This window comes from Lampetra fluviatilis, chromosome 25 (genome assembly GCF_964198595.1).
Source record: "Lampetra fluviatilis chromosome 25, kcLamFluv1.1, whole genome shotgun sequence".
NCBI classification, from domain to species: Eukaryota; Metazoa; Chordata; class Hyperoartia; order Petromyzontiformes; family Petromyzontidae; genus Lampetra; species Lampetra fluviatilis.
In genome coordinates this window covers 12,484,828-12,556,916 of record NC_136299.1, presented here as the reverse complement: position 1 = coordinate 12,556,916, position 72,089 = coordinate 12,484,828, and the positions used below count along the sequence as shown (strand labels likewise).

Genomic DNA, 72,089 nt, shown 5'->3' with positions numbered 1-72,089 from the left:
CAGCTAACTCTGAACGTGGGTTTTTCTCGTGCAGAACTTCCACAATATGCAACATTGTCAGCGCTACAAGGCTGCATACTTTGCCGTGCAAGGAGAGAGTGCGCGCAATCAATTATACTTTCTTAACCAGAAGAGTCTCAATGAGTCTTAAAAATATACTATTTTCAAAGTGGTCGTTGGCCAATTCCATCAGCCGAGTAGAATGAGATGACCAAAGCGCGCGTCGACGAGGGGATGACCCTTGTGGGCACGGCCACCTCCACCAGGCTGCTGCGGCAGGGCCAAGCAACTCATGGGAAGGAGGATGAGGAGGCCTTCATCCAGCAGTGCATTGCCAAGGGCTGTCAATGATTGTATTATTAGTGGTGCTGTACTTAGTCGGGCTACAAGGCTTTGTCTTCTATTGCCTCTTTGTATACAGTACACTGTATATACAGTTGGCCTTCATCAAAACACAACCATCACATGTCGTAACCCATAGCCGGCTCGTGTACCATGTTTAAATCTTTCATAAATAATTATTTGAACGTGGTACAATATTTAATAAATTAATAGAAAAATAACGTGTGTTCACTGCGAGAATGCCTCACGTACATATCCTGTTTAAAAAAATACTTTTTAAAATATTATTAAAACTGGTTTATTGCTCTAAATACACTATAAGATAAGCACTCTGCAGCTGTGAATAAACCAGCATTAAAAGAAAAAAGTTGACCCCCGAGTGAAGCGTGCAACGTTCTTCCAACGTTGCTTGGCATGTTCACTGGGCAGTGTTGTGGGACTTACATGAAACGCACTGTCTCTTTAATAATGTTCTCACATAGTAGTACTCACTGCTGTATAGCTGTTGTGTCGCTATGTTGTCATGACCATGTGATATTTATCAGTAGCTCCAGTATAAAACCGGGCAGGGAGCTCAGTAAACATGGAATGTTGGACCAACGTTGAGCCAACGTTGTTAGTTCAACGGTTACAACCACACATGCTAACGGTGACCCAACGATGTGCCACTTTGTTGCGAAGTCAACAATAGTCATTTGGATATAATTACCCCTGCCATAGGAATGTGGAAGTTTCAACATTGGTTCAGGGATGTAAACAGGAGATGAACACCGTCGTTGCCCATTTGAACAGGAAATAACTTTGACGTTGACTAATAATATTTATCAAAATAAGCCCGCCTTCCGATCAAGATGGATAGCAATACAAACCTACACATACAGAACTTCCCTTATCCTCCCTGATCTCCGGTGCTATGGGGGGCGAACATCGTGGATCTTTTCATCCAAGGGATTTGCCTGCCAATGTACTCCAAAAAAGTGCAAGTAATGGCAGGTAAATGAGTGCATGTTCTTCATGACTCATCTTAGCTGTGGATAAATTGGTGTTTAATAGTTCTGAAATAATATCCAAAGTGCATTTCGGGAAAATGGGCATGTCAAGAGTTGGCATATGATCCATGGATAATGACGATTAGGAAAAAGTGGGGTCATGAGTAAAATGAGTTTAAGTTGACCCTGCAGCTCCCGTACCTAAGAGGAGTTGCGGGTCGATCGTGTCGCATGTGTATCGAGATTGAAAGTCGTGAGTGCGTTTCATACTAAACTCCGTCCTGTTTACTTTCATTATATTCAACAGCTTTCGATAGTGACGATAACAACTGTTCCTGCGGGGATATATTTTTCCTATTTAAAAATTACAAGCGTAATTTAGTATCAAAATGTTTACAAAACACACTCTCTGCCAAAGGAGAAACCATCTGAAACTCGCACGAAACGAGAGTGCCTTCCCCCATTTACAGCACTGTATTTGTTTAAACAAACTTTGATGCTGTTCGGAGGAAGTTGGAAGAGAAACACATTTTGTAAAATGTGCGCGTGTGCGCGCGCGCGCGCCGTGGGGAGCGGTGGCGCAGTGGTTAGCGCTACTCTGCGCTACGAACCCGGTGAGCCGAGTTAGATTCCCGCTCACGGTCAACATCAGTGACGATGATCTGAACCGGTCCTGGGCCTCCCCTAGGTCGACTCAGCCTCATATGAGTACCTGGTGCGGTGTGTAAACATCGCCACTAGGGAGACAAAGGCGGCCGGGCGTGGCGCTGGCCACCCACCCCCTCGTGTACCGTGCCGGCCTTCACAGGTGCTACTCGCTAACAGCACTTGCCCCTACAGTCTGTTAAGGCTACACGGGGGATATTTGTCCTTCCTCTCGTGAGGGTTTCCACGAGTGTTCTCTCTGAGTCAGGCTTGAGACATGATGCTACATATTCATGGATGAACAATGCTCCTCAAGAGGATGCGGGTGCGATTCCAATCCATTACATAGAACCAATTGAGTGTGCTTTGCTAATTGTATTTGTCATGTATATATACACCCACGTGACAATTGCCGTTGCTTTTCATGAATCCAGGGCGCTGTCGTGGCGTAATGGTTAGCGCAGTGAATTTGCCATCCGTAAAATAACAATGATATTGAATAATATTGCCACACGACTTGATTTGCAGTCGCTACCGTCACTCAATCACCTTAAATAATAACTCCTTTAAAGTGGATTCCTGCCAAGGTGTCACTGCATAAACAATTCGATGATTTGTGAACATTATTTGCCTGTAAGTGACCTTTGATTTAAAGCTTTCGTGACTGCAGGGATTCATATTCTTGGTTGTTTCGGTAAAGTCACGTAGAAGGGAAATAATAAAATAATAAAATAAACATTAAACAATAAAAATTCTCACGACGTGTGTTGCAGTCAAAACGTCGTGAGAATTTTATTTTATTATGTTTTATATTTTTATTATTTCCCTCCTACGTGACTTTACCGAAAGAACCAAGAATATGTAAGTGATCTGTTATATTTTCTATGCTTTTTTTCATGATGTTTTGTTTTCTATAGATGCTGCGTTAGTTTACACAGTGCAATATTGTGATTGTTGCAATTATTACATGGAACTTGAAATTTGATGTTTTTTAGGGAAACTATTTTACAATTTGCGTTTTATGCCTTATTTGCAATATGTTCTTAAATCTTCATCCTCACTTTAGTCAAATATTTAAAAGAGAATGTTGTAATACACTCTACATTACGAGATTTGTTGCCATTTTTTCTTCATTCCAAATACATTTGTATTTTCAATGTCCTTGTGACCTGCTACGTGTGTTATGTTTGCCAGGGAACCGATGGTTCTGTTGATGAAGCCCGATTCAAGAGCCTCTTAGCTCACGGAGTGTTTCGAAATTAAATGAAACTGATCCAGTGGGGCACTGGTTTGATTCTATTTTCTGGTGGGGCAGTTTAAACATTGCTGTAAGCTTCTGAAATATGACCCCCCCCCACCTCTATCTACCCAGCAGCATAAAATATCCTGGTAGCAAAAGTAGCTACATATGTAGCAGCTACTACACATGTAGTAGCTACTACATATGTAGCAGCTACTACACATGTAGTAGCTACTACATATGTACTACTACATATGTAGTAGCTACGGGACCGCACTTTCAAGGGCCCCACGCTAAATGCTTTCAAGCTATCAATTCCGATTCAGTGATTCTGCACTTGCTCTATTACTATAGTACTATACCGCCTTCAACTTTTATGAACGACTGGGTGTTTAAGGTTCGCGATGTATCATATTATCTGGCTGTATAGCAAGTAAGAAAAATGTGTGTGTTTAATATTTACGTGTTTTTATTTTATTTAGGGCCCTTTTAAACGTATGCTACAGGCCCCGCGCTAGCTTAATCCGGCACTGAGGCAGGTCGCGAGATACGCGGTAACATGGATATTGCCGCCTCTTGCAACGCGTCTGCCGAGCGTGGAGGAAGAAAACATCAAACCCTGCGAACCCTCTCCAGCTCCCTTGAGTGGATGTCGTTCCGCCATTAGCGGCGTGAGCCACCAAAGTACAAGGCTTGCACCATTGACTTTTAATTTCCATGCCTCTAACTATTGAAGGTTTCAAAGTACAGTAGCTGGCTCGTAATAGGGAACTGTTCACATAAAGATTTGCCAGTGCTGGCATAATAATAGTAATAATACAGTAGACGTCACAAGTTCCATTGTTTTCCATGTGGCCACTAATGAATGAATGTCTGTGTCTGGAATGTGAATGTGTACCTCTTCAGTAAATTCTTAGGATTCCACTTGTATCAGCAGTAGGGTGCCTCCTATGCACAAATGCACAATTAAAGACACATTTTATACGTTTTCAGTTTTATATCATTGCACGTGAATGTGGAAACTGCTGCAAATTATTTAAAAACTAAGTGTTTACCTCTATCTAATACTCAGATGAATAACAATGAGTCGAATACATTTATTTTTGGTGCCATCCTGGCACAAATCTGCCACCCCAAAGCCTTTTGTTAATTTACTGCAACAAAAAAACGGATGCCGTGCCGGTCATTGGGGGTTCTTTTAACCATACTTCACCACACTGGTCAGTGCTGTTTGGTGAAGGTGGGACCCAGGACCAGTTAATAAATAATTCACCACCAATGTAACCCATGGCCAGGAGTTTAACTCAGGTGGCCAGGGTCAGTACACGAATAACTGTGACACGTACAACTCTTCATTATCGGCCACGATCAATCCATTCCCAGTAAACATTGGGTCAACGTTGGCCCAGCGGTTCCAGCCACATGCCAACATTTGGCCCAACCTTGGCATGTTTACTGGGTTGCTGGTTTCAAGGCCTCCCGAAGCTGTCACAGTCTGCAATGGTCTTGTGATGCATCCAACCAATAACGACTGGCCACCACGAGCCAGTAGGACACCCTCAACTTCCAAAGTCTGGCTGCATCCCAGACCGGTGGGGGGCGGGGAGGGGGAGGGAGGGAGGGAGGGAGGGAGGGAGGGAGGGAGGGAGGGAGGGAGGGAGGGAGGGGAGGGGTGGGGGTGAAGGGGGTAACGTCGCATAGTTCAAGAGACCAGCACCCAGCACTGTGTGTGTTCAGATCTCGGTGTACCGGCCCCATCCTCCCCACCCTCGCCTTCCTCCCTCCAGAAATGCCAAGGCACGTCAGTCAGTTTTCTACTTTTGAAGGAGGAAATCCTTCACGAGAACTGGAGAAAAGAGGCAAAGGAAGAGGAGGTTCAGGGTTTATCACGAAAGTAGCTGCTGGAATTTTGAGTCAAATGCCCTCGGTGCAGGAAAGATTGTGGACTTGAACCTGGTGACCTGAGTTTCATCCCTGGCCACGGTGAACATCATTGGCGAGTGATATCTCGACTGGTCATGCACCTCCTAACCATTCTCCAACCCACACGTATCGGCATGGCGAGGCAGTGTCAAACAACCCCCAGGACGATATCACTGGGGAGATTTGCATCTAACAGTGGATTGATAAAGGGCTGTGCTTTTTCAAATGTATGATGCAATTACGAGAAAATGTGCTTTACATATATTGCGCAGTAATATTGAAAGGTCATACACATTGAGAGACTTTCGCAATTTAAGAGGCAAAAGTTTCCGAGAATTGCTGTGGCACTTGAGTCTGATTTTGATGACGGTAAAGAGAAATGAGTGTTCCTCGGCGGTTTCACTTTTGAATAGACCACAGGAGAAAGGGCATTACCCTTCCATGGCGCATGCAAAATATAGCGCAATGTGGAAGTCGTCCAATGATGCGGTTAAATTAAACAAATTATTTGTTGATGCTGCTGTGTTAGTGGTAGTGGCTTACAAGCACAAATAATAACAACAACAAAATCCCAACACATTCGTCGATAACAATGTGGCCTTAAAATAAATAGACAGTAATATGCTTGTCTGTGGCCATTGTGCATAGCAAATCAATATTGAGGTTAGAGGAGATGGAGTTAATAAGGGTTGGGGACTGGACTTAACAACGTGGAACGTGATGAGAAGTTGCATTTTAAAATGTCCTCGTGGTTACTGAGTAACAGACACATCTATCAATAATCGTATACTGTCTTGAGATTACCAATCTGTGGGTTGTAACAAATTGATAGATACAATGAACCACCGTTTGTGTAAAATAAACTTGCTTACAATAGCTACAATAGCTACTGCAAATTGGCCTGCGGCAGTGGGGTTATAAGACGTCGCCTCTCCTATCACAAAACACACAACTGCTTCAAATATGATGGCATGACTGTGGAATGCTTCTGCTCGCACCAACCAATCAATTGCCACCGTCCCCACCACTCCCCTTTCCCATAGTGCATTGTTGAAGAATCAGCAACACTTTTTTATTCTCCTTTAAAACCAAATTTGGCACCATTCCAAACATTTTTCCCATGAAAAAAACCTTACAAATAATAAACATTTGTATTTTTTTACCCACCCAATGTATATTGTGATGTATATTTTCAGCAGCAGGCATAGCTGCTGCTGCGTATGCTATAATACGAACTGCTAAGCAATGTTGCACGTTATTATAATGCAAATCCCTTTCCGCGCCTCGCATGTCACTAAGTAGCCGGAAGTCATTATGGAGGTGAACTGCGGTGATGTTCCGATCAGGAAGGGCCGTGCGGCCACGGTGGGGTTACATATACATCCTTAGCAGAGCCCAGTAGCCGACACTTACACATGTCACGGCATTCCTACACCTTTTCCTCCCTCGTTATCTTTCTCCATGACGCAAACAACATAAATTACACGCAACGGAATGCAAAGAATTTAGCTCTTGGGATTTAAACCAACTTTTGTTTTACTTTTCGGTTGAATGTTTCCACTCCTATCTGTGAGTCTCGACATATGCCAGATATATGTTTTTTTAAGATTTGCCAAAACCAGATATAAACCGATAAAATGTGTTGAACATCCGTAGTTACAATAAATCTGAGTTCATTAGTGAAATGGAATGGAAATATTTTTAAAAAGTAATTCAGAATCGCCGTAAGCTTCGTTTATCGCGAGTAATATGCTTCAATAACGTTGATGCAGAGTCTTGAGTAGATGTTGCATTCCCTAAGCTCAGTCGTGGGAAAAGCAAGTTCCTGCTTTTGAGAATGAACATGGTTTGCATATCCATACGTAATACTTTATAACATTTGTATGTGAATTTACATAGAGCATTAAAGCTACTTTAACATGTGTACTTAGACGTTTCTATTCCTGGAGGCTTTTCAGCCAACTTTTAAATACATCGGGAAAAGGAACCCTGAAAAGTGCGTTGATTTCTTTATTTTTAAGTGTTTTAAAAATGAGTGGAGTTATTTTTTTTTCTATTCATGATTAAATTTGGCTGTTGCCTGATTAAGCTACTGTAGTTGTAATTACTGGCGAAACGTCGTGCTCTGATTGTAAATGTTGTGGCTTTGCTCGCCAACACACCGGTGTGCTGTACTAGTGACGAATTGGCACGTTCTGTTTATGTGACAAACCTTACTAATTGGCTGTGTTGGGTGGTGGCGGGTTTAACGACACATTTATATATTTACATGATTTAACCCCAAAAAAAGTTTTATGGAAGATAGTTACGTGTTAATAATTATTTAACATTACGTCAAATTATGTTTTTGTTGCTGACTCGAATCACAAAAGGTAAAACTTTCTCTGACATCTTTTGACCTGTGAAAAATATTTGACACTTACGCTCTCATGAAATCACCATTCCCAGGTTAGAGGCGTCATATTGTCTGTGTGTGAAAATCAAGTGCGCTTGGGCAGGACATGTCGCTCGACTGGATGATGGCCGGTGGTGGAGACTCATGACAGCGTGACAGCGCGAGTTGGGAACACGCCTGAGAGTGTGTTCGCTGTGAGGATGCAGCAAGCACATGCGCGTGTGTGTGCAAGAGCGACATGGATCGTTACATCGCGAGGCCGAGAGATATGGTGCGGGCTTGGTAGAGCCTTTATCCGGCAGTGGATTGATATTGGCTGATGATATCAATAGTTTACTCACAGTGGCAGTGACTTATCACTCTACACTAGTAAGCTATTGTAATGGTCATTTCACACTTGGTATAATTTAGCAACCAAAATTATACAAAAGAGGCAAAAAAAAAATAAGAACATAACAAATGGGATGATCACAGAACCCGGATCGTGAAGAATAATCGACTCGCTGGGGAGCATGAGGAGGTGAAGCGTAAGACGCGTAATGTATAACTTTGGGACGTTGAACTGCAGGACAATGGCATTCTCTTGAGAATGACGTCGCTATCAGCATCAGCATCATCAGCATATACATTGTGATATTTTGTCGAGGGGAGAAAATCTCCAGACTCTAAAAATGTCCAAACTTGCGTGGGGTGTCTCCTCCTGTTCTCCCAACATTGTGGGCCTTGACTGGACACCCACAGCGCCCGTGGCCCTGATCCACAAAGAGGAGGAAACAAGTGACACACACATCACACTGCAATCCGCCGCCACGGTGACTCACACACAGATGACTATTACGCAGTCGCCCCCCCAGGATACAATCGTTGAAACTCGTCGGCTGATTTTTTTATCAGCAAAAACTTGAAGTCCGAGGGAAAATAAACAACAACGAGTGGAGTGGTGGAACAGTGGTTAGCGCACTCGGCGACCCAAGTTCGAATCTCGACTACGGCTAAGATCACGTGAGTGGCGAGTGATATCACAACCGGTCCTGGGCCAAATTGTCCGTAAATGATTATTATTCTTTGGTTCTTTCGGTAAAGTCACGTAGATAGAAGAAATAATAAAAAATAAAATAAAGTAAAATGATAAAAATTCAATAAAAATAATAAAAAGTATTAATGTATTATTATTGTAATTATTGCGAGTAATGTGTAAGGTAAACCCTGCACGTGCAAGCAACACTCCTGGCTAAAGGACTCGCCAAGTGCTGTCGTTCACAACAATGACAAATAGCCACACAGTTTTGTGGAGTAAAGATAAATCGCAATTTTTCTGGCCGTTCTCCTTTCAAGAACCAGGCTGCAAACACCGAATGGCTGCCAAGGCAAAGCGCATGGAAATAATTAAACCGGCACTCTTTAAGTGTAGCATGACAGAATGTATAAAATATGACAATAGCAGCCTTGCAGCGTGCATTGCTTTCAACGCAACTCTTCCACATTGCTGGCTAAGTTTGGCTCTACGGGGCTGTCTGGCCTTGGTCCAACATGCCCCACGACATCACAGACTGGGACTGACCACCAGCAGATTCCCGCTGAATGGGCAAGAGGGGGGACACAACGGGATTCGCTTTAAAGAATGTTTTGTTGTTTTCACGGACAAGAGTTTGTTCATCTGACATACACTTGTACCCCCAGAATGTCTCAGCTCTTCACATCAGCCGTCCGGTGTAATGGTCAGGACACCGGTTTCATTCAATCTCCTGGCAAAGCAGTTGAAGCAAAGGGAACGCTTCCTTAACCACTCCGCCTCTGGCCACCCAGCTGTTTAGATGGGAACACCAGAGGTTGCGTGTGATGGGGTGAAGCGCAGATACTGCCACGAGTTACAAATGAACGAGACAATGTGGAAGAGTAGGCCAAATTACCCTTCACATGAGCTCTGTGGAGGTCCCTCTCATGGAGGTGCTTCTGTCAGCATTGGCACGAGCAGGCTGACCATTTACGTTTTTATTCCTTTACACGAACTGAAAGTTTACATTTTTCTCCGGAGAAATTACCGTGAGCTGAATTCACTGGGAGCCTGTTTTCTATCTCCGACAGCTGCTAAATTGACTGAGCTGAGTTAACGATTCTGAAATATGATTCATTTGAAGTGTGCCCCAATCTCAGCAGACGCCATGCTGTCTGTAAGCTGGTCTTGTTATAACACAAGCAGCACATTACAACGGTGAAGAGACACAACACGTCAGCAAAAATTCACCCTTCGATTGACTTTTAAGGCGAACAAAGTTTACATCTTTACATTTACCTGAGAGAGAGCGATGAGATGACAGTAAAACGATGAGATCAGCTCTCGTGCAGGAGGGAAATGGATTGTGGATTCGCAGGACCGTGAGGGATTGCGACAACGTGGCAAGGCCTTGTGCAGCAGTGGATAGAGCACGGCTCGGCGGTCGCCCATCCAAGCACTGATCAGCCTCAACGCTGCTTAGCTTTCGAGATTTCATGAGATTGGGTGTATTCTGGGTAATTTAGTCGATCATGACTTTGACGACTATATATGACATTTGTATAAATCTTGTTGCAGGCGAATAATAAAGTGTCTTCATGGTTAATGTCCTATAAATCATTTGCATGACAAAACAATTCTGTAAACCTCAACATTTCCTCAAGAAGGCCGGTCAGCCAAAACATCAACATTTTCCTTTCCTCTAAGGTACCATAAAATCAAGCGCCGTTGTTATTTTTAATTATTGGATGCAGCAACTTGTAGAGAAGAAACTCCCAAAAAACACAGGATACAGTACACAACTATCAACCATAACATTTACACTATGAGATCTCTTTTACCAGTGGCAAAATATAATGGTAGGTTTTTACCCTTTTAACTGGTACAAAACTGACACCTTTATTCAAGGCATCATGTTTGCAATGACCACAACACAAGTAGTCAATAAAGCAAACAAAAAGAAGCAACTCTGATAAGGATAATAATATGCACTGTCCTTGAAGTTGATTGGCCCACACCCGAGACGGCTTTCTTTAGAGCCTAGTCCCCATTGGTGTACAACTCAAAAACAGTGCAATATCAGAGAATACTCTGATATTGCACTGTTTTTGAGTTGTACGCCTTCTGGTGTCATCTGGCCCTACACCAATGGGGACTAGGCTCTAATGAAAGCCGTCTCGGGTGTGGGCCAATCAACTTCAAGGACAGTGCATATTATTATCCTTATCAGAGTTGCTTCTTTTTGTTTGCTTTATTGACTACTTGTGTTGTGGTCATTGCAAACATGATGCCTTGAATAAAGGTGTCAGTTTTGTACCAGTTAAAAGGGTAAAAACCTACCATCAAAGCATAACGTTATCAAAACATTATTTCTAAATACAAAACTGTCTAGTCCTATACAGTGGATTTTTTTGGGTTGTCCGTTTAAGCCATTAACATTCTCCCCGCTTTACATTGGCGTTGTACCAAACAACACAATGGACGGTCTGGATTGTTCTCGTGTGGCAGTGTTCGCACGTGAATCGACAATGCCGGCATGCCGGAGGCATTACGTGCAGACAAACAAATGGACCGGCCACTGGCACTCACAGCAGCGGTGACCTCAAATGTTGCAAACGCCCCCCCCCCTCCGACGTTGGCACTTGATGTCACCAAACGGCGAGGAAGAGTGGCATCAGCGGTGCGCCCGCCACGTTCACGGTGTCCGCACGAACGCCTCACCCGATCCCTTCCACGACGCCTTCCGTACAATGCAATGCACGGCCCCGTACACATATGTCAGATTACGCCTTGCAGGGGCATTCACTGCTCATCACCCATCATCCCACCCCCACCCATCTCTCGCTCTGTGTGTGTGTGCAGCTGGTAATGTTTAATACATTCCACTGCAGAGCTCTGCCAGGCTGAGCGCCGCTCTGCCAATTAGGCTAACTCGCAAAACACCAGTCAATATCTCATCAGTGCGAGGCTATCACGCCAATGTGGCTTGACAGAAACATAACTATGCCTGTGGGCAAAGCAGCATCCATTCAGGTCTGCCTGCACTGCTCCGTCAAACCCAGCAAGCCAAGTGTCCCCAGAGCCAAAGCCTCCGCCGTTAATCAGGCGTTAACTTCCAGCTCTGGCAATTGTCGCAGTTTCATCTGGACCATTGGGGCACGAGAATTGTTTGCAAAAAAAAATGTGTTGAGCCAAAGGTAGCTGTTGTTGCACGCGTTATATATTGCATCATGTGACAAACGAAAGGCTCGCGAATTGTTTAAAATCGAACACGCGTGTTGTAGGAACGCCACGGCTGTCCTTGGCATGGACTGGTTCCTGTTTGTTGTTTTCATGGACAAAAACAACACAAATTCGCCGGTTTTCTCATAGAAAATAGGTACATTTCAAAATATCAATGTCCTGGTCACAAAAGCAAAGTTGTTGGGAAATAATAGCCATTTTCTGTGCTTTTGAGTCATAAGCAATTAGGAAATAACACTTACTACCCAGGAACAAAAAGACATTGTTACACAGTGTTATGAATGTTGACATTTATTGCCCCTTAAGCGCCTATTTGTGGGTTACAAACTTACAATCGCGAAAATACCAATTTATGATTAACTGGGATTCCAGCCGCCATTCTGGCTTTTCATAAATCAACACCTTATATTCGCTATGCATACTTCAGAAAGGGTATGCACTGTACTGTATATATTACATATACTGTTTTTATATCGAAATGTGCTTTTGTTTGGTTAAAAGTCAGTCATTTTGCTCCTTTTAGGATCATACGGCTTGATGGTTGTGTTCCAGCATGGTACTGGCCCACTTAGAGGCCTTATGGATTTGTTTGTATGTGTGGAGGCGAGAGGCACTCCCTTTAAATTACCCAAATCCTAGTAAGATGACAGGAGAGAAGATATGCGGACAAGATCGAGATGGGAGAGATGAATTGGCTTTTTGTGTTCTTTACTGTAGCTTGTTTATTGGCATTTTAATTTGAGCTGATTATTGCTTCACCCATGTTTTCCATGATTCATCTGGGGTTCTTTGAACGACTTGGCGACGTGCGTTGATCCTTTGTTTGGGTTTCTGTTGTCTCGTGTTTCATACCAGCAAGAGACGCGGCAGCTTGGCTAAACCCAAGCGAGACATTGCACCGTGAGCGGTTATATCTGTACGTAATTATTTTCAAGAACAACAACAACAAGAACACACAAACCCACGCACGTCAGGCTGAGCCAGTGGACTTCACTGCAGAGTGCGTGTCGATCCACTCATCGGACTGACGGTCAACTCGAATGCAGCGAAGCTCATCCACTCATCAGCAACGTGTGTTGGTTGGAGCCGGCACTGGGGAATTACCTCCCCGGCTCCACTAACTTCTCCCTCCCCCCCCGTAGCAAATCGCAATGCCACAGGTTCACCTCCAGCAGAGAGGGAGATAAGGGGGAGGGGGAGCTGGGAAAGACGGGCACGGGGTTATGCCCGGAGAGTCGCGTTACAAGGGGCCAGCCATGGAGTATTGAGCATAACGTTTACTCTTAAAGATAATGTTTAAATTGTTTATGTTTAAGTGAACTAATCAGAGCAGAGCTCAGTGAAATGTGCGGTGTGTTCTTCTCGCGGGGTGGCCCGGTCTGTCTGTTTTCTTAACCACCCTGGAAGACGGAAATGAGCAAATGTCAAGCTTGCGATGTTATTTATTTGTGTGTTTTTAATAATAGCAATACGAATCGGGAATGAACAAAGGTAACGCAAAATTACCGCTAAACCACTGAAATAACAATGCCGTTCTGGAACGCATTGCAACAGTCGTGACCCGTCTCGTGCAGTACTGTCGTGTTAAACGGGGACTGCCCGTCTAGTACTGTACTGTCGTGTTAAACGGGGACTGCCCGTCTCGTGTAGTAGTCGTGTTAAAAGGGGACTGCCCGTCTAGTGACGCTTCTGCTCAGCCTGGAGACTCGGTGATCTACAAGTCAGCATCGCTTTGCATGGCTCTTCAACTTTAGAGCTGAAGACTTGCGATTTTTAGTTTTTCCAATTTTTTGTTTCCTTAAATGTTTAGGGATATCCAAGGTCATTATATGCGGGACACAGTACCGTATACCCCGCCATGTCATTTCAAGTACCACACGGTTTTGCTCAACTTTGTATTAAAATTGTCTTTCGTGATTTTCTCACCTTTCCTATCCGTAGCACTCCTATCGTGTTGTTGTTGTTTCGTTTCTTGTTGTAACTTTCTGATCCGCCCCCAACTGGACATCCGTGAAAAGAGCTTCATAGCTCATCAGATTCCTCCTGCAGTATAAATCAAGATTCTGTTACTTTTGCAAGAGAGCCAGACCTTGGTCACATTTGTTACGGAGAGATACATATTTTCACTACATTCGTTGTGCATTGCTCGTGTTATTTGAAATTGTTTATTTGAGGATTTGAGCTGTAATATGGTTCAGTATTGTGAAACGAAATTCTTCCCCTCCCAATGTAATTTTAACCGTGCGCTTGGCATTATTTTATTATAATAATGACAAATTGCATATCGCCGTAACAAGGCAAGCCATTATTACATGACGATGAAGGTTTGTCTAGATACTAGATATGACATCAAAATTACTTTGAGATCCCTTCAAGTGACCTCGTGCCCTCACTGGTGGTGCTACTTTCTCCACCACACACCCTGCTATACACAATGTTTGTCGCACAGTATTCACACGTGCATTTAATATGTATTAGTTCCCAGAGCTGGATATCCCCCCCCCCCCATTAAGTTAAAGAACGTATTTGACATGTATTTTTCTGCTACGGTGTTTGGTGAGTCAGCTGAGACTGTCAACTTTGTACACTTGGGAACCCGGTTTCATCACAGGTGGCTGCCCAGATTGAACCTCAGGCTCTCGGTGATCCTGAAGCAGAAGATTCGTGCTGGCAACAACCACACTTGCCAATGTGATTTGGAACCTTGATCCTTATCCGTATATCGATAGTTAAAATTGAACGTGCCATTTTATTGAGGGGGCTGTGTGTTGTTGTCTTGGTGTGGTCTGGAACTGTTGCTGTTGTTTTGCTGCCTTGCCCAAGCTGGCATTTAGTGTTGAAAAATCGGTAGGAATCGATGCACTTGTGCAATTTTTACTAATAAACGTACATTATTTATTTGTATTCATTTTTATTGACTTGCTAACCTTTTCTCTAACTTTCACTCCTATTGGTTTGTTTGTAGTAAAGTTTCTTGTTGTAGCTTCCTGACCCGCCCCCAACTGGACATCTGTGAAAAGAGCTTCATAGCTCATCGGATTCCTCCTGCAGTCTCAACAAAGATGTCGGTTGGTGCTCTGAACGCTGAACCACCCAGCCGCCTCAATGACAGATGGATTTAATGGCCTACCTTTGGAAGTGATCTCCCTTTGGTTTTTATTGTCCGTTTCACAGCAGGTGACTTTCAACAAAAAGGGTAAAAAGGATGGTCAATTGAAGACCCACAGTCCGAGGTAAACGGTAGACACGCCGACCACCGTGTGATCTGTCTACGGATAATGATCGGGGTGTCACCTCGAATTGAGAAGCAGTAGAGATGAAGAATGTTTTCACAGCAGGCAGTTTCTCCCCAGTTGTCCCAACACTAGAAATGTTCACGGAAGATGGTGGATAGTTACGAGGGTAGAAAGAGGCAGCCAAAACCTCACTGGCCAGTGTGGTGGATTTTATGGTCAAAAACACTCCCATATCTGTTGCACATAAACCACAGCTACCAATCCCCAGCAGCGCTAGATCCACCAGCGATGGTGTCACCTGGGTAGATGGAGTCACGGCCGTAGCCATGGAGTCAACATTGCGGGGGACCCAATCTTCCAGGGGGTCTGGGGTCCCCCCCCCCATAAAAAAAAAAATCTAAATTTGAAAACTAATTTCCTGCCATTTCCTGCCTAAAATATTTTAAAAAATCACTAACACATAGGATTAACTTTTTATTTTATTTTTTACAATAATGTCTAATAGTGTATTGTATGACATTTCTGTTTATTCTTTTTTACCTTTTCTTGTTTCATTGTATGTAATGGCAGAGATTCGGGATTAAAAAAGTACAACCATAACCACAATCATATCAACAGAAATCTATTGTATAGCAATATATTGCGGGGGGGGGGGGACATTTTGAGCATGTTTGAATATTGGGAGGGGGGGATGTGTCCCCCCCCCAATATATATTATAATTACGGCCTTGGATGGAGTAACCGGTGATAATAATCCCAGGACACGAACAGTCGTGGTGTAACGGGTTAGCACACTGGACTTGCAATCCAAAGGTAGCCGGTTAATTCCCCGCCCCGGTGGTTGAAACATAGGACATTTAAAACACAAATCCACCCCGCCTCTGTCCACCCAGCAGTGCAAATGAAGACATCACATATGACCGGCACATTGCTTAAGGTGTGGTAAAGTCGGAGTACTCAAGTCTCTTCAAATGCCAGGCAAAATACCCTCCAAATATGTCTTGAGTGGAGGTCCTTCCATCAGTATTGGCACGAGCAAGCGCTTTGTAGGGCTGCACCTTTATCTTTTAGCATGTGGACGCCTCCAATTTGTGTGCAGGCGATGGCTTGGGGAGACCATCCTCATCCAGCAGTGAATAGACAATGGCTGCTGCTGCTGATGACGATGATAACCGAGGCAGCTCCCTGTCCACTCCCCCCACCTCACCCCCTCGTCTCACCCGATCCCCCCCACACACTCCACGCACTCTGAGGTCTCACTTGAAAGAGGGCCCGGAGATCTGAAGCTGGGCCACGTGCTGGGAATGTTACCGATCAGACTCCCCGCCTGACACACCCACTCACGTGCCCCCTTACTAAATCTCGAACTGGCCCTTGAGAAAATCCTGTTCCTCAATCACACGTCCACCGTTGTGGCAAGGGGCGTGCCTCTCTTCAACAGGCCGAGGAGGACGTGGCCCATTTGTTATGACAAGCGACTTGCTCTTGAGTACACACACGCAAAGACAAAGATCCCCCGTGTAGCCTTGACAGACCGCTGGGGCAAGTGCCGGTAGCGAGCACCTATGAAGGCCGGCACGACACACGATGGCGGTGGGTGGCCACACCACGCCCAGCCGCCTTTGTCTCTCTTGTGCCGATGTTTACACACCGCACCAGGTACTAATTTGAGGCTGAGTCGACCTACGGGAGGCCCAGGAGGGCTCAGATAATCGTCAGCGGTGTTGGCCCTGAGCGGTAATCGACCCGGTTCGTAGCGCATCAGCGAGGCGCTAATCACTGCACTCCCGCTCCCCCATAACACGCAGGACTCACAGAGCACTCGTGGACACAATATAAACATCACAGTTTACGTAACATTTGAAGAGCAGTTTCACACGTGCAGAACGTGTACATCGAATTCCAAATACATTAATTTAAAATCCCTGTTTAAGAAGCTTCAACAAATCTAAAGGCAGTCCTTGCGGACTCTGAAAAGTGCAAAAATATGTTTTCATCCTGAAGACTCCTTTTATAGCTGTTCAGAAATATATACACACGGAGAATTTCAGCTTTAACTGTAATTTGGTTATTTATTGATTGCGAACCATCAACTGTTCCACAAATCCACGCAACACTTTACAATTCTGGCTCGTGAACAACCGCGCTGACGCTTTTATTGTGCACGAACGCCACAGCGGTGGTTATACTTTCACAGTCTCGGAGAGGGTCTCCCATCATCTCGGCAGCCTTAACTCCAGGGACCCTTTTTGTTCTGTCCAGTATCGCTGTTTTGCACGGCACATATATTTGAGTGACACTGAACAGCGTGAAATTCCACCGCCTTAGTCCTTCATACTTTTACTTTACAAAGCAAATGTTGTAGGAACGCTTTGTCATGCCGCTTCGCCGACGGAAAACTTTAAAAAACTCGGGTGATGGGAGCAGCGTGGGTCTTGCTGCTAACCCCATACGGTCTGCAAATAATACAATAAACCAATAATTAATTGGCCAGCGAAATAACAGTAATGCAGCACCTACTTGGGGAATTGGCAGGAAAGTGGAGCGTTTAAGAGGCAACTACATTTGCCTGTCCTATCACAGAGCAGCTTAAGTGATTGTGGTGGATTTTTGTTGCGGAACGCGGATGACGAAAACACGCGGTTGTAAAAAAAACAACAAGGGCACGCGGGTGGTTTCTCGAAGAGCGCTCCCTAATTGGGATCACAAAGCAGACATGGTCCGCATTGCTTAGAGCAGGTCGAGGAAGTCTCTTAACTTAATCTCGTGCGTCCCCGCAGACCTAAACACACGTCAGTGCTGCCCCGACACCCTCCCCACCCCCGCCGTCCGTGGCCTCCCCTTGCGCTCGAGAGCGATGTCTCTTACCACCGCGCGTTGCTTGCGACCTCGTGATGCACACCAGGCGTCATCCTCGGCGGGCAGCCCCGCTGGCGTGCGCAGGCGAAGTGCCCACTTTGGTCTGACAGAGGCGCCGCGATCTCGGCGCAGCGCTCATGCGTGATGTTTCCAGTTTGATCGTTGAGGCTTAGGAATGTTAAATGAATCTCAAATATCCGACAAATCCCAAGTATTACGGAGCATAATGACCTTGCGTACACTGTCACTTCTGTCTATTTTCTCACGATAAATCGGCTTTTGTTTTAATATGAATTGATTTAATTAATCATTTTAAAAACGCAGCCCTGTGCTTTCAAACGCAATTATGTCAAAGTTGTTATGAGCACGTGTCGAAGCGAATGAACAGATACATGAAATGTGGCAGGTAAAAATAAAAACAACAAGCAGGCAGCTTAGATTTCATTCCAAACCTTTGCCAAACGGACTGACTGTTCCACGCGAAATTATTCACACTTGCACAATCACACAGAGGCTGGTGTGGCTTCACAAACATATTTAAATTTTTGGCCACATTAGCTTGAGCAATGGTGACAAAATAAATAAAACGGTGTACACACACGTGGGCAGGGGAGACCAGGATAAGTATAAAGGGAACAGGCAACAAAAAAATATTCAGTGGCTTTTAAATAGCGGCATTCTGCCTTTACGAACACAAGTGTGGGATGACAATTCATGTAATGGTGCATTGCTTCATTCTGTAAAATTGATTCCTTTGCAAATAATAGTACGAGTAAGAAATTATTAGCCACGATTTTTGAAAATGATATGCAATTCTTCCAAGACGTTTGACCACCTTGGAAGAGTAGACCAAATATCGTCCAGAGGGGCTCCGTAGCGCTCCCTCGAGTCAATTATATAATGTATTATTTATTTTTTCATTTGGCCTAACAGAATGAGCAACGCTGTACAACGGCGGCATAAAGGTAAGGAACAATACGAATGAGACGATATTAAGTTAGACAACAAACTAATTGAATGCAGAATCAAAACAATCATCACACCGGATGACCGATGTGGAATTGTTAAGGTGTAAATAGTCACATGCCGATGAGACAGAGCACAGGTTAAATATTAAAACAAATACGAAAAAGAAAATAAACATCTACCAACGGGGAAACTGAAACTGCAGCGCTCCAACAACAGGAGTCTTCGCCTGGTCGCCTACCCATTTCCCAAAAGCCCAACCATGCTTGTGCCACTGTAGCCCTGCAGACGATTGCTCAGTAAACAATGAAAGTTGGATCAACGTTGGGCCAGTATGAGCCCGATGTTGGATGTTTACTCGGGGAGGCGGGGGGGGGTAAACTTGGGGCTTCCCACCCGGACCTCTGACATTTGGCAGACTGAGGGGGTGAACGATAGATCGACTTTTGCCCCCTGCTAGAATCAATTTGGCACAACGGGAGAGTGAAAAAAAGAGGCACAAATGCATAATGTGTTTTGAAGACAAACCGCTTTCCAGATATAAAAAAGGTGTGGGTGGATGATTTCTCAGTGGAGAGATGCTGTAGCCGCGGGGAGTGGGTGGAGGAATCATAACCCGGGACGCAGACTTCAGCTTGCACCGTTGTCGCACACTCAACCCAGATGCCTCGTGTCACATGCCCTTGGCTACAAGCGCTTACAAACCATGACGCTTTGTCACTACATACTGTCAAATATGCCTGTGTTACCCATCAGCTATTATTAGGTAACTATTCATATGCCAAACTTGAAAACTGATGATCATACAACATTAAAATGTAATTCCGATCAGGCCCCCATAGTGTAACTAACATGTAGTCAGTCTCCAACTCTCATTATCCACTCTGTCTCTCTGGCCTCCGTATTTATGTGTTATGAAGTAGAGCCATTGCCCGAAACGTCACCTATTATGTATTTCTGCCTCTTAAGGCCACGGTGTTGTTGACGAATGTGTTGTTGCCTTTTCGTTATGAATACAGCTACAGGGGTTTCCTACTCAGCATCAGCGCCATTGCCTCAGCCCCCCCGCGTCCCTCAAGCCCCCACCCCCCAGCCCCCACCCCTTCCACCATCATCATGGAGCCCCCCCCCCCCCGCCCTTCTAGAATGGTGGTGCCACACGTGTCATGAGGAGTGGGTCAGGTCATACCACGTGTTTGAGTGATGGCCCATTGGATGCGTCCTGACACGCGGCAAGGACACGTTGGCGCGTGCTCTCTCGAGACAACGGCCATGCCATGCAACGCTGCAAAACGACCAAATAAATAAACGTCGCCTGCCAAGCCCAACCATTCAGGGAGCCTTCAGTCAAATTGAAAAAATGACTCTTGCCACCGCTGTTTCTGGCCCTCTCGTTCCACCAGGATGGCCAGTCACACGCTGCATCGCTCAGAAGTCAGCAACACGAGCATGAAGTAGATCCATAGGATTAAACGACGGCATGTGCGCAAGGCTGAAATAATCCAACTAATGCTCCACAAACAACAGGTGCAAGTTATGGAGATGAACATCTGTTAGGCCATATTTTGTAATAAGTAAAATCCGGCAAACAAAATTCCAAAGCGACTCGTATGCATTATATTTAAGTGTCCCCATGTGCAGAGTATACACAAGATTAGCAAACTTCTATGAAAAATATCTAATAGTAATTTTCTATGCCTCGAGTTTCCTGGCTGCCTACTGGCTGGGCTCCTGTCTACTCCGACAATAACTCACCTTCCCTCCACAAACCACGACATCTTCTCGATAGAGTCATACAGTGTGTGTGGGTATGGGAAACGAAATCATTAACAAAACACACATTCGCCTGCGTTCATGGACCATATAATGTAATGGTCATTTAGTGAAAAACTAAATATGACCACGGTTGTTTGCTTCCGATGGATTTATTATGTAATGTTGGTGGCAGCAGTGTAGACCCACGTCTACAGCTTTGCTCATTTTTGCTGCACGGGATGTCAGTGGCCTGCCCGGTCGACTGCCGTCTGCTGCCTCCCCATCTGGCTCTGTGCGTGGGTAGCTCTGCACGAGGGCTATGGCCGCAAGACCAGAGCAATGCATCCCACACAACTATCCGACCAGACAATGAACATATATGAAATAGCCGCGTACGGTTAAACCTTGCCCAACGCGGCTTTACCGAACGCGTGTTTCGGCTATACGCGGTTTAGCTAACGAGGTCTGTTTGCCGAAACACGGGGGTGATGTTTCGACTCTACGCGGCTAAGATTTTTATTAAATCTCTGAATCGACAAGTCGTGCGGTGAGAGTGCTACTGCACCCGTTGGAAGCAGTGAACGAATCGACTGTGAGAGCGACTGATTTACCACGAATGTGTTTGTTTGTGTACGTTTCTAGCGCGTTTTTGTGTTGTTACGTAACACACACTCAACACACACAACGGCACATCGCAAATGTTCACGTTGCCGCATGCATCTTGCCGTCAAGTTAAGGATGTCGAGATGGCGAACCATGAACGTTCAAGTGACAGCGTCAGGGCGAGCGTCGGGCGTGAGGGCGGGAAGAGGAAAGGCGACGGGGGTTTTGTGTTGAGGTGACATTAACAACTCAAGTGAGTCTACTTGCACAAGCAATCGAGTGCGGCTCAGCATCCCTGAGTGCACTCACAAGGGTGGACATTCTGTCGAGTCAGTTCTACAAAGTGGGAGGGGGTGATCATTTTGGACCCAGGAACGCAATCCAATGTTTCCCATGAGGCCTATTATTTGTCGAACGCGGTTTTGCCCAAAACGGCGTTTTCCAGGAACGTAACCCCCGCGTTCAGCGAGGTATGTCTGTATTTGATATGTTGTCGAATCAGCAAGGACGAGCAGTGGACAATCCACAGCATATTTAAACGAAGCATATTCATATAATATATATTATTTATATATATTTATCATTGAACATGTTTAATGGTTCTTCATTTGATGTGTCCGGGATTGTTAAACATATTAATTATTGTACATTGCCATTCATCAAACATATGATTCCTTTTATATTGTCAACAATCAAACATAAATTACTTTATATTGTCAAAAATCAAATATAGGAATGCTAAGTTATATTATTATGTGCAACAATATCTTTCTTTATTCTACAATTATTTGGAATATTCTGTCGATAACTGAGGATACATGAAAATAAGTGATGCAATATATCGTCGATAATTGAGGATTTATTAAATAAGTTGATTAAATATGTTGGCGAGAATCAAACACGTGAAGAATCAAATATAGCAACGAATCTCGTGCCGTAGAAGAGGTGGGAGTAAGAAGTAGAAAAGACGGACACGGTTAATTTCAAAATACTCAAACTTGCCAATTTGTCTTACTGTTAATGCAATGTTCTTTAAATCCTTGAGAATTTAAAAAAAGTGAAAAAAACACATTATCGTTGAGTTTTATCACGTATAAAAGACTTGTCGTGCTCCGAGCCCGGGTGGATTGTGGGAAGTGTGAGAACGACAGCTGCCTCTGATCCCTCGTTACAGACCAACGGGCTCTCTACTGATATTGACTACTTAGTGATGGTTTCATGATAATTAACTACTTAGTGATGGCTTCATGATAATTAACTACTTAGTGATGGTTTCATGATAATTAACTACTTAGTGATGGCTTCATGATAATTAACTACTTAGTGATGGTTTCATGATAATTAACTACTTAGTGATGGCTTCATGATAATTAACTACTTAGTGATGGCTTCATGATAATTAACTACTTAGTGATGGCTTCATGATAATTAACTACTTAGTGATGGTTTCATGATAATTAACTACTTAGTGATGGTTTCATGATAATTAACTACTTAGTGATGGTTTCATGATAATTAACTACTTAGTGATGGTTTCATGATAATTAACTACTTAGTGATGGTTTCATGATAATTAACTACTTAGTGATGGCTTCATGATAATTAACTACTTAGTGATGGTTTCATGATAATTAACTACTTAGTGATGGCTTCATGATAATTAACTACTTAGTGACGCAAAAGCCATCGTTGTACTGCACTCGTGTGCTCCCACTTCTACCCTCTGCGCCCTCACCGACACGCACTGGCCAGCATGGTGAAGTATGGTGACAAAAGACAACACAATTGCTGACGCACGTAAACAATGGCTCCCAATCCACAGAAACTCTGGATCAGTGATAATTATTTGAACCGGGGCTGGGCCTGCCTTAGGTCGACTCAGCCTTTAATGAGCACCTCATGCAGTGTGTAAGGGGCCGTCCATAAATGACATCGCGCACCTAGGGGGGGGGGGGGGTCAGACATTTGTGACGATATGTGACGATGGGGGGGGGGGATTTGAGAGATGTGACGTCACATAAAAATGCGCAACTTTAAATTAATATAGACAACACGTTCTACTTAATTAAATAGACTTTTTAATAAATGTTTTCTCCTACAACGTCAGAGTGCAGCGCCACATTAAATACGCACTACAATGACAATAGTTTAAAGCGATTTGAAGCATGTTTTTTGGGGGGGGGCAGAGCTTTGTGACGTCATATTTGAGGGGGGGTCTGACTTTTTGTGACGCCGTGTGACGAAGGGGGGGGGGGGTCAAAAATCGTCCAAAATTGCGTGACGTCATTTATGGACGGCCCCTAACCACCATCAGCACTGAGGAGACAGCGTGGTGCTAATCTCGGCCACACCACCATTTCTCGCGCACAATGCCAGCCTGAATCTGTGCTCGCTAACGCCACTTGCCCCAACAGCCCGTGCAGGCTACACGGGTGAGCTTTGTCTTTGGTGTAATGGGGCGATGGGAGTCGGGGAGTCCGAGAGGACCGTGAAGTGGGAGTCGAGGGGGGGAGGAGGGGGAGGGGGGTGAGGGGGAGGGGGTGAGGGGGAGGGGGAGGAGGGGGGTGAGGGGGAGGAGGGGGGTGAGGGGGAGGAGGGGGAGGGTGGTGAGGGGGAGGGGGAGGAGGGGGGTGAGGGGGAGGGGGTGAGGAGGGGGGGGAGGGGGTGAGGAGGGGGAGGAGGGGGAGGAGGGGGGTGAGGCTTGTGCGGGTGGGGGGGTGTTGTGTTTGGATTCGAATGAAGGGGAGATGGGAGGTTTTTTTTAATGTCGGGGGTTATTGAGCTTGGGGTTAGAAGGAGAGGTCTGTGGGTGGAGTGGGGGTGGGAGTGGTGGGGGGGTTGTTGAGGATGGGCGGGTCGCGATGCTGGGGGTGAGGGGTGGTGGGGGTGGTGATGGTGGTGGTAGTCGCGGCTGTTCGGAATTCTGGGTGGTTGTGGTGGTGGGGGTAGTTGGGGATGAGTGGTGGGGTGCTGGGTGGTGGCGAGGGTGGTGGTGGTGGGAGGGATGCTGGGTGGTGGTTGTGCGTGGTGGTGGTGGGTGGTGGTGGTTGTGGGTGGTGGTGGTGGTGGTGGGTGGTGGTTGTGCGTGGTGGTGGGAGGGATGCTGGGTGGTGGTTGTGCGTTGTGGTGGGTGGTGGTGGTTGTGGGTGGTGGTGGTGGGTGGTGGTGGTGGGTGGTGTTGGTGGGAGGGATGCTGGGTGGTGGTTGTGCGTGGTGGTGGGTGGTGGTGGTTGTGGGTGGTGGTGGTGGGTGGTGGTGGTGGGTGGTGTTGGTGGGAGGGATGCTAGGTGGTTGTGGGCGGTGGTTGTGGGCGGTGGTTGTGGGCGGTGGTTGTGGGCGGTGGTTGTGGGCGGTGGTTGTGGGCGGTGGTTGTGGGCGGTGGTTGTGGGCGGTGGTTGTGGGCGGTGGTTGTGGGCGGTGGTTGTGGGCGGTGGTTGTGGGCGGTGGTTGTGGGCGGTGGTTGTGGGCGGTGGTTGTGGGCGGTGGTTGTGGGCGGTGGTTGTGGGCGGTGGTTGTGGGCGGTGGTTGTGGGCGGTGGTTGTGGGCGGTGGTTGTGGGCGGTGGTGGGAGGGATGGAGTTGTGGGGGAGTTTGAGGCGTCCCCACGCGAGACAGGAAACCGCGGAACGCCCTCGCACCCCACTCGGGCTGAGCGCCTGCGTGGGACACACACAGGAGGAGGCTTCGCGCTCGCTCGCCCTCACCACGGGCTCACCCCTCACCACGAGCTCACCCCTCACCACGAGCTCACCCCTCACCACGAGCTCACCCCTCACCACGAGCTCACCCCTCACCACGAGCTCACCCCTCACCACGGGCTCACCCCTCACCACGAGCTCACCCCTCACCACGAGCTCACCCCTCACCACGGGCTCACCCCTCACCACGAGCTCACCCCTCACCACGAGCTCACCCCTCACCACGAGCTCACCCCTCACCACGGGCAGCAGCAGCAGCATCAGCGAGCTGCGCGCACTCGCCATCAGGCTGGTAAGCGGCACGTGGTCACCCCAGGGGCACATTCTGCCCGCAGCCCGCGAGCTGCGGCGCACGTGGGTATCATTGGCGCACCGAACCGATTGTCGGCAATCCACAAGTGCGCCGGTTCGATTCGATCTCCAGGGGCGGCATTTGAAACAATGTGCAAGTTTATGTTTTTATTTTGTTAACTTCAAACCACCAAACGCCGTCCAGCGCCCATGTCGATGCTGGGTCTGAATCTCGATGGGTTTCGTGGCGGGGTAGAGTGCGGGGTGCTCCCACCTCGATCCGCTGTGGTGGTGAGCGGGTAAGGAGTCGGCCGAGGTCGCTCTCGAGAGGACAAAGTCTCCTGTCGGAGTCCGTTCCGCCAGCAGCGGTGCGAGCCGGCAGTTGCAGCGCTGCGCCTTGCAAGCTTCGGGGGTGCCAATGTGTCACGACTGGAGCATTCGTGCGTGGCTCACGTGGATTCTGATAACAGTAACCTCTGGCCTGTCTTGTGTGTTGTGAAGAAGAAGGGCCGTCGTCCGAAACGTCGCCTCGGTAGTGTTACTGACGAATGTGAGCGTTGTTGCAATGTTGTGATGTGCAGTGATTGTGCCGTCCAAGTTGAAGCATCACGTTTGTACACATGGCTCTTAAATCAGCACTGTCATAGTATCTATTTTTTAAAGTGCATTTTGCTTAACCAGGTGAGATCTTTCCATTCTAAACTAATCGTAGAGAGTGTAGAACACGTGTACTAACTCATGGATGCAAACGAAGTTTTGAGAAGGCATTGCAATGTGTTAATTCCAGTAGGACGAGTATGTGGAGATGATTAGTGGTATGTGGAGATGATTGTTAGTACGTGGGAATGATTCGTATGTAGAGATGAGGCTTCGATGTCAGCCCATCATTGAGTTGGTGAAAAATATAGTGCTGCATTATAGAGAGCGCGTGTGATAAGGGTGCCGATAAATATATTTAGTATCCAATTACAAAGAAAAGTGGACTGTTTTTCTCGTGTGTCCCACTTGATAGTGGCCATTGCATTGCTCCATTAGACCAGAGGGCACGAGACACAAACATAGTGCATGTTTTACATCCATATAGCCCTTGTGTCAATTCGCTGGTGAATGAAGTCCTCCCCCACGCCTGGGTGGTTTGGCCATACTTCACCACGCCGGTCAGTGCGGGTTGGTGGATGTGAGCACCCCAGAATTGACTGAGCTCAATAATCCGCCAATGATGTTTAGCCGTGGCTTGGAATGGAACTCGGGTTTATAACTCGGTGTGTCAACCAATGCATCACTGCTCCCTACAAGAAGATCGTGTTTAGTAGGGTCCCATAATCAGGCACGAGAGGCAGACCCTTTGCATATGATATTGCTCCATTAAACAAGAGAGTGGTGGACACTACTTATAGGGTCACCAGAGTGCACAGTGCCCTATAATTCGGCAATAGAGGTGGACACTACGTGTGAAGTGTAGGCTTCCCCATTCAATGGAGGTGAACGCGACCAGGATACCTGTTGCGTCAACCTCGCACGGCGTCGGATGACGAGTGCCTCCCGTGGACTTTGCTGCTTGGCGTGTGCCTCATTATCGTTTGCGTTATATTCTTGGTTCTTTCGCTAAAGTCACTTAGAAGGGAAATAATAAAATAATATATTAAACAATTACAATTCTCACGACGTTTCGACTGCAACACAAGCAATCGTCATCAGGTGTGAAATTCACAGCAAGAACATTTTTTAAAAGTGGCGGTTTTTATTTATTTTATTTTTTATTATGTCCCTTCTACGTGACTTTACCGAAAGAACCAACAATATGAATCCCTGCAGTCACGAAAGCTTAAAATCAAAATGTATCGTTTGCGTTGTTCCCTTTCAAGAGCTGCGTCCGTGCACGGAGGAGAGACGACGACGCGCTCTGAGATGGAGGCAGTGGAGGCACGGGGGTCCACAGCAGCAGCAGTAGCAGCAGCAGCAGCTGTGGCTGTCCTCCCGCCGCCCGCGGGGCAGGACAGCAAGGAGGAAGAGGTGAGCTTCCTCTGCGCGCCCCCCACTCGATTGTGTGCTGCGCTCCCAGCGGGTTCCGCTCCGTGCGCGCTCTTGGCTCGGTATTCCCAGGTCATTTGGTGAGGTTTTTTTCGTTGTATAAGCAAAGGGCTGCACTTTTGGGTGGGGGGGGGGATGGGTCAGTGGACTGATAGACAAGTTCAACTTCGTGGCACGGCAAACTACATAATTTAACACGTGTATGCTTTTGGGTCTGATCGTTTAGTATGAAAACTACATCATGGGTGGCATAATAGACGTCGCTGCTTAGCTAAGCGAGTGGTGAGTACGCAGGCATATCTGAGTGTAGTATCAGTCTGAATGATAATTATACTACAACATAATAATATATTTTATAGCTCTTTGTCAATCTACCGTTTGACGAAGGCCCTCTCCCACGCCATGTTGTGGTTGATCATGCTTCACCACGTGGGTCTGTGCAGGTTGGGAAAGGGATGGAGGCCACCCAGAACCGGTTAAGATATCACCCGTCACTGGCGTTGGCCATGGCTGGGAATTGAACCTACGATTCGTGGGTTCATAGTGCAGTGCGCTAACCACTGCGCCACCGCTCCACCGAGTACGAATGTACCCCTGTCATTCATAGCAAACGATGATTGCCAATTCCGTTTAATCTCCATTGACTTTAACAGTCCTATTTTTATTTCAACTGCGATTTATTTCATAAGGCTTACCGAAGCACCAACAATTAAAATGCTGTCCATCACTCACCCGAAGCCTGGCAATTTTCACAGCCTCACAGCGACATAAATGTAGACATTGCTTAAAATATTCTGAATTGCTCATTCACTGCAGTTGGTAATCAGTGGAATCAAGAAGGAGGTTGTGCCTCTACGGTGTAATTAACTAGGCCTTGATTTTTAATGTGCCTAAAAATAATCCTCAAGGCAGTGTTGATTGTCAGATTGCTTACCAATAACAAAGAAATAATCATCAGCCAGCTCAATGAAGGCCTTTCCAAACCACTTCCATCTCTCGCAATCCTGCGATTCAACAATCCACCCCCTTCACCTACACATGAACTTATTTTATCGCTCCATCGCCTTCGTGAACAACACCAGACGTGTCCCATTCCTTGGGAGCCACTTCACAGCAATAGGCGACTCCGCTGCTCCTCCTGACTCCGTTATCTGGGCACGACCACCTGAATGTGAAAATGCAGTTGTTGCTCTGCATCTGCATCAGCAGCCACACGAAAGAAGAACAAGACTTTATTATAATTCTTGACCATCGTCCATTGTTCCTTCTTGCATTGTGTCCTGCCCAAGCCTACTTGATTTTCATCACAGTTTTAACGATGTCATTAACCCGCATACATTTCTAATCCACGCATTCATCCCTCCTCCTGCCTCGCGATGTCATTCCAAGCGATCTCTTCGTGCCAGTTCTTTGTGCAACTTTCTTTCAGTTTTGGGTAAAAAAAAATTGTGAAACGAATGACCATGTTTCTGAACCACATGTCATGACCGCAATATATATTTTATTAATAACGCAAGCGAAAGAATGCACGTGAATATAAATCATCCATAGGCATGTTTTTTTCAACAGCCGCACACATGTTGTGCCTGAGTCGCCACTGCATCAGGAAGCTTTCAGAGAGACCCAAAAAAAAAACCCAAATTATTTACCCCCCCTCTCTCTCTGGACTTCATTGTGAGCTTCTGGTGACGCCACGAAGCACGCATGGATCAATGTGTGACTCATGGTAATTACGGCGTGGGCCCGTACAGTGCGCGCACGCAGTCATTGGCAGCCATGTGGATAGGCACCCAACTCTACGATTTGGACCCGTGTCTCGACATGGTGGACGGTGACTGATGCGAGGCAAACCAGAGATAATGGCGAATGTCTGGTCCATCAACAACGCCCGTGCGACACAGCTTAGAGATTGTATGCCAAACAAAGCAGTGCAGGGTTTTTTAAAACTTATATATGGAATAGAGGTGTATAAACAAGAAGGATGTTCTCTGGATATCTCATAAGCTAGACCAGATCCCCTCAATCCAACAGAGAGTACAACTTGTGTCGCTGTTACTACACATCTCTAGACTCGGATGTGTTTCTGTTTGTAGACGTATTGATCTGCGCGATGTCGAACGTTTGGACAATTGGGGAGCGTTTGGGAAAATAGGTTCGTGGAGAAGCTCCCAGAGCGAAACGTCGGGCGTCATGTCGAACATCACGTGGTGACGCTACAACTCTGGAAACACCACGGAGAGCCGTGCAGCGCAACGCTACGCAGTTGCAATTCCGACGGATTATAACGGATTAGTCTCCTCCACAATGTCATCTTACGTTTCTCTGTTTATTTAGATAAGCAACATTGTTAGTGTCTATTAACATTGCAGACAGCTGTTTGCAGACGGCTGTTTGTGTGTTGTCTGGTATTGTAAATATTACGGCGAGTGTCGTGATGGGTATTTTAATGCAATCAAGACCACTGCATCCTCTACAGCAGAAAGGCAGCGATTCACCAGTGTGTTGTGAATGTGGTTTTGATTTAGAAGTACAATACAGCATCGCATTTTCTATGGAATATTCATTTTAGTGTTCACAAACGGCACAGAGATGTGTGCAACAGTCCGACTGCTGCACTACGTTACGTTGCACTCAGCACTGCCGGATGAAAGCCTCCCTATGCCATGCCGGTCTTGGGGGTTGTTTGACCATACTTCACAATCCTGGTCAGTGGGGGTTGTTTGACCATATTTCACCGTCCTGGTCAGTGCTACGTACACGGCAAGGTACTTCCTAGATCATCATCGTCAGCTCTGATGAGTCCACTGCTGGATTAAGGCCTAGCCAAGCCATCTCTCTTGGTCCTGCGATGTAATCGTCCACCTACCAGCACCTGCAGGGCACCAGCTGATTCCAGCGCTCCACTTCACAAATTACGCTCTAAATCTGTGGTAGTTGCATGAGCTACCTTACACAGTACATAAACTAACGATGATGTGTGTATATACGAGGCAAACGTGTCTGCTCTGGATTGCCTGGTTCACACCGCTGTTGGTGGTTGGGCCTCCGTTGGAGGGGCTCTGGAGCAGAGGTCCCCACCCTGTGGGTCGCGGATGCCTGGTGGTCTGCGGGAAAGGAACAAAAAATAACGGGAAAAAATAACAAATCGCAAATAACGTCACCCTCACCAAGGATATGTAACAATTTCAAACGGCGTGTGGTGGTTTGCAAAATGTTTGTAGGTTAGAAAGGGGTCCGCGCAACCGAGAAGGCTGGGAACCGCTGCTCTAGAGGATGTGTTGTCCTGCTGGCCACACATCTTGGAAGAGGTGGCAGCACCCCACAAGTTTTATATATTAAATTAAATGCATTGTTCTAGGCAGCTGATGTTTGAGACGGCATATTTACTCATTGCCATCACACACACACACCTGTGAGGTCCGCTCCAAATGTTGAATACAAATCCATCTCATAAATATGGAATTAAGTGAATGCAGAGGTGGCTTGTTGGCCTAGGGTCACGTGTCAGGGAAGTGAGCCAGCACCCTCAATCGTCCGGGTTCGCAGTGGGGACAGACAGAGCAATAGCTGTGCATCGCTTTCCCTGCCGTGGAAGGGTTCTCATGAGTCGGTCAGCCTGGTTGCCATTTGATGCACAATTTCCCAAGAGACGTTAATTTGTGCTTGCTTTGGCCAAAAGATTCCGTGTCAGCACACAAACGTGGTGCACAAGTTTGTTGGAATTATGGGGAAATTGTTACGATTAGATAGTGGGAAAAGCTGTTTAGTTTTAAGTCCCAGAATGTTTCAGTCATGTAAAGTGGTTGCATACTGCAGCCGGCAAACATAACTGTTGGCAAAACTTAAATTGAACTTAATATATACTTAAGAATATAATAACAAACTCACGGTGGATGTGTGTTGAAGTGCAAATAGCTGCAATGTAATTTTACCCAGCCAAGCGAAATGAACATTGGCTCAGAGTTCAATATTTTCTTACGTTAATAAATAAATAGCACTTAAATGAACACGAAAAAAATTAAGTAAGTTTCATACATTTTCTCTCATTCAAAAAAGGGAGATATCTTAATCTCAGCGTGCATACATCAGCATGTGTCTGGGAAAATATACTCGCGTACAACAGGAGGTGCATGATTAATAGGTGTTCTTGCTTATGCTGACATGGCCAAATAGGCCTGGTCCATTCCTGTGCCATTTATACAACTCCAAAGTGTTGCCTCTTTGTGGGAGGAATTGATGTTGTCTATTAATAAAAATTAGCATGTCAAATGCCTCATATTTTACGTTTAAAGCGTTACTTTTCTGCGACAGTTTACATGTCATAACGTCAAAGAAGAACGTAGATTTCATGTCCAACATAAACTTATGTTGCACTGTATTCTTGGAATAAAACATGAAGATGGAATCGCATGATTTCTTTATACCCAGGAATGCTTCACGGAGTCTCGAGACTTTAATGCAAGTGCTGCTTTGGGTTATTTTTAAGTACAGTCACTTTAATTTCACTGCACCGAGAGACCAAAAGAGGAACCCATTGGTGAGAGAATCGCAGTCAGTTTTAGGAGCATAATTTAAAAAATGTTAAGAGAAGTAAATGGGCTTGAGCAGGACGCTTAGCAAGAAGGGATGATGGCTGATGGTCAGGATTAGTGACGGAGTGTTAGCCAAGGAAGGGAAGAGATCCGTGCGGACAGGCACTACAGAGATGGAGTGATGAAATCAGGCGCGATATTGTTACAGTGCAGAACAGTGAGAGATGGTGACGGCTTGGGGAGGCATTCACGCAGCCGTGGATTGATCTTGGCTGATGGTGGTGATGATGAACTTTTAGTACGTGAGAGGAACGCGGAGTTCAAGGAGAAAACCCCGTACATTTGAAGAGATAACACTCCCAGAAAAGTTTCCGCATGCTTTGGACACAAGGACTGTGAGATGGCTATCGGTGGGTAGTCCAGAAATTGGTTTCATGACCCCATCAGTGCGGGCCTTTGAGTTGTATCGCTTCATGTGGGTGTGTTTTCTCTTGAGAACTCTAGTTGCCTTCCCACATACCAACCAATACTTACAAGCATTTAGCTAAACATTCGAAGGCATATTTGTCCTGAGAGAATATTGGGCTCGGTGAGGCTTTCCTGGATAAATAACTTCCATTATCATGACTACATCATTCTTATTCATGCTTTCCAACTAAGTTGAAAATGTAAATGCATAAATCTCCCTCCATCCCTCTATCTGTAACAAAGAGGTCACAATAACTGTTGTAAAGATTATTCATTTATAAATACAATACACCCTTTAGAAAATCGACCAAATTCACCAAAGGATTGCCCCAAAACTTAGTGATCAAAAAGAATCGGTGACAATGGACATGGTCTTTGGGTCAATGCAGTGACATCAGTCGCTTCCCCACAACATCATTAGGCATGACGTCATCTGGTTGTGCGGTTTAGTAGGTAACGTCATCACAGATAATCAAGTCAATGCCTCCCAGGACAAACGCATGTCAGAAAGCGTTACAGAATCCATGCAATATGCATGGTTTTTCTACCTTGTTATTGTTACAGTAAATGTTTTTTTTGCCATTGTGAATCATTGTGTCATCTGCAATGGTTTGATTTTGTCATGGGCACAAAATGGTTTGTTCCACACTTTGCAATAAATAATAATAGCAATGAAATCATATATCATGCAGTGCAGAATTCCCAGCTGTGAGAAACAGTTTTCCAGCGCTCATTCTCCCTCATAACAGGATGATAATCCTGAGCGTGGGATCTGAGTGTACACAACTTCACGCTCGTCTCTCCCGCTGGGCTCCCGCTTGATGGACTTGTTCCCGAATCGAAAAACTACCTGGAATGTGGCCGACCTTGTCAGGTCCTGAAGCCAAGCAGCGTGGAGCTGCTGCCTTCAACCACGCGGGCCTGCTTGCCACACGCCTGTGCACGGTAGTCATCGTGCACAGACGGCTTGCAGGGCCGCGTGGTTGGGCAGCAGAGGGCAATGCAGACAGGCGAATTGTTGTTCTGCAATTCTATGCTCTCCGCCTTCACCAACAATCCACACTGACCAGCGTGGCGAAGTATGGTCAAATAATCCCCCGTGACCTGCATGGGTGGTATGGGGAGGCCCTCATCCAGCAGTCCGTTGACAGAATGGCCGCACGTGTATATGCGCCATATTCATTGTCTATGCTTGGCGTGGCTAATTGACACGATTGAAGACCTTATGCAGAGCTATTCATAAAATCAATTCGCTACGCTTGGGGAGTGACTCAAACGTCAACATAAATCGAGGGAAGGGCAGGCGGCACCGACTTCTGAGTCTCGCCACACGGGGGTTAGACGTTTGCGCTTTCCAACGCGTGAACGATGCATCGAAACAAACGGCACACCAGACTTGAGCGCCACGTGAAAACATTTATTAAACATTATTCTCAGCGATGCTTCATCAGAGACGAACCCTAAAAGAAAGTTCCTGTGAGAATGGCTTGTTTGCAAAGTTAACGATGAGCACGGCGCGGCCCGTTGGTCAACTTCCAGTGCCGTCGCCACGAGTGAGAACCACGAGGTAGGTGGTGATCCTACCGACGTATTTTTACTCCGTGACTCCAATATGGGTATGTGAAGCTCACAGCACAGTTAGGGGGCGGGGGGGTATTGATGACAGCCTGTAACCCAAACAATTCAGTTTCGCAACTGGTTACCTAATATCAAATCCATTTGTTGCCATGAATTTTTACAATTCCACAAAGCAAGCCGTTAAGTGGGTTTCACTCAACGGTGGCAGGCGATATAAGCACACACCTAGTATCGTGCTGTAGAGATGTACGTATGTATGTTGAACTTCTTTCGTACTGTATTTAGCCCATGGTGCTAATCGGAGGTGTGGGGGAAGGACAACAATCTAAATGCACAAAGCAGTTCTCAAGAAGTGAGTTTTCAATCTAGTTTATTTAAAAGTGCATATCTCCAGTGGCTTCCGAATGTCAGAAGGAAGAGCGTTCCAGACGGCCGCAGAAGCGCATGTGAAAGCATGTGATGCAGAGACCATCTTTGTTCGATGGCTAACTAAAAGCCGCTGCTGCGAAGATTACCGCAGTTTGTGTGATGGTTTACACTCCTTGACAAGATAAGCAAGGTATTGTGGTTTATTCGTGGCAAGCACTTGGTGTGTAATGAGTGCCGTGTGTTTTTTTGGGCTTAGTTGCATGTAGTTCGGCACGATGTCTGACGTGCTGGCAGCTTCTCAGGCACGGAGTGTTCGTGAAGAATTCAGTTACTGGAGAAGCTCTCAGCACGTGGAGCGAAATTTCAGACATGGTGCCGATCATCACGCGGTACGACCTGAAAAACACATCAGAGAGCCACGCAGCACAAACGTGAACACCTACTCGGTTCCTGTTTGGCAAATCTATATAATATAATACTTTTGGGAGGGGAATTGGCATGAGAGAGGAAGTGATCCACGGGCATGGAAGTCGGTTTGAATGCCAGGAAATTAAAAGACAGGGCTTTGCAGAGAAGATTGGAGATGTTACTATCTCTCACCATTCTAAGGAACCGTTGGATTCAGCGGAAATCGTTAAAGAACCCAAAGGGGCAGCATTTAATGGTGGCAGGAGGGCAACACACCTGAAATAGGACACAATCCCTGCCACAAATACCCGAACAATGTGAATGTCTTCCGCTAACAGTGCAAGATCACTTGCCTTTAAAATTTACAGGTGCAATATCTCAAGCTCAATATAATAACTACTATATACATTCCAAGAACACATCTTTCTGTCTAAATACACATTACAGGGTGTCCATGAAGGTGTACCATACATTATTAAAGAAATGTGATTGGCCATGGGTTTGAACTGTGGTGTGGAAACGTAAGCAACATATTCTTTAAGTGCTTACGGTTTTTAAATGGGAAAAGAAATCCACAACAGCACAGAACAGAAGCATTCGAGACGATGAAATCTGAGATGTTGGTGAAACACCCGGGGACTCTGAAATCTCAATACGATGTGTGTCGCCAATGCAGACAAGCGGAGGTTTAGATGGCCGAGTTTGTGTGTGCGTTTGTAGCTTTATCGACCTATAGCTCTGCCTGCTGTCTAATTATACATCTTTAGCAATGGAAGATACCTGCATGGACACCCTGTATCAAACAAGTCCCATGAGTAACACAATCGGGCCACTGAAAGTCACGTGACCTTTATAAATGTACAGCTAGTTACGACTGCTCCTGGGTAATGATCAAAAGCAAACATGCTGGGTGAGGCCAGCACAGGAGGTGAGTATAATATCGTTTGTATATGCAGGCAATGTTGAACAAAAGCAGATAAATTGGTGTTTGTGAATACAAAATCGACAAACGGTAGTGTTGCTTTGGGTCTTTGTTGGAAACTAGGAAAGTTAGAATTTTATAGAAAATAATAAAACCAAAAAGTGTCCATGCCCTGATATCAAAAAACTCTTTCTACTTTACCTCCCACAACTAAATAAACCCATAATTCTGAAATAGCGACAAAATAGCGACAATAGCATGTAGTTTATCTCTTTACGTTGATAAACAATATTGGATTCCAGCGAAACGGAACCAATGTAATGTTTTTCAATTGGCTAAAACCGACTCCGCTCGACGCAATTTGGCGTGTGTGTCCTCCCCTAAGCTCCATCGACTTATTCTGATTTAGGTTGTTTTCGCGTTTATAACTGTCCAATTAAGATGTATTTTAGAGAAGTGTTGAAATTGGATTGGTATCAAGTCTGAGTGGAAAGGAATGTCCGATGTGAACCCACAGCCTCGTCCCTCACGGAGGCCCCAAGAATGCCATTAAGTGTGGAAAAAAACTATAGTAATCTGAGCTTTCTTTGTTCAGTTGAATTTAAGCATCTGTGGTACCAGCTGTATAATAAAATATAAAAGTACGGTCAAATGAAATAGAGGCCAACGCACACTGCCAGCTCGGTTTGTTATCGTCGCTGATCATCCGTCGGATCGTCAGTCGGTCAAAGCGAGGCACTTCAATCGGTGCCCTCAAGTTTACTCAAGAAGTTTTACGGTATTTATACAGAAGCCCGGGGGGTAGGGGGGGGTTTGCAAAGGGGGGGGGGGCACCTCAGCCAAATCTCCAGCGAGTGGGGGCCACGTGTCGAGTGCTCGCTACATCCACCACCCGCTTCCTGCACATTCACTTAATTTATTTCATTTACATGTCATATTTCTTTGGCCAACGAGCAGTGCATCAAATGTTTGGGTCATGACTCACGAAAGCATTCCGGCCGCGAAGCGTCCGCTCTGCTGGACGTCCGTCGATCGTTGTGACTCAAACCAAAATGCTCTGCTGAGGTTCCTGGAGGCCCAGGGCGGAATGCCACGTTGGGTCCTCTCTGTTACTTTACCATTGCTCCCCCCCACCTTTGTGTGAGGCCCATGGCAATTTGCCCACTCTGCCCCCCTCACCTCTCTGGATGGCTCTGGATTCAAACAGTCACGAGGCAGATTCGGAGCGTATCTGGGTCGTGGTGGCAATCGATAACAAGCGCTACGTTTGCAGCACTATGCCTGTGCTCGTTAATCTAGGGCACCGGCATATTCACGTGGTAGCGCACGCACGTATAACGCGAACACGAGAGGGCTTACGACAAATAGGGAAGGGCTCGCTGCACACACACACATGGAAATTCCATGAGCGCGGATGAGTAACGATGCACAACTGCGTTCCCCACCCCTTTTACAGTAACTCGCAATCTTGAGGACTCTTTAAAATGTGCGAGATGACTTGCTGAGAGGGAACTTATGCATTGGTCAACAGCACATGCCACACTTGGGCTGTTTGCTGCTGCTGCTGCTGCTTACTCAATCGGTTACATTCGCTTGCTGTCTACGCCAAGGTTGACTCACTCTGGCTGACAACGATGCCGGTTTTGAGCAAGGCTGTCAGAGCGAAACTGAAGTTTTTTGTTTGCATCTTCATCAAGCCGCGGTTACATTTACAGGACACGTCGCCTTCAACAGCTGACACTGTTTCGTGGAAGCACGTGCGGTGAGCTATGGGACCCGCAGGAAATGAGCGCGGGTGTGAGATAACGTAACATTGTTTAGTTTTTATAGAGCGCCGTTGTTCAGTCCAATTGCATCTCGCGATTGCCTAGGAGCCACAGATGAGCAGGAAGGCAGCCCGGCGGTAAGCCGATGCCCAACAATCCTCAAAGCTCTGCAGTCCTCTATATATTAAGCTAAAGAGTCCTCAAGATGTGCGGGAGCAACTGTTAACCCACGCGTACTTGGGGGCAACACCATTGCATATGGAAGGGACAGATGATATCAGTGAGCAATTTGCTGTACCGCCATTGCCTGGCGAGCCGGGGTATGTATATGTCCTTTTGTGTCGTACATAACCAACCGCTCCAACCCGAGGTGCGGGGGGGAAGGACAACAAACGAAACACTAAGAGCAGTTCTAGAGAAATTCGTTTTCAATCTAAGGATGATGGCACCTCGACGTCCACGGGAAGGGATGTTTCACAGCCTCTGTGCGATCCACCAACCCTGGCTGCCTGCACACCCTGCTGGGTCACAGGCCGCGTGCGCTAACATTGCCAGGCCATGAGATGAGAGAGAATGGTCAACCACAAAGTGGAGGCAAGATGCATTTTTATTTTACTCGTAGAATGTAGATTCACAATGTTTCACAACGCACCACTAATTCCATCTATTCTTGAACTGAAAACAATCCAACAATTATCCGTGGAGCCAGATTTATATTCAACTGTTACAATAGGCATTTAAAAAGCGGGCTGTTATTAATAAAAATGCATTTTGGCCTCTGTACTAGGAGCAAATCAATCCAATTATACATTGACATTTATGACAAGTTTCCCATCAATGCTTTATCGTGACTTTAATTGCACATATTGGCGCAGTGCTGTCCTCACAGCACTCTGCTCTGGTAATCGCATCAACAGTTTTTATTTACAGCATGGCTGCACTCCTGCTGCTGCCCGAGAAACGACACATTGACGAGTGGGCTTTTTTATTAGCCTTGGTCGAAATCAACTTGCGATGAATAAATGCATCTGCGAAAGTTCCATCCCTGCATGAAAAGTCTTTTTGTCGAATCCATTAGCCAATGTGTCCTTCAAGACTAATATTGCATTGGTTTAAGCAGGCAAACTCTGAACTGGTTTAGTCGTTGTGGATTTCATCAGTTAAACTAAATGCGTAGGTTTTTCGTGGTCGTGCTGTACAGCTCTCTGATGCGTTGTTGGGTCGTGCCACGTGATGTTCGTCACGGTGACCGACGTTTCCCTGCATGTGCTGCCAACTTCTTCAGGAATTGAAGAATTCAGAATTCGGTTCCTGAAAAATTCTCCCTGCGACGTCGCGCGGAACGGCACGTGGTGCAATTCACAAACTAAATAATTCGGCTGCCGAGAAATTCGCGGCATGTGAAGCGAAACGTCGGACACCGTGTGGAAGAGCGCGCGGTACAACGGGGGAAACGCGTCGGCGAGGCGAATGCTGCAGGAAGTTTTCTGCTGCTGTTGGCAGGGGCCATTTGAGCTATGGGGCCTGCCGATTGAAGGACAATATCACTGTAAAGAGACTCACTTTGTTGCACCGTTGTGGGGAATTGGGAAAGGAAAATCGTCATCAGCCAAGATCAATCCACTGCTGGATGAAGGGCTACCCAAGTAGTTCTACGATGTAACAATTTGTCGAGCACCTGCTCATAGGTTGTTTTCATCGCTCCATTTCCTTCACCATTGCTTGGTTGCCACTTTGGGTTACGACGTGTATACGTAACTCAAGAAAGCCTCGCTGAGCCTCGGAACATACTCAAAGGAGGGCGCTGGTTGGGAACATTGGACCAATTAGTTATGTTCACATTCTTGTACGTGGGAGGAAGTCGGAGTGCCTGCAGAAAACCCGCACATTCAAGGGAGATAACACAAATGCCACATGTATATTCCACGATCCTTCTCAATGTACAACAAGAACTCAACACACATTCGTCAAGAATTTCCCTAGAAGCAAATTAGTTCTATATGTATATTAAATAGCTGACGTTTTAGGGAATGGTTCTTCGTCATAGCGGAGGAAATATATATATATTTTTTTACCCAACGGTACTGTCTTTTGTAGATGGCTGTCTCAAATAGGCTCCATCTCGGAGCGACCCGCCAGCCCCGTCTCGGATATTGGGTTGTAGGGTTAATTTTAAAAAGTCCGTAGACAACGCTGATTTTAGCTGTGACCCTGAGGTGACACCATGTTGTTGTCCATACGTCGAGCGTTGGCACCAAGGTGGAGGGCTGTGGCCAGCCGGTCCACACGGCCATGTCACATGTAGCGGTGCCTTAGAGGTCATCTTTCTTTAGAAACTAAGACAAAACTGTTTAATGAGCGTACGCTTTGCATTATTGACTTTACAAGCGGCTATTGTGTAATTATTGTATCGTTACGAATCCTTTTCCCTGACATGAAACAAAAACAAATTGAAGTGCTAAATCAATGATCAGCCCTGGACGTGTGCTTTTCTTTTGTTCTTGAACTCTCCGCCAAAGTGGCGTTATATGGCAGACCGTGAATCTCGGCGATTTAATGTAACGTTATGAAACTGTGAGACAACAATGATGTTATAAAGGGCTTCATGCTCCTATCGGCCGCCTGCCTCGCTCCACCGTGTGTGCAAATGTTAACCGGTGGCGAGGTGCATCGACGACGATTGTCCCCCCGCCTGCCTAATGAGGCGCAAGCTCGCTTGGTTCTCCCTTGGTGGTCCTGTGGTGAGAAATTCAGGGTGGCGGCGTTACAGTCCGTCGGGATTTTCGAGCTAACTTGAGAATCCACATGGGCATCAAAATGAAAGTGGCCAGGGCTATTTGTGGCCAACAAATGTTGCCGCTTGAGCTATAAACATTTTATGCATTATTGTGTGTTTTTTTTAAAGCACCACGGACAGCACAAGGCCGCAACTTTAAAAACACAGCGTCACGATGACGGCTTGTTTACCCCCGCCGAGCGGTGTTGTGTGAAGGGCATCGGTCTCTTTTTGTGGCACAGGACGGGAATTGCAGAACTTGAAAACTGGTTTACCAAAAAATACATCACGTGGTGCAATTTACCACTGCTATCACAGTAGCCACGCAGCAATACAGGCAGACATCACAACAGTGCAGCCTGCTCGTTAGCGACGTGGGTGAACGGCCACCGCTACGTTTAGGGGTGTGAGTGTGCATCCTTGCTGACCGCCTGACGTTTCAGTCGTTCGGGAAAACTGTGTCCAGCGAGCAGCTGTTTTTCAAACAAAGCAAAGAAAATCTAACATTTCCCTGATAAGATACGGTATGTGCATCTGCCTACCACTAAGTACCACTGCACTCAGCGAATAAACCCTTGGGCTATTAAAACAAAAGGTGTGAGTGTGCAGAGTGCAATAACAGCAATCTGGGTCTGCCCTGTGACCTGGGTCTGCCCTGTGACCTGCCAATGAGCTTTCACCACTCCACGGGATCTCTGAAGTGCACTTAGCCTGGCGTAGGGCGCCACAGTGACGACGCCTCCGCAAATTAGTGGGTTGTTGTGTTGGAGTGAACACACAATGAAAAAAATCTCTGAGTCAATGTCACCTGAGGCTAAACGGAGCACCGAGCACGTTGTGCAACTAGCAGTGGACAAAAGCTGCCACGCTCCATGTCGACACCACTACCTGGCCCGTTGGGTACCAACCCTAACAGGTGCTCACCCTTACCATCATGAGGACGATATTTACATCTGTATATGCTGTCATAAGGAATGTATTCATGTAGTGATGAGTGAACTGTGCTCTGAGCCCTGTGACCTGAGTTCATTTCCCGCTTAACGTCAGTGACGAGCTATTGCTGAACCGGTCCCGGGATTTCCACCCTTTACCGAATGTGGTGAAGTATGGTCACACAACCACCAGCAACGAATACAGTATGGGGTGGCCATCGCCATGGGCTGGAGAGGCCTTCCTCCAGCAATGAATTGTTCGTGCAATATTTCACTATCTCATGAGACATTTGTGTTTGCTCTGATTTCTCTTTGCTTCATTGCTGTACTTTATTTTGTTTGTTTGTTTGTTTTTTATTTTGTCAAATGAGACTCTATCCTGGTCTCTTGAGTCCTAACCTCGTGGTTAAACTAAATACCCTTAACTTGAATATATTTGTTGTTGTTTTTATTCGTCTGCAGCTATTGCCCTCACAGACTCAGGCATGCAGGAAAAGTGTCGAGTTGTTCAAGGGTGAGGCTCCAGCGGCAGTGCTGGAGCCGGCCACAGGAGCAGCAGCGGAGCTCGGCGCGGATCAACGCGAGCGGCCGTCCGGGCAAGAGGCACTCGCAAACGACGATGCCAGCACAAACATCGACCACCGAGGCAAGTGCATAATTCCACGCACCTCGCAGATCTTTCCGTCCAATTTTTTTGCGTGTGATGATTATTCTTTTAAGGCAAGTTGATTGCAAAACTTGGAACGTGAAGGAAGCAGGTCAGCGTTGCGGTCATTATAGGTGCAGAAAACAATGGATTTTACCACCATCGTATTCGTGGCTTGGCAGGGAAATTTGGAACAATTTCGCCATAATTAATATTTTCCTCATTTACTTGGCAAAGTTACATATGAGCGGCAATATATTAGATTCTACACACAGCCACGGTTATAACCCACACGAGAAAAATAACGTGTTACTTTTTGTTATTCATAGTATCTGCCCTGAAGACATCCACTCCAAACATGTATATTTTTATTTCTGGCTGATGATGCACAAAACGCTTCAAATTGGTTCGTGTACACACGTGTTATGCTGCTATAGCTGTAGGAAAAGTTTTATAGCTTAAAAAAAGTTTCACTTAAAAAAACTTACAGATTCCAGCAATACGGGCAAGGCAAACTCGTGCCATACTTTGTCTAAATTACTTTGTTGGAATGCTCCACTACTCGAACCGGTATTTATACAAATGTCAAGCAAGTGTGCATGACACAAGTTTATAAACGTGCTGAAAGAAGTACATTTTTAAACGGTGACTTATTTTATCCGTGGCATTTGGGATCAGATACGTTCAGACAAAGACGGCGGGGACACATTACTTTAAAAAGTGGCACAAACAAACGGGCGGAGGGTTGCACGCGTGGAAGTGCGCCGAGTGACAGGAAGAGGAATACATAGATCATGCAGCACGCCCCAAACAAATCGGAGGCATCATCTTGACTAGCAAGGTAAAGGAAGTGGCCTTGGGCACGACACGTCACGGCTACAAGGGATGACCACCAATGGCCGAGGCCGGTCACGGAATGGCTCAAGAAGAACGACGCCCGCCGTGGAGATGGAGCCGACGAGCTCCGCTCATGTGCAGGAGCGAGATGGATTGTGGTATCGCAGGCAACGTGAGGGATTGCTACGGTGTGGGGGAGGCCTTCATGCAGCAGTGGATAGAACAATGCCGCTGCTGCTGCTGCTGAAAACAAGTAGTGCATTACAACTTCTCTCAATAACGCAGGTTATGTAAATATGCAGATTTTGTAAAAAAGAAATGCAGGTTATGCAATGCTCGGTCCACAAATGCAACCATAACCAGCAGTAAATCGATCAAAACCACAGGGGAAAATTACACTCAACAAAATCAGTACTGTTCATAAGTAGGAGCTGGGGGAATATTTTCCTTACTGTGGGGTGAATAGGACTTCCAAATCCGTTTGACGGTGCCACACATTACCACACACCCTTAGCCTTATCCAATAATAACGTGCAACATAATTAGGATTCACTTTTACTGAACATGCCAATATTAAATACACTGTGTTGCCAGGTGAAAAATACCCCCCTCTAATAACCGGTGAATTACAGCGAAGACGCTTGCAGTGACGGATATATTTTGTTTGTTGGCCATTTCGAAGTGGTAGGCCTCATGTGGCCATAGACCGTAGATTCCACACCCCTGGCTTATAGCATTTACAGTACTTACATATGATAATGCTATCTTCTTGGTTCTTTCGGTAAAGTCACGTAGAATGGAAATAATAAAATAATAAAAATAAAACATAACAAAATAATTCTCACGACGTTTCGGCCACAACGCAAGCAGCCGTCTTCAGGTGGAAAACAGGTCTGTCGAGAAGGCAGAGTCTGAATGACTCTGACGGCTGCTTGCGTTGTGGCCGAAACGTCGTGAGAATTATTTTGTTATGTTTTATTTTTATTATTTTATTACTTCCCTTCTACGTGACTTTACCGAAAGAACCAAGAAGATGAATCCCTGCAGTCACGAAAGCTTTAAATCGAAATGATAATGCTACTACAAATTGAAGTCCATTTAACATCTTCTTTGGTATTTATGCTGTTCACCAGTTCCAATCATTAATATCACATCCACTGTTCCACCTCTCTGTTTGCTCAGTCATATTTTGCTGAAATCCCAAAATGTCTTTCCCTCAAATTGCCCTTCCCTTCATTGAAAATACAGGAGGTGTATAAGATGTTCACACATAAAAGGCATCAAGTCTGCATTAACCATACATACTTGTGGCAAAACATGCAAAAAATATATGTATGGATAATGTATGGATTGTCCTCGAAACTAATTTTCCAACACCAGAGACAACCTCTTTTAGCATATTTATTTTCATGATTTACCAAAAATAAGTGTGGTTAACGCAGACTCGACTCCTTGTAATAGTTGCCTGTTTGGTGTGTGAACATCTTAGCACCTCCTGTGTGTTGTTCATCACTTTGATACCGGCAAAAAAAAAGGTCCCATAGATAGAACAGCCCTTCCCTTGTATCTTTTATCTGAATGTTCACTCGCTCAGAATATGCCCGGTGAAATGTTTACGAAGCATTTTAAAGCCAAACAATTAACATTTCTTTTGAATAATGTTTATGCAGTTTTTTACGTAACTGAACATTCACTGCTCAAATCACCCGCAATGAACCCAATCTCATCAGATCTCAGAAGCTAAGCTGGGGTTGAGCCTTGTCACTACTGTATAAGGATTCGAGACTACCCAGACATACTTCACCAGGTATTGTAGACATGAGCCAGCCAGGAAATGGTAGTACAACAATATTTTAATCCATCTGTGCGGAGCTTTAAGTGTTATCCCCTTGTCTGCATTCATTTTCTCCGTGTACTCCAATTTCCTCTCGCACGCCATGCACTCCTTAATGGAATTGGCCAAACATCCCAACGAAAGACGTTCCCGAAAATGAAACTGAAGACCCAGTGTGGCTCACTCGGACAAACAAGAGCATTATAAGTCACCCACTCAAGCCGAACATGCCGTCAGTTAATTTTTTCATCCACACACAAAAATCAAACAGACCCGACGCTGTTATCACAGAGATTTAAAAGGGTCACAATGCCGACAATAAACAAAACATCTCCGTGCTGGCAGGGCAGACTTGCAGGCATCACCCCGACCGCTCGCCAGACTCACGGGCTCCCAGGGTGGGTTGGCACGGCGTTCTGATGACTGTGCCGTCCTTCAGCTCGGGCAACTAGGCTGCCTGCCACCGACCGCCTGCGGACATTAAATACTTTATTACACTCTTTGTAGAGCAGGTCATTGTGTGCGCCGCTGTTGTCATGGTCAAATGTACTCTGCCTGCAACAATGGCTATATCGCCCACTGCGCTCCAGCCGCTCTGTCGCCTTGCCACCCGGCCGCCCTGCCAACTCTCGTTGCCCGGCCGTGAGAACTCTATTCATCCTACTCACCACGGCGTGGGGGTTTCGCGATCGCGCAGCGCGGCTCTCCCGTGTGTGTTTTCTGGCCGTACCGCGTGCTTGTTCGGAACGATGTCCGACGTTTCGCTCCACATGCTTGGGAGCTTTTTCAAGCGCTGTTATTTTACCGACTAAGTTCCTGAGTTGAAACTCCCGGTACGCGTTACAATAACACACCGCACAACCAAAAACACAGTAGAAGGCCATCCATTAAGACCTCATCTGACGAGAAAGGAACGTTTTGCAAGACCTCTACCCTAATTCACCATATCCTTGACAAATGGGTCTGCATCTCTCATCACTCGCATGTAACCAACGAACCAAACATGAGTTTGATTGTTCATCAGAGTGCAATAGGTTTATCCAAACCTCGCAGTTCACTATCCTACAGTGACAGTAACGGTTCAGGGGGACAGTCGCTGCAGTTCTAGTCCCTCGCAGGTACCGGAGTGCTGTTATTAGTGGGACAATGTGAACGTGCTTTCCAGTGATTCATAGCACTCCCTTACCATCAACCACGTGGTTAATCCCTGGCTGGATGAGGGCCTCCCCAAGCCGCGCCATCTCTCATGATGACTCTGCGATGTAACAATCCACTCAGCACCACCTGTACATTAGCCGAATCCATCGCTCCGTATTCACGAACCATTGAAAAAAAGCTTCTTAGCTCAATGGGCCTCATTTAAAAGAAAGTTAATTTAACAACTAATATTTATTATAGATTAAAACACATTGCGACAAGTCCAAAGCCCTCAATTTCATAAACTGTGTGATTTTATTCGGGATAATGAAAAGAGCAAGTCTATGACTGCTTATGTTTTAAACAGAACCATGATAATGTCTTATGCATGATACAGATACTCCAGAACTGGACTTGATAACTGGATGTCAGAGCACAATTCTGATGCACTTACAGCAATCCATTTAGGGGAGCATGACGAGTCATGCCATGTGATCAGCTGTTTGTATGCCAAGATGCGGATGATGGCAACAGAGGCAGCCTTGCCCCGAAATTAACGAACCTTGAGCTAGGCCACTCATTCGTCTTGAGAAAGAATTCCGTTACATCAATATCTAACCGGCTTGTCCTGTAGGTATATGGAGCGTATGGTCAGGACCAGGTTAAGTTTTTGCGGGGCCTGGGGCTCTTTGAGATTTGGGAGAGCATCTCTTCTTCCCCTATTCAACTCCATCCATTTTCTGTTTTACCATCACCCATGCCCATTACCAAACACTGCATTGTTATTCACCCTGGTCATTTCAGTTCTAGTTTGTGAATACGAAATAACTGGCAACACAATACACACAGTATATTGCTGTGGCTTTTATTGACCACAACACAATACACACAGTATATTGCTGTGGCTTTACTGACAACAGCACAGTACGCTAAAGTATGTGTCATAATTTAACGGTACAGTATTGCATTTTAACCATTATAAAGTGTAGTATCTTTATTTGGGGGAGCAGGGGGGGGGGCAGTCGTCAACATCTGAGGCTCCAGACTGCAGGCCCCAAAGCCCCTGCGTTGATCCAGCCTCGTGTGTAAAAAAACCAGGGAGCCGATTGTTCTCTTGCCCTGTCCTACACAAGCTAAAATCCAAACCGCACCTAAATCATGAACAATGGCTTCCTGTTTTTGCAGGTGATTCATAACTCACGCTGGCAGATTCATTCACTGATAGATGCGTCGCTTTTCTGATTAAAAAAACACCCCCCTTCCGACTGCAAGTAATCTATTGTGCCGTACTTTATTTAAAAAAGAAAGCAATCTGTTTTTAACAGTAAATATCCACGGTTATGGCACGCGTTTTATTCAACGCAGTTTTAAAGGTTCTCTAAAGTGAAAGGAAAATATTTTCTCGGAAAATAATTTATAAGTCACGGTTCCGTATAAGTTAATGATACTGGCAGCTGTGACATCGTCTGCGCGTGTATTTTTCCTGCCACAGTTGGCAGCGGAGCGATCATGTGACCACTGTTAGTGGGAGCCGGCTCGGGGACATGTGGATTCACTTAGCAGCAGGAAATCGGGCGAGCACATCTGGTCTTCTGGCCTAGGTCGTCTGCATTTGGAATGATCGATATTTGATTGATTAAACCCGAGCCCCGTCTCGTCTGTTTGCCCCGTTGTTTGCATGTGAACACCAGGAGCAGACCTCGAGGCGGAAGGGGGCTGCTGCCCTGTCGTCGCGTCGTCCCACCACGTGAACACCGCCACTGTCGACGCGGTGCGCTTGTCAGAGTGCGGGCAAGGTAGGCGACATCAAGATGTGACGCGTGCAAGATGACAGCATTCTGACAAATGCATGTTGAGGACTTGGTCTGCCAGGCTGACCGTTTCATCTCATCCACACTGCGTTCAAACACCATGCGCACCGCTGGCCCCAACACTCTCTTTCTGCTTCTCCCCACGCATTGCTCCACTCTGGAAATCCCTCCCATCGCTTCTCGAAGTGGTCACAAGCTTGGCCAATGTGTATCGACTCGAATCGATTGCACCTTTATTTGTGCTATTTGTTGCTGGCCACTTGGCGTTTGGGGGGCTTTGGGCCCGCGCCCAGCAACTGCTTCTAAACAACATCAACAATCCTCACACAGTTGAATCGGTGCCAAATGCAAATGTCGTGCAGGGCTACGATGGGAATATAAAGGAGCTCACTGCAAATCAAGCAGCAGGGATCTCAGAAGTGTGCAATAATCACACCGCATTCTCCAGAGTTTACGACTCGCTTCCCTCCCTCCCCCCTGTGTTTTATAAAGTTAAAGTTGAGGGTACATCCTATAATCCGGTAGTTATCTGTTTGTGTGACCAGATTTGTATAACTGTATTGTCTGGGGGGGGCATAGGTCTGATCTCTGTCTTACTTTTTGTAGCAGCTTATTATCCAGACAATTGAGTAATAACCGTTGCCCCCGATCAATCCACTGCTGGATGAAGGCCTCCCCCACTGGTTTCGGTCACCGGAGTTTCTGTTTGACTCAGCTTCACATTCTTATCGAGGTTGTTAGGCGTTGTAGCACAATCAGAGTGCTAAATAAATAAAGTGACTTTTATTGTGCACGTGTTTATGCAATGAGCCATAAATTACATTTCTGCTATTATCTGGGGGAAAAGAACACGCACTGTTATTGCTTTTGCAAGCACGAGAGCATATTTTGCAAAAGTTTAACGCCAGCACATTGCTGTGGCATTCACACATACCGTGTCCAATTTGTAATGGAAATTTTAACAAAAATATAGAAAATATTAATACCCACATTAAAATAACGTATGTTTTACCATAGCATTAAGTGACCATCTTCATAAGGGAAATAGAAGAAACTGAACAAAATAGTTTTGACTGCTAATTTAAAAGAAAACATTTTCTGTCTTTTGTGTAAAATGTTGAATTGTACACAAATATGCACGTAACTTAACTCATTGCTTTTTTATATTCTTGGTTTTTTCCGTAAAGTCATGTAGAAGGGAAATAATACAATTATATAAAACAATACAAATTCTCACGACGTTTCTTTTGCTTTTTGCCCTAAGGTACACATTTGCCTAAGTGTCAAAAACACGAGTGTGCAATAATTTGACTCGTCAATTTTTTTTTTTTGCCCGCCCGTCCTTACAGAGGAGCACGTGAAGCTTGAGCCGCTTGTGAACACCAACGGGACGGACGTGGAGGAGGGCGGCGGAACAAATAGTGGCGACATCGAAGTGGCTGCCAGTCCCGCGGGAGAACACCAACAAGACGCCCACTCCGACCCGGTGAACGGGACGCAGAATGAAAGCGACAGTCAAACCGACGAAGCGACCGATCGGCCCGATGTCGAGCCAAAGCAGCGCGGCGAGCTGGATTCCTCGAGCGCTTCTCAGGGCAACGAGGTTGGCTTCAAGAAAATATTTAAGTTCGGTGGCTTCAAGTTCACGATGAAGAAGGACAAGGCTGCTCAACCGGAGCCCGCCCATCTCCTGAAAGTGAGCAGAGGGGGGGAGGAGGGCGCCCCTCCTTCGGACGCGGCGCATCAAACACCCCGGCCCCACGAGCCGGACGAGCAGCCGGCGGGGGCGACGGAGCCCGCGCAGGCCGCTTACGCCGGCAGCGGCGGGGCGCACGGGGCGGAGTGGAGCGGCGGCAGCGGCAGCGGCGACGGGGAGGAGGAGGAGGACATCGTCGACCTGGAGATCGTCGACGAGGAAGAAGTCGCAGAAGCGATAGCGGCGGAAGCGGCCGCCTCGCTCGCCGCCAGCATCTGCAAGCCGCCCGCCGAGCCCCCGAAGGAAGAAGCTCCCGTGCCGCCTCTGAAGAAAATGTCGGGGCTGTTCGCGGGGCTGCGCAAGAAGGCGGGCGACAAGCAGAAGCGCGAAGAGGGCGCCGCCAGAGCGGCCGCCGGAGACGCGTCGCAGCGTCCCGATGACAGAAAAGCGGAGGTGGAAGGGAAGATGGCAGAACTGGCAAGAGCGTTGGAGGCGCATGCTGGAGGCGACGAGCAGGCGCCCGACGACCAGCAGCCCTGCTCGTCCAAGTCGGAAGCCACGCCCGACGTCCTGGTGTCCACGGCCCACGTCCTCGAATCGGCCACGTGCGAGGGAGCGGCGAGCGACACGCCTGCAGGGCAGCAGCAGCAGCAGCAGGAGTTGGCGGCAGCGAATGGCGAGAGCGCTCTGGAAACGGCAAATAAGAGCAAAGCGACGAACGAAGCCGCTGCCGATGACGACCACGAAGGGGATGCTACAGACACGTCTGCCAGGGCCAAGGCAAGGACTCATGAAGGACCTCTGAAGAAATTTTTCAAAGGCTCCGGAGTGAAAAAGTTACCGAGCCTGAAGAGGAAGGTGACCAAGGAAAGAGAAGAGAGTGAACACTTCACTGGCGACGAGGGTGAATCGGGAACGGACGGGAAACGAGCGCAAACTTCCATTTCCGTGAAAGACAATAATCCGGGGTCCCCGGCGCACGCAAAGGAAGCAGAAACTAAATCGGAGGATTCGCTGCATCCTGGCGCAGCGGCCGTCGTGGCAGAGGGCAGGAACGCCGGCGCTGTAAGAAAGCGGGAGGGCATCACGGTCTGGTCTTCTTTCAAGAAGCTCGTGACCCCCAAGAAGCGCGTTAAGAGAGCGGCCGAGAGCGACACGGACGACGACCCGGAGGACCGGGCGGACGAGCGCTCGAAGAGCGGCGCGCCGGCCGCCGAGGGCAAGTCGCAGGAGACGCGCGGAGAAGCGGAGGCGGTGAAAGTGACCGTGGAGGTGCACGGCACCGCGGAGACCGCCGCCGTCGCCACCGTCGTCACGGCAACCGCAGCGGCAGACGTGGCGGCGGAGGACGCGTCATCGGAGGCCGCTTTGGAGCCGGCGGCCCTCGCCGTGGCGGCGAGTGACGAGGCGCGGGCGGACGAGGGCGCCGCGGTCTGCGACACGGCACCGGCTGCGTCTGACGCCGAAGTCGCGGACGGTCCGGAGGCGGCGGCGGTGGAGGTGGCGGCAACGGCGGCAGGAGAGCAAGAGCGGCGCGATGAGAGCGAGTCGGCGACCGGATCCCCCGAGGGGACCGAGACGACGGCCGGGAGCGGCGGAGGAGCGGAGGGCGCGGCGGCGACGAAGCGGGGGGACGACGACGCGCGAGCTGGAGACTCGCCCAAGCGCGAGTCCGCCTGGGAGTCCTTCAAGCGGCTCGTGACGCCCAAAAAGAAGGCGAAGGCCAAAGGGGACGGTCAGGCGGCCGGCGGGGACGAGGAGGACGCCTTGCAGCGGGCAGCTGCGGAGTTGAAGCGGGACGTGGAGCGAGCCGCTCAATCGCAAACGGAATCCCCGAAGCGCGAGTGCGCGAAGGCGGAGAACCCTTCCGCCCCCGGATGGTCGATCAAGAAGCTCTTTCCGGGGATGAGGAGAAGAAAGGCCGACGCCGACGCGGAGGGCGCCGAGGCGGAAGCGGCCGCCTCGCCGGCGAGCGGTCGCGTCAAGTGCGCCGAGGTCCACCAGGACACGCCGTCCGTCGTGCCGCTGTCCGAGTTCGAGTCGGGAGATCTGTCGGTTCAAGTGGAGCGTCCGACGGCCGTTGAGGAGGCCGAGCTGTCCGTCTCCCAAGAACCGCCTCCCGAAGCCGCTTCCGAGGTCGTGCTCGGCGTGCCCACGGAGGCGGCGGTGGCGGCGGCGCCGGCGGGCGGTGATGGCGTTTTGAACAAAGCTGGCGAGCCGTGCGACGACAGAGAGGGGGGCGGGAGCTCCGACACGGCGTCGTCGGTGAGTGCGAATGCCGCAGGACCAACAGATGGTGCTTCGCGTACGGATCAACCTGCGGGCGCGGCATCTGAAACATCGGTTGTAACGAGCGACGATCGTTCACAACACGGCGGCGCTCTTGCGAAGGAAGCAGAGTCGAACGCCCTCCAAAACGTAACGGTGGACAACAACTTGGCGCAGGTAAAAATCGTAGCGGATGCGCCCTCGGTCACAGCCACTCGGCTCCAAACGCCCGACAGCGAAGCCGCTCGTGAAGGTTTAAAAGAAATGTCCCCAAGCCTGATTGTGGCCGAAAGTGCACCAGAGAAACCGAATCCGTCGCCGAAGGATCGTGACGAAGAGAACGCCGATAAGGACTGTGCGCCGGTGGTTTGTGTGGTCGCCGGTGCCGAGAGTGAGCCGCACACCGCCGTGCCGGAGGTCGCTCGCGCGGTGGACGGTGGGACAGACGGCGCACCCGGTGGTTTGAGCAGCACAGCTCGCTTACCAGACCTTGTGACCGACGCTTCAGCAGCTAAAGAGGGGAGCAGAGCTCAGGATCTCCCCGGTGACATTCTGGCCACAGACATTGGCTGCAGTTTGAGTGGAAAGCAACAACGCCTGCCATCTGAGTGCCAGGAGATTCAACTCAAGCAGACCACCGTCCAGTCGGCCGCCAACGTCGCCCAACAAACGATCGAGCAGAACGCAACTGGGGAAACGCGTTTGAGTCGGGCGGCCGAAGAAATGGCCGAAGAAATTCCCGTGCAGTCCGTGAAGGATGCCATGGAGGCTTACAAAATCCCCTTGGAGACCATGGTCATGCAAGCTCCGCACGGCCAGGATCTGGAGGTGATCATGGAGGAAGACGCCGAGAGTCCGCCCGTCTCCGGCGCAGCCGCTGCGCCCGACGGCGCGTCGGCGAAGGTGAACGCCGAGGAGCGCGAGTGGCCGACGGCGGCGGCGGCAAACTCGGCGCGCAAGTCGGAGGCGGCGCTTGAGGAAGAAACTGCGGAGGACTACGGGAAAGGGCTGCCCGTTAATCACGATGGCCACAACAACAGCAACAATCATCATCATCATCATCGTGACAATGTCAACAGCCAAGCGCCTCTTGATTGTGCCTCTGTGGAAGGCGGCAAGGCATCTGAAATAACCAGCAAGGCAATTCCGAACAGCGCTGGCAGCGTCGAAACACTGTCACAGCAGAAACGTGCAGATGGGCCTATGAGCGAGAACAATGGACCCGAGGATTTGTCCTCGGCAGTACAAATGGATAAAGCGCAGCAGCTTTTGGAGAATAGCCTGGGCACCAGTAACTCAAAGGATTCTGCGGCGCAAGCGGAAACGGCCGCGGATCGCACGCAAGAGACGCCGCCGCCGCCGCCGCCACTCTCCGAAGGGGGTCTGCTCATGGCTGCCGCACAGTCCTCTGTGAGCTAGAGCCCTCCGGGGCCGCCTGTTCGTTGCTTACCGGGTAAGGCTACGATGAGCGGCGTTCTCTTGCACAAAAAACAACTCGAGTACGAAACTCCGTTCGGCTTCCTAGTTTAACCGGTGTCTTTTAAGGGAGATGTTCACCCATCAGATTCTATGCAACTGGACACCCGGGCGTGTGATCGTTTTTTTTGTCTATTCTGTTCCATCCCTTGGCTGCTGTATGACCACCCATGCCGAAAGCCAAACACACTACATTGTTATTCAGCTTGGTTCTTTGAGTTTTAAAATCTGAATTGTGAATTGTAAAGGTGAATCAAAATGTGAAATGAAAAAAACACTTATTTTTACTCATACTCTTAGTTTTTTTCGTTAAAGTCACGTAGGTGAAAAATATTAAAATAAAATAATAAATTAAAATAAATCAATTAAATCACTTTTATTTTGGCACGTAATTGAGAGAAATACGCATTTGCAGTGCTATGGCTTTAATTACCAAAATGGCATTGGGATTTATGATCGTGCTACAGTATTGCATTTTAACCATGATAGAGCAGTAGATTTATTTTCTTGGAGAGGGCCCACAAAATCGTAGCCCGCTGGCTGTAGCCCCTAGAGCCCCTGAGTTAATTTGACCCAGACTATGACCACGTGAATATGATTTGTCCTGAAATTCCACCGTGCCAAGAAACAGTTTAGCGTATTTTTTTAATTCATTATATTGCACATATCAAACTATGGAACAAAAACATGTTATTTTTTTCAAATATACGAACAAGGTAACACAGGTCAGATTTTAAATATATATAAATAAAAACCAATTGCAGGATCTGCATTCTGGTGTTTACACGTGCAAAAATACGTACATTTACCAATATATATTTTTGTATGTATAGAAAAATGTTTCCCATGAGAACTCGGAGGGGAAAAGGTCACATTTTTAATTTGCCGCGGCATCTGGTTACCCCTGATCAGCTTCAGTTCCCGCAGGTGAAGATGACATTCCTGCCTGTGTGTGTGTGTGCGCGTGGTGTTTTTCTCTCCTGCCTCACCAACTGCAGTCGTATAGCAAGGCTGCCATTATAAATCTTGGTAAACTTTGTCTTGTCAGACTTCAGCTGCTAAATGCATATAAAGTGAGCACATCAGCCCCTTTTAAGTGTCTTTTGTTATTTTATATTTCGCGTGGATTGTGCAAATGTCAAGTTTTTTTAACGCCTCTTACTGAAGTTTTTTTTCTCGAGTTTCCTGGAATTTTACATTTTTACTCCCTGGTATTCTCACCCAAATTCCCTCTTTAAAAAAATCTCATCGCTTGTGGCAACTGTGTCAATACGCATTTTTAGCTAACAGAAACCCTGTATTTTGGGAACGGTGCCAATTTAAAATTAGTGCCAAATTCTGCATTTACGAGCAGTCTTTGGTCTCTGGAGGAAGGTTGTCTGCATCCATCCCCCACATTTCTTTAAACTCTGAATGTAATTTGGCACGCAAAATTACCATGGTCAATATCTCACCACTCGTGGGACATTTAAACAGTATAGAAGAGCATAACACCATCGAAAAATCCGACAACATACACACATGCTTCAGTTCATTGCCACATCTTTTTGGACGCTTATGTTCCTTACCAGATGACCTCCATACTTTGTAACGGACCTTGGTCGTCATGGTTACATTTTCCCTTTCCTAGAAACATTTTTTATAAAAACCCATAAATAAACGATCAGGTTAGAGTGGGTGTGGTAGGAAAATTATTCAACCAATGTTTTTCAGCAAATAAAATGACACCGTATAGGGTACAACATACATGTTGTGGTTATACTATACAACTCTCCGATATGCTTCCGGGTTGTACTGCATTGCTGCTCGGCACGATGTCGGACGTTTCACTCCATGTGACGGGAGCTCAGTCCAGTTCTCGAAGAAGTTCCCATCACGTGGAGACGTCACGCCGAACATCACGCGCATAGGGGAGAGCGATAACATTACATCAACGATTGGTGGGATGTATATGAAGGGCCCAGGACTTGAGAAATGTTCAGGTGTTATATTTTGTCAAGCTTGTAAAGGGGGAACGTCTTTCACATTTATGAAGTTAATATGTTCAGAATCAAAATATTTCAACTCGAGGAATCCTATGAGCTGTAAAGCTATTTTTTTTACAGATGTTCAGTAGGGGCGAGTAAAAACGTTACAACAATAAACAGTACAAACACAGGATAGTGCCAAGTACAAGAAAGGTAAACAAATCACCCAAACACAAAACAACTAATCCATCCCCATCCTACCAGGCAAAGCCCACTGAGGAATTCACTTATATTTCAGAAGCGACCTGGCCACAAATGATAGCTCAACAAAGTGGCCCATCATTTGGACATTTATAGCACCAAAATAATCTCAATAATCTCAATGCACTTCAGGCAACCTTTTGTGCACTGACCGTTGCTGTAATCATGCGCCATCACTGCCACCGTGTGGTGTTACTGACCCCACATTTGTACAAAACGTACCAACATCGTTGTTGCCTTTCTGTTGGCGCCTTGGGGAAAAATTAACACGAGGCGTGTAACCTTGATTTGAAGCTTTCGTGACTGCAGGAATCCATACTCTTTGGTTCTTTCGGTAAAGTCACGTAGGTAGAACATTAATAGATCACGACGGTTCGATCGCAACACAAGCAATCGTCGTCAGTTGAGACCAACACAGCAGGAGAACTGCCGTTAATTGTCTATGGACCTGACAATACCGAAAGAACCAAAGAGTTCGAGGCGTGTAACAAATCTCGTCGCCTCTTCTCGTCATTAGTGGACTTGTAGCGGCCTCTAGTGGCCACCATAATACAACAAATACATAAAATACATTATTTGGCGATGCTGGTGGCAACAATCAACCACACTTTAAATAAATAAATGTATTATTTATTTGATATATTTAATATTTTAAGGCAGTGTTGTTGACGAGTGAGTTTAGAAAACAACTATATGGATAAAATAATAAATTCCAATCATTCTTAATCTCCATACCATGTCTGCCATGGGGGTTTTTGACCATACTTCACCACCCTGGTTAGTGAAAGTTGATGGAGGGCAGTGTAGGACAGGTTCTGATATCGATGTCAGCCGTGGCCAAACTCAACGCTAACCACTGCGCCACCCACAATACGAATCAAACAACAGAACTGATTTCAAACGACGTTTGATGCATGCAGCCTGCTACAGAAGAATCGATATGAATGTACACATTACGCCCCCAGTAAAACATTTAACTTGTCCTTATGCCTTATACCACGCACTGTGTTAAACATTCACGACAGTGGAAACATTGTACAATTACTGTCTTCAGTAACTGTAGGCAGAGTAGGCCAAATGCCCTCGAGAAGGCCTCTCTAGGGCCTCTGCTAGTGCAAGGCCCTCCCACCAGCAGTGGAGCCAGCAAGCAATTTCAGGGCTGCACCTTTAGCTTGAAACAAAAGATCAGGCTGTGTGTGAGATGACTGCTGAGAAGGTTGTGTTTTCCTTTGTTTCAGGACACGTGGCATCACGAGTGAAGCCCTCAACCTGAATTGCTGATTGGACCAGTCCCAGCGAACCCAGCTCCCTCTGTCGAGGAGCAGCAACACGTGTGAGCTGCTGTACAGTATTTTGTATTCCAAGGGGCTAGGGGTGGAGAGGAAGGACCATCCTGGTGTTCTGTGGTTGTTGTAGCTTACTGGGAGACTTACCCTGGAAAATGTGGAGAGACGCACTCCCTCACGCGCCGGCGACACTTCGCACATGTGGACTCCGTTTTCACATGCAGTACATCCTCGTTCGTGCCGTGGTGTGGAACAGTTGTATCATTCTAACAGTAGACGTAGTAAACGCAAAACAGCTTACAAGTTTATATACACACACACACACCTACCTATGGCTGTTAATAACATGAGTGGAAGAGTTGAAGAGAGTGAGAGGGAATAAAGAAAGTGTATACGCTATAACGGTAATCACAGTAATCAGTTGGTGGCTGGTTAGTCGCAGCTGGTTTGGGCCAGGTCCTACTCGTGAAATTATTTTTAAATAAAACGTTAACACTACTTACCTGCTAATTATAAAGATTATAAACTGAATGTACCTCGCTCACTCCTCCCAATCCGCCTCCCCCCCCCCCCACAGCTGTTGGCGTAGATAACTAATCGAGTCGGTCATGTTCCTGCTCAAAAGAGCATTGAGGCGGAGTGGTCACCCGCTGTTTACAGCCCAGAGCCAGCGATGGAAATTCCACATTCCTATAGTGGGGCGAGTATTCCATAGGACCACCACTGTCGACTTTCCCACAAAGTGGTACCTATTTTATTGACCATGGGGGGATGATGGGCAGAGTTCAACCCCCAATTAGCATTTTTATTTCAAACCTTTCAAACCTGAGCCTCTAGCTCCCGGCGCAATATATTCGTAGCAGCTGGCCGCCACTGATGGTAAGACATGTTGTGAACGTGCTCACTGATGAGAGGCAGATGTGCAGGTTTTTGGAAATATCGTGTTTGCTGTGTGATTCATTGCAAGCAGCTAAGTTTGCGGAATGCAACGCTTTCAAAGTTATTCCTCCTCGTCCTGCTTTTAATGACTTTTTATTTTACATTTGCTTTTTTTAAAAATAGTCACATTAAAAAAATTCCACAGCGAGGCCATCCCTCACGATGTGCAGAGGCTCAAGGCCATGATACTAAACTGGTGACATTGTAAGGCAATTCACACGGCTAACTGTCACTGGCGATGCGTTTACTGTGAGCAGCTGTGGTGGCATGGCATGGCAAGATATGTGGTATGGCAATGGAGACTTGGTATGGCAATGGGGTCTCGGAATGGCAATGCACTTAGTGAGGCAATGGGGTCTTGGTATGGCAATGGTATGGAATGATGGAATCATGTCTGGACAATGAAAAACCTGTTTAAAAGTGCGTTTGATGAACGATGATTGGTCTACATGGCACACAGCCTGAGGTAGCCATGTGACCTTATCTGTACAGTGATTGCTCCGCAGAGCACGCAACCTCGGGGTCGTCGTGTGACCTCTGTGATCTGATTGAAAGTCACAATTCAAGTTGCCCATTTTGCGAGCAGTTATCACACATTTGTCCAGATTCGGCCAAATTAAACATGTTACAATAAACAATGGCGTGGCAACCGTTACCAGCAAACAATTACAATAAAACTTCACGAGTGAATCAATGATCTTATTGGTTGTCCACCGGTGGTCTATCGTGGTTCGAGTTTGGGATCGTACAAACTCCACGTGGGTTTTGTTAAATTGCAGGCGAAATGTGCAGGTGGTTAGCAGATTAATTAGAATGTTGGGGCTGTTGCCAGACGAGTTCTCCTGGGACACCGCGTGGGTTTCAAGCTCTGGACTCGCCAAGGCAGAGAGATGGTGTTGAACTCCCAAACACTCGAGCCAAGAGCCACAATCGCTGTGTCCATCAGGCTATTTAGCGGTTGGCATCGTGAGGAGCACAGGTGGTGCATCTGCCCATCATCTCAATCAGTCAATCCATAATACCTGGGTCTGTCCCATAACCTGCCAGCAAAACTTTGACACCTCAAAGTGCACCTAGCCTGGCACAAGCACTGTGGTGGCATCACTGTCCTTTAAGGTAACATGGCAGCTGTTGCTCGAGCGGTTATGGGTTGCTTGAGGTATTTTTCCCTACATAGGCTCATGGAGCAGTTTCTAGAAATGCAGGCGTAGTGTTTAACTAAATACGGTGCTGAAAACAATTGAGTGAGTTGACATTCTCTCATTACAGTTATCGAATGACTAGTTTGAGCAAAGAGACTATATCTGAAGATTCAGCTATATTCACACGCAGCAGAAGATGAGACTGATGAGACCTCGTTCAGAGCTCTGTTTAAGTGTCTGTACACTTCATGAGAGAATAGCGACGCTCCGATGTGATAGAGACAACAGGAAGTTGTCTGTGAACATCTCACTCCACTGCACATCGCTCCCATGAGTCCAGCATGCTTAAATAGCCCCCAATTACAGTGGAACTTCACTCAAACCAGGTGAATATAATCAAAGACTTACCTAATTTACATGTTTTAAATGAACACGTGACTACATTTTATTTTATAAACTGTGTAATGGAAAGTATAAGCCATGTAGATTGATTCAAATTGATATGTACCGGATGCTATAATTGAAATAGATATAGGTTCAAGGTATACACATTATAAGAGAGTTATTATATAACTGTGTGTGAAATAGCCTATGACCCTGTGGTGATGCAGAGATGTTACGTGACCCTAATGCGAAGTTTTATTTGCAAAATCCTTCATTTATGAAATGCTCATAGAGCTGTTGCATATGAATTAATTGACTCATTAGATTCAAGCCCTTTCTCAACCCCACTACTGCATGAAAGCCTCCTCACCCTGCAGCTTGTGGGAGTTGTTTGACCATACTTCACCACGCTGGTCAGTGCAGATTGGTGAAACTCGCAGGGAGGTCACCCAGGACCAGTTGGGTTGTTAGTCGTGACCGGGAGTCGAACTCAGGTCACCAGGTTCATTACACAGGGAACGAACCACTGTGCCACTGCTCCCCGAGTTCTTACACAGTCCGTTTCCTTTCGTTTTTGCTGTCGTTACAAACAATATTAGCACGACGGTTGAAAAAGAATGTGTCTTAAGTCACAGAGTATTAAGACGCGGAAATACAAATGCTAATTCGATCATATGGAGTTAATTATTCGTATTGAATGGGTTGTAATATACACGTCATGGTTGCAAAAAGTCGTTGCTTTTAAGGTTCAATTAAATATCACAACTCTGGAAATTGACTTTTCAACAAGAACCAATGTAGACATGTGTTTGAATGTAGCAGTGTCTCGTGGCTGGAGGGGTCACACGATCTCATTACACAACTAATATGAATAGAAAAACATTGATAAACAAGTGATTTGATACCTGTATTGTGAGATATTGATAAATACGTGCTTTGATGTCTGTATTGTGAGATATAAGGATCAATATAAAAATTATCAATTGATGCATTGTGACATCCCCGAATAAATAGAATACACGTTACTGGCTTTAGTGGTATTAGTGGTATTTTACATCGAAACTTGCTGTTTTAGAGTGTCTGAGTTGGAATTTATCTCATTTAATGTTTTTAAAATGTATAACTGAAGTTCCACTTTAAAGTTAGATGAAGCTTTTTGTTGAACGGTAATTTCCTTTACGTAAGAGAACCCAATATGCTTCACTCTGTCTCCTTACTGCCATGCCTCTGTTTAAGCACTGTAAATATGCAATCGTGTTACAAATATGTATACCTATTTAAACATTTAACAATAATATACTGATGCTGTGATTTTCATACGACCGTATATGTCAATGTGTTGCATGAAAGCGAGGCGTTGTTTGCGTGTTTGCATATGACATTCAAACGCATTGCAAACTTCCACTTTGTCTGCTAAGTGCTCCGTGTCGGGGGAGAGAATGCAAAAAAGCTCCGCTTCCAAATTACAACAATACGCTCCGTTTTGAATGTTCCCCGTGTGAAACTAAATATCATGTTTATGAACTTGTTGCAGTGGCATTTAAAAAAAAAAAAGATGCTTCCATCACAGTAAGGATGTTTGTCATGGTGTGATGGTCAGCAAGCTGGACCGACAATCCGGGGTTCGTCGGTTTGATCTCCCAGGGGTGGAAACGATGGCGCAAGCTTCTGCGATCCAGCCCCGCGACTCTGCGGCAGGCAGTGTCGATGAGGACGCCGCCGTTTGCCCATCAGCAGGTGGCGTGTGGTGGGGTAAAGTGTGGGTACTCACACATCCTCTTAAGACGTTTGGTCGGCGTGGAGGAGGTCAGAAGGCCTCCAGTGGGGCTCTGTCTCGACAGCCTCCTCTGGTGGAGGCCGTTGTGACAGCAAGTGGGGTAAGCAAGACATTGCTGGGCTCCACATTCGCCTTCCACCTATGTCCAGTGAGCAAACGTTTCGATTGACAGAATGGGAGTTATTGTTAATCCCGCATCGAATTCCTTGTTGAAATTGTGAAGATTTATGGTAATAATACAGAATATGGCCCTGACACTGGGTCAGGTAGAATAAGTTGTGTTTATTAAAAAAAACATGCTACTTGGATGCAATAAAATATGTTTCAAAAAGCCTATAATTTACAAAGTAATTCCGTCAATGCTGTTAAATATGCTATAGAAAAACAAATCAACAACCCTTAATGTATCCAAGTAAAAACTGAGTTGATCAACATGCAGTGTATTAAAGAACTGAAACTTCTTCACAAAGTTTGAGATAAATGTATTGCAACGTATAAATGTTAAGTTAACTATCTTAAATACTTGTTCGCGTGAAGCATTCTCGTCATCAACCCCCTTGATGAGTGAGGCTCGTCGCAAACTCGGCTGTTATGCCGTGACCTTTATATCAGCACGACAAGGAGATGTCTCGTTCATGAGGGTCGATCGGCTTTGAGCTCGTGGGCTACAGCGACTTACTGTCCAATTGTGGCCAATGAAAAATCTGCGAGTGGCTCCCGTGTCTGGCACAGCAAGTCGATCGCTCTTCCAAAACAGTCATTGTATTACCCAGCATGCTTCACAGCAGTCTAACAAGTTGCCATGCAGTGGTTTGCGGTCAGGGTTTTGTGCTTTTGCCAGGAACCCTGTCGATTGGTAGGAGTGCTCTCACCAATAACAACATCTGGTAAAGCAGCGGCATTTTGTCGGCAGTATGTGTTAGACCCAGAAGGTGAAAACTGGTCGAGAGTGTCACATGCTTAAATAACCCCTGCTGGTGATGAAGTTCTAGAAGGCAAATAAAACATAAAACAAACTATTTCATGTAATTCCCTGGATTTTTCCACAACAGTAAGTCATTAAAATAATGTCCATGAAAGTGCTTTGCATCAGATGTATGAGTAATAAAGGTTAAACAACAGCACTCTATGCTTAAGACATACTAACCAGTCATTTATCCTGTTTTAGTGAGAACTCCATTTGAGTAAAAATGTATGAAGTAAGTGTTAAGTGCATTTTCTCTGCGAGAGTAATCGCAGCACGTCACACATTCGACTGGCTGGAGCGTGAGGTCCAGGCGGATCTGTGTGAAGGGGTCGGATGTGTGAATCTGTAGAAAATGACCGTCACGCACAGACACTGCACTGGGTGTGGGCGGCTCTGACTGGTGTGTGATGCATCATCAAGACCCGACTCTGCTCCCAACGCATTGTAAACGATTCCACGCGTGAGAAAGGCTGAATGTGCCATGCGTGTAGCGGTGCATGACGAGCAGCTCTGATGAGCCACAGGATTTAGAAGTTGTACCATTTCCAAATGCAAGTAGCGTAGATTAGCGTTTAAGCTTTGAACTTAGCTCTACCACGGCAGTGTCATTAAAACGCATGCTGTGATATATCTTGCCCATCTACAAAACTAACTGCATTAACTGAAGGGAGATAAACAGATGGATGCTTACTCTTTGCCATAAGGCTCATTTAATTTGCCGGCTGTGCAAGTTGCGCGCACTGTGTTTTTGTAACATTTGCAATGTGAAATTTATTTCAAAAATTAAAGTGTTAGACATATGTTGCGTTTCGCAATCATTTTGTGGATTTTGTTTGTTGTGGAAATATTCATCGCGCAAGACATGTTTACTGGAAATTGTCAGAGTACAAGTACGACGTGGATGGGAAAACCGATCGTAACTGTTCCCGTGGTCTTCCCAGTCGCGTGGCAAAAGACGACAGATGTCATCGCTCTGGTGACCCAACGTCAAAAAGAGTAACAGCACCGATGCAGACGACGACTCTGGGAGCACGTTCCTTCGGAGTGGGCAGGTAGGAACTTGGTTGGACAGCGCATTCGTGCGCTGTCCAACCGTAGTCGTGTTGGAGGTTGAAGTATGCACGACAGACAGATAATCCCTGGTGGGCAGTGTGGAACCTGTTGTTCCTACCTGTATAAACCAACCTTCCATGGCTGCGAAGCGTGCAGCTTCACGTGGAAGGGTTATCGAGTGTCAAATGCGACTGAGTGCTTTATTCTATATCCAGAGGCATCTGAAGGCATTTAAAATAATCAGCACTGAACCACCTCCATTATTTTAGCATTTTTAGCAGAGACGATTTTGCTTAGTCTACACGGTCCTTGTGGCGCCATGGTGAAATATCACAAAGATGCGAGTGTGGGTAAGTTGGTTGAATGCCAGTGGCACGGGTCATGCTGTAACGCAATGTCAGGATCACCTATTGGCAGAATAAAAAAATAACACTTCATCAATAACACTGGCCTCAGGGAAAACATAAGAGATGACATGTTGGCCAATGGTCTTTCTCCATAGCACATACGCCAGAGAGATGAAGTGGATAATAAGAATTGGAGGCTGCACTCTACAGGTTTTAAATTGACATTTGAAGTTACCTCTATGTTTATAAGTTGCAGAGGTGGGACAAAGTCATTGTTATGCAAGTCCAAGTCGAGTCGCAAGTCATCAAATTCATGACTCGAGTCTGACTCGAGTCCAAGTCACATGACTCGAGTCCACATCTCATAGGTGGGACAAAGTCATTGTTATGCAAGTCCAAGTCGAGTCGCAAGTCATCAAATTCATGACTCGAGTCTGACTCGAGTCCAAGTCACATGACTCGAGTCCACACCTCTGATAAGTTGCACTTTGTGCCGTACGTAGCCAACCATGATAATCGGAGGTCTTGAGGAAGAACAAACTAAAGACAAAAAGGAGTTCTAAAGAAGTGAGTTTGCGTAACTGGATTTAAAAGTGCATAACTCCAGTGGCTTCCTAATATCAGAAGGAAGAGCGTTCCAGACGGCCGCAGAAGCGCATCTTAAAGTGCACGACGCAGTGACCGTGTGTTGGATGGTTACCCAAAATGAGTGAAATATACACTTCAATAATCAAGAAGTGTTTCTAAATAAACAAATTTACACTAAAAATAAAGTTATAATAGAGATGAAATCACAATCTGCAATGAGTATCATCTGTACCTCAAGTAATTATCCTTTATATTTGTCGTGATGAAGCGTCACTGAGTTAGAAGTAGATTGTTTGGGAGAATCTGGCACGAGTCAATCCGTAACACTTTAAATTGAAGAAAAAACAGCATTCAACGTGGTCACGTGACATTGGACTCGTAATGAAGATGCCAACCGCTGCCTTGTGTTGTTCTGACACACGGCCTTGTAACAACAACCGCCATTCGCCACTAAGTGGCGGTGACGTCTCCACGACGCTTGTGCCAGGCCATGTGCACCTTGAGGCCACGTGAAGTGTCGAACGCCCGCTGGCAGGAGGTCACGGGGCAGACCCAGGTGCCACGGGTCGACTGACTAACGCCCCCTGCTGTACTAACACAGTACTGTAAAAAAACGACCTGTGGCCATATACATCATGGGACCTTTGTAGCACTCACACACAACTATGTGATTGTGTATCACCCAACATAACGTACATTCAGAGCCCTAATGAACAAAGCAAATCGCGGTAGGCTGGACCAGCTGTTTTATGGCAGTGTATTCAAGTGTTAAAATGTCTCATAAATACTGGCCATCCATTTAGAGATACCACACTAAAATGATAGGAAGAAATTATAATCGCGACGTTTTATGTCAAATCCTCGACGTGTCTCCAACGAATCTCGATACTCTTGTACTCTTCTTACAACCGTTCAACGCGACGATACGGAGCCATCTATTTTCACAAGACAGCATTCAGTCACCCGTGAATAAAAGTTGAGAGGGTCATAAGAAATAAGTGGGTTATCTATAAATGGGTCACCTTTGAATATGTATTTTTTCCTTTATAGGGAATTATTCAGACAAGCGTTTTGAAAAATGAAAAACTAAATAATCTTAGCTTCACATTAACAGTTGTATTCAAAAAGTCAACACTGCATGTTTTTGCAAGTATAAACTTTTATGCCCGAATGGAAATATGCATTCAAGCAGACATTTGTTTTAGAGTGAGGAAATACAAGTTCACGAGCGGTGACTTGTGATATTTGACTTTCAGCTCCAATTTGAAAATAAATATGTAAATGTTCCTTCGGCGAGGGTCAACAAGCGAAGATCTACAATCTCGTTCTTTCACCTCCCGCTCAGCCGTGGCAACACCCGTCTCGGCACGCCGTCTTGCCAATGAAGTATTTATTACGAGGAAATAATGTACCGTACATGTTGTTTGCCGTAAGATATGCACATCCGTGAATGTACTCTATATACACCTACAGGGTTCGTCCACATACACAATTTTAGATTAAAACGACACAAAGAAGAAAAAAACAGTGACCATCGAACAAAAGGTTTTTTTTTCGGATAATTTGGTTTCAAACACTGGCCACGTGCTCTGCGATAACATTCCAGAATCAAATCGCAAATGAAAGTCCTGCACGCCCAACTCTCGTGTCATTTTTGAAAGATAACACTATGGTAACACTATTTTTGTTCCTGGGTAGTAAGTGTTATTTCGTAATTGCTTATGCTTAAAAAGTATAGAAAATGGCTATTATTCCCCACAAACTTTGCTTTTGTGACCAGGACAGTGATAATTTAAAATCTACATATTTTCGATGAGAAAACGGGCGAATTCGTGTCTTTTCGTTCACATAAAGTCAGAAATAACATATGAATAAAAATTTACATGTACTTATACTAAAGTTAATTTAAAAAGTGGCTACGAAATATTTAGAAGTGAGTAGTTTTTCGAGATTTACGATTAGACTGTAAATCACTCTCACGAATCAGCCCCAAATGTAGTCTCCCATCATGTTCTCGTTATACTACTGTCTTTGGTAGCGGGGATTCAAAGTCCAGTATATCCTGGAAGAAGCGCTTGCCTTGCTCCTCCGAGTACGCTCCCGTTTAATTTATCAAGATGAGCATCAAGGATATGGACTTTGAGAGACATCCTACAGCCCATTGTGCCGTAGTTCTTCACCAGAGTCTCAACCAGCTCCACATAGTTTGCGAACTTGTGATTGCCCAGGAAGCCACGAACCACTGCGACAAAGCTGTTCCAAGCCGCTTTCAGCTTTGGGAAGAAGTCTTGAAGGTACTTGAAGGCTGCCGACTCCTTATCTACAGCTCTGACAAATTTTTCACGAGGCCCAATTTGATGTGCAGTGGTGGCATCAGCACCTTCCCAGGGTCCACCAGTGGCTCCCACTTGACGTTGTTCCTCCCCACAGAGAACTCGGTCCGCTGTGGCCAGTCCCGCCTGTGGTAGTGTGCCTTGGTGTCTAAATCTTTTGTAGTAATTTTGTATTACTTTAGTATAAATACATGTTAATTTTTATTCATGTTGTTTGTTTATTTTATATGAACGAAAAGACACAAATTCGCCCGTTTTTTATTGAAAATAGGTGAATTTCAAAATATCACTGTCCTGGTCACAAAAGCAAAGTTTGTGGGCAATAAAAGCCATTTTCTGTACTTTTGAGGCATAAGAAATTAGGAAATAACACTTACTACCCAGTAACATAAAAATTTACATTTGTGACAGTGTGATAAACGACTACACAACCCGCTGCACGTGGCGGCGCTACTTTACAAACGTTGCGTCCGCACGCGCCGCGCTGCCTCGACATGCAGCAGCCTGGGGGTTCACCCTCTCAGCCGCACGCTCCACACGCGCATAGCAGCACACAATCTCTGCCAAGGCCTTGCCGTTTACTTGAAAGGTGGTCAAGGCCTGCAACTGCTTCTTCTTCGCCACTGCTGGCAGGCGGGCCTCCACGGCAAGGAGCTGTAGAGAGGACCCCGCGAGGAGGGTATTCGGCCTACTCTTCCACGCTGCCCCAGACGTCTTGGAAGAGATGGGAGTACCCACACTTCACCCCACCACACGTGACCTGAACGAGTGACCGACTTTGGTGTACCCATTTTTTGCAATGCTGAGTGGAGAGAGGCGGAGGATTGGTGAAGTTGCCCATTGCTGCCACTGGCGTGCCGGAAGACTGAGTGGGTGCCCTCTGCATTGCGAGTTCCGTGTGCCACCAACCACGACACCACCACGGTCGTAGAATTTATGTTTGCGTTGATCGATCGATCGACCGTCATTTTTTCTTGCACATTTTGTATTTTTACCACCACAAAACAACGTCACATTAAATTGTAATTAAGTGACCTTCAAATAATAGCAAGTGTGGCACGCACATGCGTCAGCAAGAACAACACGTGCGCTACGTGTGTTATAATGCACACACCAAGAACACGCGTGAGCAAATTAAAACACATATCCAAGCAAACAATCTCTTAGCCACTTTGACATTTGTCCGTACCCATCCAGAGACTACGGTAAATACAAAGGTGTAGTTCGACGTACGCGCCGTGTTCACACAATGCGTCTCCCACTGCCGTGTCAACTGCTTCGCATTCACAGCTGTCCCAGGGTGGTGCTCTACTCACACGACTATACAATCTGATGCCGTCGAACCTGAGAAGTGCGCACTTGAGTTACCTTTAGCAGACACTCAATTTAACAATTCCAAAAAGGCAACATTCCTTTACGAGCCTTATTAAAACACCGTTTATGTACAAGAACACTTTGATATGCCAATGCTACCACCCGTGGCATTAAACAATTACAATATAAATGCTTGTTAAATTACAAAGCTGTGATAAAGCAGCACCCGAAGAAGCATTATTAATATTATAAATGTAGGAACACCACAATCTCAAGACTGTTCAAATAACGCAGCTGTTGCCATGATGAGTATGCGAGGCTAAGGAACGCTTCGCTGCATTCAAAAGAACGCCGATGTGCATGCACACTGGTCTTTACACCAGTGCAGTGTGAATGCAAACCGATGGGATTGTGCGGTGTGACCGATTTCACCCAAGTCTCCCGCACCCAGACACACCTGGGTGCGATATACGAAGAAGCATGGACCTAGGTGCGATAACGACTCCCTCTTAATTTCTTCCAACGGGGTGAATGTATATTGTGAAAGCGATTTCTCGATATATTGTAATAAATGTATTTAGGTTTGTAGAGGACATACGAAGGGGTTTTTTTTAAAGAAAGTACAGTAATCTATAATTTCTCCACATTATTTTATTCGGGAAAGATCAGAATGTCCATCGAGGCGATGGAGCGATCGAATGAGCGTGTGCGGGTGCGAGGTGGATTATTCCATTGTACGATCACGAGAGATGGTGATGGTTTGGTAACGTTTTCCTCCAGCAGTGGATTGACCATGGCTGATTTTAGTGGGGTGTCTACAAATGGATCGCGCTGAACAATAAGTCTAGTTGCGCAGTAGCCCCAAGCCGTGCTGTGGTTGTCACTTGAAAAGTGAGGTGGATGTGGTGCCCGTCACATGCTGGCCGGTACACTATCAATGTTAACCACAGAACACGCACCATCAACAAGAGCAAAGCAAATATCGAGTCCACAGCGCTGCGTAACAGGTCTGGGGTGCTGGAAGTGTTAAAAAAATACCTCTCCAACTTTTGAATGCCACGGGATAAAATGGGTGACCACGGAAAGAGCAGCGAATCCATTTAATCACCGTATTTATTGCAGACTTTGTCGTGCTGTTACATTGCAGAAAACAAATCCATCAAATAAATAAACAATCCCCGACACCCGATAGGCATTCATGCAACTTTTTTTTCATCAAACCTTCTGGGTTATAGTGGTAGTGAGGTTATTGTGAGCAGATTGATGGGATTCTCATGAATAAGCGATGCATTTGCATGTGCTGGGTGCTTGAAACTAGCCAGCAACTCTGAGCGCCTTACATCGCTTGCATCTCAACCAGTCGAATGCCCAGCCACAGTTGTATTTATTTATTTATTACCTAGGGGACCCCCCCTTTCCTAATGACAGCAGTCCCTATGCGGCAAAATGACCACGAACGCACGCGGTCATTTGCGCGTGGCGACGTTCGCCGTGCGAGTATCTGCACGCAGCGCAAAGTCGAGAGATGCAGACGTCCACAGTCCTCCGAGGACAACGTGGATGGGAGATCGGAGCCTCCTCACAGACACCCCTGTTACGTGTTGGGTGCCATTAATGTGAACAGATTGTAATCTTTCAAATGTGTCCGTGCAATGTTACACAACAGCCGAATGGTGCTGAACACGCCATTTCTGTAGAGTACATCGGCGGGCGTTCACGATGTGTGAACTAAAGAATGGCGAGCAAGCGCGTTGGAGTTCCCTCTCCACCGCACCCCGTGTGCTTGGTCACCCGCACAACACGCAACTGACATGCGCGCAATTCAAGGCAACATTGAACAGTGAGCATGGTTCGTGGGCTTTACAACGCGTGAAGAATATATGAACGTATACATATTGTCTTTTTTTCACAAATGCGTAATCATCCCGATGTACTTCACAGGCCAGATGTATCGGTAGGCACCACATTTTCCGGTCAATGAGTGTTTTTATTTTCTCTGACAGTATCTACAAAATAAGCAACCACTTAACTAAAAAGAAAACAATCCTTACCATAACACCAATATTTTGCCGGAAGTGTTAAAGACTTCCGTCATTGCCACATACGAATGTACATGTATACATAAGGACACCAGTTCACATTGGGCAACATCACTGTTAATATGTTGAAGTTGGCTCATTCAATATAATAATAAAAAGTATTATTTATTTACCAGAAAGCCACATGGAGTCCAATTATTCTTTTTCAGAAGGGTCTTGCATTTTATGCTTTTAAATTCGTTTATTTTCAGCCAATGAATGTGAATGTATGTTGAACTTATTTCACACTGTATGTAGCAAACCGTGCTCATTGGAGATGTGGGGGGAAGGACAAACTGAACGCACAAAGCAGTGCTACAGAAATACGTTTTCAATCGAGATTGAAATGTACATAGCTCCAGTGGCTTTATAACATCGGACGAGCTTCAGACGGCCGCAGAAGCGCATCCGAAAGCACGCAAGTAAAGTGTTGGAGGATGACAGTGGAGAAAGAAGCAGATTTGGAAAAAACTAGTGAAAATGGGACGACCCAAAGATGCATGAATTTTAGATTTGAAGCTTTCGTGACTGCAAGGATTCATACTCATTGTTTTTTTCCGTAAAGTCACGTAGGTAAAACAATCAATAAAATAAACTAAATGAAAACAACTAATAGTTGTTTTGTGACTTTACCGAAAAAAACAAAGAGTATGCATGAATCTATCTACGGTTGGAATTTATAAAATAAGTCGGGGTGGATCAGAGCACAGTCAACCAATTCAGCACCCTCTTCTGCATCATCATTATCATCTTCTCCAGCATTTAGTGTACCACAGTATTTTGTCTCAAAGATAGAATCCACCACGTGGTGCAGATAAAAGTGCAGCCCTGAAATTATTTTCTCAAGCCATTGCTGGCGACGGAGCTCTAGAGAGCCGTTCTGAAGGGTATTTGGTCTACTCTTCCATGCTGGTCAGATGTCTTGGAAGAGGTTTACTTGACTCCACCACACACAAGCGACCAACCGACTGCGGGATGCCGTTCACTCAAACTGCGTGGTGGCCAGATGCGGGGGGGGGGGGGTTCGAGAAACTTCCACCATTGTTTCCACTGCCACGCTGGGAGATCGACATCAAAGGGGCGACTTTGAGATTGCAAGTCCGAGGTGTGCACCATTGCACCACGTCAGCGTCCCTATTCGTTTATATATTACAGATGGAAGTCTTAACTCTGAAAAAAAAGTGGATGTTAAAAAAACAATATTGCACAGCTTATTAAAATTGGTTTTGTTTTGCCCCAAGTGCTTTCTTTGTTCCATAAAGTCTGCCATCTGCGAACAAAGAAAATTACAGATGCTTATTTGTTCATGCAAACATCACAGAAAGACACAAACAGTGGTTTAGTGGAGTCCAAAAACAAATTAGCCTCGAGTCAGTAAACTTGTTGTAATTCAATTATGAATTCACCATTGTGTACACAACATCTGAATATATTTTGCGTACACAATACGGCACTTTAAGCATGGTATGGTAGACAATTAATACAGTGCCTGTTTCTGTCATTTTGGACGACAGATAATGCTGTGCATTAGAGCTAATGGCATTTTGTAAAAATGTTTTTGTAATAAGTGTCCTACAGGAGATCTCCTCTTATCCACGGTGATATGGGGGACTAATAACCGTGGATCCTTTTATCGGCAGGGCTATCTGCAATTTGACTCCTCTTATCCGTGGGGGAAATATCGCAAATAACCCCTATGGTTAATAGGGCGAATTTGCCACGTGACCCCCCCCCCCCCTCTTATCCACTTGAAACAATGTAATTATTAGGAGGCAACTTTGCTAAGCACCATGGGTAAAATCACTCAAAACTGCGAGTATTAAAATAGGGCCATAGATAAAAACAGTTTTCGCGGACCCTCCAGCTGCTGCAGATAACAGCAGTTGCGAGTACATAGGGGCTCGGATAACAGAAGTTCTCCCGTACATCAATAACTTGAATTCTGCATCTCTAAAAAGAAACGATTTATCAAACGCCAAGGCTAATTTTCTTTGGCATTTGCATCGTCCTTGTGCTGTTCACCTTGTGGCATTATTTGGTCTAAAGCACCAGTGAAGGAAGCCATGAAGGAGGCGCTCTGGTGTAGGCCAATCAGCTTCAAGGACAACGCATCCCTCATATAACGATGTTTCTTTGCACGTTTTACCCACAATTGTGTGTGGTTAATGCCGACTTGATGTCTCGTAAGAGCTGTCTATTTAGTGTTTGAACATCTCAACACTCCTGTATTATATCAACTGTAATATTCTCTATTATAGATAGTTTTTACGTGAATAACCACCAATTAGCGAACCCGAGCCCGCTGAAGCTAGGACTGGAGGGGGGGGCACACGAGGCAAGTATTCCCATTCGTTTTTATCGGAAGTGGAACGAGACATCTGGCGATTGCTGGGAAATCTTCACTTAAAAGCATTAGCTAGCACACTACTTTGGATTTAACTGAACCCATTTTATTCATACAATTATATTATTGCTAACGTTCTAAACGTTACACTAATTTGCTCCTATATGGAACCGAAAATACAAAGATATTTTTGCCACAACTCTCTTTAGCTTAGTGAAATAAATAATAACTAAAGTTGTCTATCAACAGGTGGTGGGTACATGAGGTATGTCGAAATTTAATTGCTTAAATATTTGATAAATTTCAAAACCGTCAAATATATAATTTTAGATTACTCAATGAAGTAAAACAAACTATTGTTCCCATTAAGTTCATCTCAGCACTGTCTGTAGAGTGACAATAGATTTAATCTACATTGGTAACTGTACTTAAAATTGGTCCAAACACTTGGGGACAATTTAGTGGAAGACTTAATTACGCAAGCCAACACACTTATGGTAATAGCCACACCTGGAGTTAAAGATAAAGGTGCAGCCCTGCAATTGCTTGGTCAAGCCACGACTAGAAGGGGCCTCCACTAGAAGCAGCTCTAGAGAGGCCCTGCAAGGGTACTTGGCCTACTCTTTCAAGCACTCTGAAGTAAA

General features: G+C 46.1%; 2 protein-coding genes across 3 annotated transcripts in view; one reads left to right on the top strand and one right to left on the bottom strand.

The window, feature by feature from the left end:
* The first annotated feature begins 24,802 nt into the window (after positions 1-24,802).
* On the top strand, positions 24,803-62,188 carry LOC144941827 (uncharacterized). Of its 2 annotated transcripts, none has more exons than XM_078868307.1 (6): positions 24,803-25,179; positions 27,044-27,191; positions 41,423-41,606; positions 47,106-47,210; positions 48,575-52,642; positions 56,132-62,188. In XM_078868307.1, the coding sequence occupies exons 2-5, from the start codon at positions 27,087-27,089 to the stop codon at positions 52,606-52,608; spliced, it is 4,428 nt and encodes a 1,475-aa protein (XP_078724433.1). In that variant the 5' UTR covers positions 24,803-25,179; positions 27,044-27,086; the 3' UTR covers positions 52,609-52,642; positions 56,132-62,188. The 2 variants fall into 2 exon arrangements, with proteins under 2 accessions (XP_078724433.1, XP_078724434.1); XM_078868308.1 differs by lacking the exon at positions 24,803-25,179 and adding an exon at positions 25,494-25,618.
* Positions 62,189-68,118: 5,930 nt separating this feature from the next.
* The window catches only part of CHAC2 (ChaC glutathione specific gamma-glutamylcyclotransferase 2), a 22,657-nt gene continuing 18,686 nt past the window's right edge, over positions 68,119-72,089 (bottom strand). The window contains exon 3 of the mRNA XM_078868306.1: positions 68,119-72,089. This exon is cut by the window's right edge and continues 1,142 nt beyond it. The gene's annotated coding sequence lies outside the window, so the exon portion shown is untranslated.

Coding starts and splice junctions, on each gene's coding strand:
- LOC144941827 (XM_078868307.1), top strand. CDS start 27,087: ATGGAGGCAGTGGAGGCACGGGGGTCCACAGCAGCAGCAGTAGCAGCA. Junction 27,192..41,422: donor AGGACAGCAAGGAGGAAGAG/GTGAGCTTCCTC, acceptor ATTCGTCTGCAG/CTATTGCCCTCACAGACTCA. Junction 41,607..47,105: donor CACAAACATCGACCACCGAG/GCAAGTGCATAA, acceptor TGTGAACACCAG/GAGCAGACCTCGAGGCGGAA.